This window comes from Rosa rugosa, chromosome 5, assembly GCF_958449725.1.
Source record: "Rosa rugosa chromosome 5, drRosRugo1.1, whole genome shotgun sequence".
NCBI classification, from domain to species: domain Eukaryota; kingdom Viridiplantae; phylum Streptophyta; class Magnoliopsida; order Rosales; family Rosaceae; genus Rosa; species Rosa rugosa.
Genome location: NC_084824.1, coordinates 14,072,741 through 14,143,831, shown reverse-complemented (window position 1 = coordinate 14,143,831; position 71,091 = coordinate 14,072,741). Strand labels below are relative to the sequence as shown.

General features: G+C 39.9%; 4 protein-coding genes and 1 non-coding gene across 5 annotated transcripts; 3 read left to right on the top strand and 2 right to left on the bottom strand.

Moving 5' to 3' along the window:
* Positions 1–2,417: 2,417 nt before the first annotated feature.
* On the bottom strand, positions 2,418–4,574 carry LOC133712049 (transcription factor MYB108). The gene is made up of 3 exons (XM_062138126.1): positions 4,239–4,574; positions 3,484–3,613; positions 2,418–3,393 (listed from the first exon to the last, which is right to left on the bottom strand). The coding sequence occupies exons 1-3, from the start codon at positions 4,414–4,416 to the stop codon at positions 2,670–2,672; spliced, it is 1,032 nt and encodes a 343-aa protein (XP_061994110.1). The 5' UTR covers positions 4,417–4,574; the 3' UTR covers positions 2,418–2,669.
* Positions 4,575–28,733: 24,159 nt separating this feature from the next.
* LOC133708713 (E3 ubiquitin-protein ligase UPL6) lies at positions 28,734–39,585 on the top strand. Its single transcript, XM_062134219.1, has 26 exons — positions 28,734–29,208; positions 30,008–30,105; positions 30,254–30,381; positions 30,944–31,055; positions 31,253–31,433; positions 31,945–32,127; positions 32,360–32,542; positions 33,582–33,663; positions 33,815–33,930; positions 34,085–34,389; positions 34,563–34,659; positions 34,908–35,051; positions 35,198–35,281; positions 35,354–35,440; positions 35,603–35,743; positions 35,881–36,006; positions 36,271–36,369; positions 36,440–36,507; positions 36,618–36,684; positions 37,141–37,311; positions 37,410–37,499; positions 38,303–38,383; positions 38,597–38,670; positions 38,787–38,858; positions 38,965–39,054; positions 39,137–39,585. Exons 1-26 carry the CDS (start codon positions 29,050–29,052, stop codon positions 39,201–39,203), a joined length of 3,105 nt encoding a protein of 1,034 aa, XP_061990203.1. The 5' UTR covers positions 28,734–29,049; the 3' UTR covers positions 39,204–39,585.
* A 2,253-nt stretch (positions 39,586–41,838) lies between these two features.
* Positions 41,839–48,666, top strand: LOC133712577 (uncharacterized). The gene is made up of 14 exons (XM_062138678.1): positions 41,839–42,181; positions 42,262–42,374; positions 42,461–42,557; positions 42,649–42,773; positions 43,172–43,706; positions 43,829–44,014; positions 44,200–44,493; positions 44,593–44,745; positions 45,346–45,500; positions 45,983–46,088; positions 46,208–47,125; positions 47,419–47,491; positions 47,632–47,988; positions 48,247–48,666. The coding sequence occupies exons 1-14, from the start codon at positions 42,077–42,079 to the stop codon at positions 48,432–48,434; spliced, it is 3,405 nt and encodes a 1,134-aa protein (XP_061994662.1). The 5' UTR covers positions 41,839–42,076; the 3' UTR covers positions 48,435–48,666.
* A 40-nt stretch (positions 48,667–48,706) lies between these two features.
* Positions 48,707–51,456, bottom strand: LOC133712578 (small ribosomal subunit protein bS1c). The gene is made up of 7 exons (XM_062138679.1): positions 51,072–51,456; positions 50,481–50,756; positions 50,310–50,390; positions 49,737–50,018; positions 49,548–49,658; positions 49,239–49,325; positions 48,707–49,061 (listed from the first exon to the last, which is right to left on the bottom strand). Exons 1-7 carry the CDS (start codon positions 51,357–51,359, stop codon positions 48,954–48,956), a joined length of 1,233 nt encoding a protein of 410 aa, XP_061994663.1. The 5' UTR covers positions 51,360–51,456; the 3' UTR covers positions 48,707–48,953.
* Positions 51,457–51,547: 91 nt separating this feature from the next.
* On the top strand, positions 51,548–51,618 carry TRNAG-GCC (transfer RNA glycine (anticodon GCC)). The gene has a single exon. It is a non-coding gene; the product is annotated as a tRNA-Gly (tRNA).
* Positions 51,619–71,091: the final 19,473 nt, after the last annotated feature.

Sequence of the window (71,091 nt, the reverse complement as noted above, 5' to 3'; positions counted from 1 at the left end):
TTGCGTAGGAAAGTGTGAGATTGCACTTTAAGTTCCTAGCGTTTGTTTTACCAAACAGAAATAGCTGCTTAAATTATTTTATAAGTCACAATCTCACAATCACCTCGGGGCCAAACTAGGCCGTAGAGAACATTATATATACCGGTCTATTCTCAACATATCTATCAGATATTATGGTGATCTGTAAAGAGTAAGCAGGTTGTAAAAGTATGAGCATTTAGCTTACAACCGATTAAATGTGGTAAGAGATGTAACACAACAAGTTAGCAATTATAATTTGAAACACAGTGTCTCAAGTCCGACACAGCCCAATTTACACATCTCTATTATTACACGTGAAAAGTTACTATGTTGCTCAATAATATGAATATATGATAAGTAAAAATTGTGTAATCAAAGATTAATAAATCAAACATCCGCATTTACAAATTTTTTATAAGATTTTTCGTACCATTCAAATAGTATAATCCCTATATATTTCAACCATACTCTGTATGCAAATATCTTTCTAAAACGAGCCTCTACATTTGGGTCAATTAAACATTCCATGTGGAGTACGTTGAGAAACTTTTGAATTTAGAACTTTGAAGGCGTAGGCCTTCATAACAAATTTTTGAAGTTGCAAATCATTCTCCATTTCTCCCACGGAATACAAATACAAAAATAAAGTCCTTGTACAAGAAAGTAGGGGGTGGGATGGCCAACTGATTGAGAACCCTAAAAATCCCCAGTCAACACTCGGGAAAAGACGTGTAGTCAAGCCGCCACGTAAGCCAGAAAAATGGTCCCATCGCTTGACTAAAAGAAGTCCCAAGTGGGACCCGCCCAAAAGAGGCTCGTCTTACATTGAACCCGAATGGAAGTGGAAAAAAACAGGTAAACTCAAAACGTGGCGGAAAGATAAGTCACGAAGACCAATTGGGCTCGATGGTGGCCTCCAGTTGTGCACTCAATTACGGTGTACTGTATAAAAATACCGACGTATAAACCTATAGATACAATGTTTCTGTATATCTATAGGTCATACGTGGACTTGTTTCCAGGCTTGCGGCTGTCAGTGCTTCTGTCCAGGAAGCCTTTATTCATAAAAGATATAAATTTTTTTTTAAAAAAAAATTTATTTAAGTCACACGTGGCAGCTCCGTAACACTCCCCTATCATGGGACCACTGCGACGGCTTCTCTTACAGGCACGCGGCCTACAAAGATTCCCCGCCGCCATACCCCCCCCCCCCCCCCCCCCCCCCCTCCCCCTCTGTAGTCTCTACTATTCCATCACGTTTTAAGTTCAGCTAATTTTATCATCTTCGCACGTGCAAACCTCCTTGTTTTTTGCCCTTTCAGATTGATATCTCATATCTCCCCTCTTACTATTTTCGTTTTAAGGAAGACAAAGTAGGTAGTAACGGTTAAAATTCTTGTAAACCAGTTCAATTGGTCTACTCAAAAGGTCTTGAATTCAAAGATGTTGTTTTCGATTACAAAATTCAACTCTAGTTAGTGGTATTATAAAATATTGTTGATTTACTGTCTAGATGGTCTAGACTCTAGAATTTGATTTTATTTCTTGTAACATTCTTTCAATGATGATTTAGAATTGAAAGAGATTGTTTTAGTTTTAAAATATTGGGCTCTATTGAACACTACTGTAATGAATTATACTACATGTTCTGTAACAAATTTTGTGGTATGCATCTGTGATATTAAATGTTTGGCTTGATCTATATACGTATAATATTTAGATAAAGGTGGTAAAAAATGTTCCTACTTTCTCCATAAATGTATTTGATTATTGGAAAACAATAATTAATATTTTTCCACAGGGTTATCTATCTAAAAAGATTTGGACTATATGGAAACACGTCACACACCATATGTCTTGCTTAATGGGTTCTAATTAAGCACATTGTCTCCGTTCCGTACGACGGTAAACAAAAAACAAATGGGGAGATTTGGAATCGTACTAAGCCTAAGACGTGGCCTTGATCATTTAAACAAGATAAAGCTCGATTAGTTAAGTATTTAACTTTTGAAAGTTGTCCTTAATGGCTAGCTTAAGAAACAAGTCCACAAATCCTATTGTACCACGTATAGAAAATCATTGCAAAATTCCTTTTTTGCCAATCTAGAACATTGGGGACTTTAATCTGGTTCAGGCCCCATGGACAACAAGCTTTCAAAAGTTTTGCACTTAAATATATGTAACAGTTCAATAAGGACATGTACTAAGTAAAGATGGTGGAACCAATTATGCACTTCTTTTATATTATAATACGAAAATATCTCACCCAAACATGCTTCTATAATGCAATCACATTCCGTGGTTAAAATGTAGAACAAATAGTTAGTGTGAGAAATAAATCACCTGTTTGTAAATGAAATGTCTTGAAACACATTCAAAATTAAAAGACGACAAAATACAAATAATTACTTCCGAAATCTATTTCAAAATTTCAAAGAATGAGACCGACAAAAGAAGAAACAAAATAAAAGCTCAAATTACAAATTTCTTCACCCAAAAAAACAAGGAAGAAAAATACAAACCGATATTAATCCACAATTAGATCTATCATGTTCATTCTATTTCTCTTTTTAACTTTGGTAAATTTCTCTACAATGAATGTATCACTTTCACCCCCCCCTTTTTGTATTTTCATTTATTTTTTTTGGTCAAATATTGCCGAGTTGCTGCTGTAAGAACCACATGTCGGATTCCTCAACGTTCCACAGATTGTCCGAAAAGTCCCCACCGTCCATGCCCCACTGACCGTTGTTGTTTTGCTCCGGCGCCGAAGCAGCTTGAAAGCTATGGCTGTTTAGTCCTCCTTGATTGAATGAGTAACCAGATGGACTAGTCATGGAATCATGATAACCGACTTGGTGATGAGGATTGGTGGCTTGGAAGTAATCCAGAGCCTGGCTACTAGGTTTATTATTGTTAACCGACATATTACTGTAATAGTCGGTTAGCTCCGACACCGGCGAGACCTGAGTCCCAAACGAGTCCGATGACGCCGCAGTGCTGGAGTTTTCCGGAGTGGTGTAACTTCCGGCCAAGTCATTGTTATTGCCAATGAGCGTTGCCTGTTGTAAAGCGACGTGTCCTGCTCCCGCGGCGGTTTGGAAGCTGTTATTGTTATTGTTGAAATGATAAGTGTTGGCCGCGGCGGTTGTGATAGAAGAAGAGGCTCCGGTGGTGGCGGTGGAGGCGGACGCGGCGGCTTGAATTCTCTCGACCAATCTCGGCATCCAGAGGTAGCGCATGGTGTCCTTGAACTGCTTGCTGTTGACGTCACACTTGAGCTGCTTTGCGTGTTTTTGCACGCGAGTCCTCCAGTAGTTTTTGATTTCATTGTCAGTCCTTCCGGGCAAGTGCTGTGCAATTTTGGACCATCTGAAAATTACAGACCTTGTAACATTTAGTTTTTACTAAATTTAGGGTTAATTCAAGGAAAACCAAAAGAATCAGACTCTTATCACTTACCGGTTGCCCCAGCGAGAATGAAGCTCAAGAATGAGAAGCTGTTCTTCGAGAGTGATGTTGCCACGTCGAACGTCGGGTCGGAGATAGTTGAGCCACCTTAATCTGCAGCTCTTTCCAGTTCTTTTCAGACCTGGGTTTACAAATTGCAACTCAATTTTGTTAGACATGTGTATGAAGCAAAAGCAAAAAAAAAAAATTCAAATTTTGGTAAAGTTGTGCTCAAGGAGAAATGTCATTTTCTTTGATACTTCTATCATATTTATGCTTTAATGGCTTCCAAACAATATAGGCTTTCATTCTATTTTGGAATTCTATAGTTCATGCACCATCATCATCATGAATAATCAAGCATATCGTCCTCCAAATCAACCGTTTTAAATAATTTTTGACACCCCTTTCTATTTCAAGCAAGATGAAGCTTTTCACTCCATCTAATTGATCCTTTTCATGGAAGCCAATAAGGGAGAACTGATAAAATGTTAGAGAACTGGGAAGGAAGAAGAACTTGATTGGCACTTTGGCAATTTTCACTTAATGGAAAAAAAACAATTCCATGAAGCAAAAGAGAAGAGCACTAAACCTCCAAAAAAAAAAGTGACCCAAAAATACCAAGTTGAGATCAGATCATTATTCATTCACGTTGTCAACTTGTTCTTTGGCTCTTTCCCAGCTATAGCACTATTGATCAAACTAATTATAAGCAAAATAAAAAGCAACGGAAAGTAGAATTAAAATTGTAACTAAAATCATTATACCTGCACAGCGAGCAAGGGAGTTCCAGCGACCTTCGCCGTGGTTAGCAATGTAATTCATGAGAGCAAGGTCTTCCTCAACCGTCCATGGCCCTCTTCTCAGGTCCATCATCATAGCATCTTCGTCTTCTTCAGAACTGTTTCTAATGGTGTCCGAAACCCTTCCTGGTTTGACATCCATTATTGTTGCAGCTCTAAATGGACACACTGATTGATTCAAACAAAAAGCCTCTGATTGAAGAGAGTAGATAGAGAGATTTAGAGAGAGAGAGAGAGAGAGAGAGAGAGATGGAGGAAAAAACAGAGAGATATAGTTGGATGGATGTACGGGAAAGATAGAGAGAGGGTTTGCTTTTATAGATGGATAAACGGGTTTAGTTAAGCATGTGAGAGAGATAGGATAGGAGGAGGACTATTGGACTTAGGGGGGAGAACAAATTAAAGCCGCAATGGGGACTTGGGGCCTTGGAGGTTTAATTTACAAATTAATTGGGTTGATTAAAGTAATCACACACTTAACCTTGTTGGTAATTATTTATAGTTAGAAAGAGGGCTTTCAAGTTTGACGCTTTGACTTTTCCCTCCCCGAGCTTCTCTCTTTGCCGTGTGTGCTTGTATTTTGTGCGTGCGTGCGTGAACGTATGAGTTTAGAATAGGGTTTTCACCTTCTCGAAGCATGTTGGCTTTCTTTTGTAAAAGGAATCACAATGTGTAACTATTGTATAAAATATTATGATTTTGTAAATTTCTAATTGGTCATGATGAGAGGAAAAAAGAAATTTGTTTTGAGTTTGTTTGTTTTCTAACTTAAAATACAGGAGGGAGAGAAGGATTTTATTTATGAAGAGAGATGGAATCGATCTCATGTTATTTTTTTTTTTAAGAGAATGAAGATTCATTTTCGTATGAGACCCAATTAACTCTTTTTGTAAACATAAAGAAACGAAATAATTTATATTATTTTTCATATTCGTGATTTGGATAAGTAAACATTGCATTAGTGTTACTGTGGCAAGGGAAGTATTCAATGTAAGGATTTAAATTTTTTTTTATTTTTTTGAGAATAAGGATTTAAGTTATTCAATAGACAAAGTATAGCTATCCAAAAATGAAAGAAAATAGATAATGGTCCCTATTAACAGCATCAAGAAAAAGATGGTCCTTTATTGGAATGTTATAGTACACTGAATTCGTTTTCCTACTTTTTACAAGTTCTCTCATATATATGTGATGAAACTTATGTTTTTCAGCCTGATGTAAAAACTTCCTCATGTGAAAAAATTGGAGTTTCTCTTATTAGAAATTTAACAAAATCACATTAACTAGATGAAGCGGCTCAATAGACATGTATAAATACCGGCTTTCCCTTTAGCTTTGTGGTTAAGGCCTTTGGCTTTTCCAAAAGATAGAGGGGTTCGAAAGCTGGTATGGTGGTGGTGGTGTGGTGGCGGTGAACTGGTTGTGGTGTTTGTTCCTTGAACTCCAAGGCCCCAAAAAAAAAAAAAAAAATAGACATGTATAAATAAATGGTATATATTTAACACACTTCACGGATGGACCTGAGTTCTCTTGGCTTGAACCTTGATTATAAGAGCTTCTATGTGGAAACTCAAAATTAGTGCTTTTGAGATAGCTTGTTGAAGCTTAACCAACTAATATGAGAGTCGATTAATTTGTGTCGTCTGGTGTTGGATCCATTTGATATGTAAAGAGAAATATCTACGCGTTGTGTTATAGTAAGAAATGAGTGTCTATAAAACCAATAATAATCCAAAACGATATTATGTATTCTCAATAATTAAATCCATCATTGTACGTACGAAAAAAGCACTTTAGGTTTCTATCAGCACTTTGAAAAAATTCATAAAACCAGATTAACTGACCAATTGAATTACACTAAAAGAAAAAAAGTAAAGATGGATCTCTCTTTTTTCTTTTTGGTTACAAAAGAAAAGAAAAAAGTTGTTCAAGCTTAACAGCACAATCAACTTTACTGTATGCTGTGCAGGGCCGGTCCTGAGATTGTAGAGGCCTGAGGCAAAGATATACATTTTTTTTCTCCTTATCAAAAGTTATTTTTTATTTAATTTAATAATTATAAAATGATAACAGCGAAAAGGAACATATAGTATTTATGTTATATAACTACTTCAAAAACATACGACTCGAGAACATGTTTGTACCAAAAAAAAAGAAATTAATTCAAAAATATACAAAAAACTTAAGAAAATAGATGCAAAAATGTCATTAGTGGGATTTGAACTCATGCTGAAAAGGACTCCTCATAGGCAGCCTTGCCACTGCTCTAACACTAGTGATTTAGGCGTAGAGTTTATATATATTATATAATATTTACTGAAAGTCAGAGCTCCGAGGCTCCCAGAAGCCGGTGGCCTGAGATGGTTGCCTCAGTGGGCAGCCCTCAGGGCCGGCTTTGATGCTGTGTAATGACAATCACAGCACAATAAAAAAAAAAATTGCCTCGTTTTTTTCATTGTGTCGAATAGCAGATATTATTAAAAGTTAACTAGTTGATTATTATTTATCCCAAAAAAGAAGAAAGAAGAAGAAGATATTAGTTGATCGCTAACCCCAGCCTACGTTGTGATTACTAACTAGAAGGGTACATAATTTGACTGCTCACTACCCTCTTTCACGGTGAACATGAAAAAACCTCTTCTTCATTTTGCTAGTGATCTATTAATCTTCCTTATCTTCTAGCTAATAATATTCAATAATTCAACTCTTTCTCTAAGAATATTCTTGATACATAAACTAGTTGCATCATAGACTAATTCTGAGATCTGTCTAGATCTCCCCACAATCCTGGCTCTGTCTATAATTATAGGTCGGCTTTTTTTTTCACCGCAAATTAAATTCTCAAAATCCACTACATACATATATGTGTTTTTTTTTTTTTGGTTACAACATACATATATGTGTTTGATTTCGTATAAAGATTCAATTGCTTTACTTTTATTTTGTTCTCAATCAATCACCAACACACTATGCAGTTTTAATGTTAATTCCTAACAACTAAAGTCTCCTTTTTAACTGCGTTTTCAATACTAATCAAACCTTGAAATTATACATTACAACCACGAAAGCTGCATGCAGTCGACTTTTATTTATGCTACTGTTTTGGTACGTGAATTCGAACTCTTTTTCCCATTGAGCAGACTAATAGTTATTATAGCTGATCGTCTATTAATTATTGGATACTTTGCTTTACCTGGCAGGAAGGCTAAACCTTTAATTAATTCTTGGAGCCCTTATTTTTGTGTTTAATTTTTATTAAACAGAAAGCACGGTGGATAGTAGGCTAGAGATGCCAATGGTCCTTACTATAGACTGCCATCAAAATATGTATCATTGCAAATTGGTGATTGAAGTAATTGCTTTAAGAGTTGACAATGTGTATTCGTCATTAATAAAAATGGAAGTAGATGTAGTTAATTAATGCTATTTTAACCCAATTCAAGAAGCTGATTTAGTCTACTGAATTATTGTGAGAGATTATTCAGAGGGTTGGGTCACTTGCACCGTCGGTGCATATAATAATTTCCAAATTATGTTCATGCATCTTTATTAATTAATCTTGCAACTAGGGTATTCATTAATGGAAATTATTCTATGCACCGACGGTGCAAGTGACCCAACCCTTATAAAATAATCTCAACTCTTGATATTTATTATCAACTTTATTTTTAATAAACAAAAAGTGTATTTAATGCAATCTAACCATTCATTTATGTTGGTGCAAGTGCACGGCGGTGCTCTGAATAATCTCTCATTCATTAAGGGTAAAGATTAATATTGCATACGTTTGATGCATTGCGTTGGGTACTTAAAGACAAGCATAAGTGACGTGTACTAGTGGTAAGGGAGGCAAATCCATAGATAAGTACAATTATAACTGTTAGTAGATTAAATATCGATTCGATCAGTCTAAATCTTACGCAATTCAATCCTATATGAAAAGTATGTTGATTTAATATGATAATCTGAAAAATTATAAATAATTCATCTTTTATAAACATCGAGATTGGATTTTGATCGATCCAATCCAGATCACATTATGCAAAAGAAAATAGAGTTATATCAAAATCCAATCCAGATCACATTATGCAAAAGAAAATAGAGTTATACAAGTACGCTGGGTTCCAAACCCAAAACCTTTTGCAATACAAAAAATTCTTATTTTAAACTTCCGGAAATTAGGTCGACATATAATATATATATATATATATATATATATATATATATATTTATTATATATATATCGAACAAATAATAAAATTATTGCTTGCTAAAATATTAGCCTATCTCTGTTTTTTAGTCGAGGATAAATATTTGTCGTGGTGGAATTTCGATCGCCATCACAAGTATTTTTTTTTTTTTGGCGAAAGCCATCACAAGTATCAACTCCATACTTAGACGCCTCCATACTTCATAAGGGCACCTGTTTGCCATGTGTTATAGGAACTTATTTCTGTGACACTTACGTATCAACTCCTGTAATTGGAGAAATCTAATTGCGAAAAGAACATATACCCATTAATTCCCTTTAAAAAGAAAAAACTACCGGACAGAAAGAAAAGGACAATTAGATAATCATTAGAAATATATAAAACTGATTCATGGATTAAGAACCTAGCTAGCTATTACAGCATGCATGCATGCTCTCGTAGCTGGATAATAATATAAGCCACACACATACGTACACAGAATTTTCTGTTTTGTATGATTTGACGAAAATACTGAAGGAAAATTAATATAAATTGACTTTGTTGCATGATCAACACGTGTTATAGCTATGCGTACATGCACCTTGCAAAATTAGGGTTTTGATTTTATTATCGAAATGACCAGCATCCAATTCCTGCTTATTGATTTGTCTCTTTATAAACGGCTATGGGGACATGGTTTTCTCTTCTCCAAACTTTACTGTTGCTTGGTCGGAAAATGCTTGCTCTGCATTTTCAGGTTCTTTAATTTATTAGGACGGTTGTCATCTCAAGCAAAATAAGAAAGACTAAAGGTAGCCGAAATATGAAAAAGCTAGAGGTTAGGGTTAAAGAATTGGAGCCACATGAAACATCATGCACATATATACCTCATTCCATATCCATGAACTTTATAAATTAGTGGGACTAGCCCTTCTGGTTATGATATCATTAAGCAGTGTGAACCTATTAGATCCAAAATGAGGTTAATTTGTTAATTAAGCCAAGTTGGATGTGGGAACCGCTATATGGAGAAAGATTAAATAAGAAAACAATGGTGGGAGTCCCTACACAACACAAATATGGCAATGTTATCTGCTTACAAGTAATCATTAGGTGTTAGTGCCTATTAGCTAGTTTTATCGATATATTTAGCCTATATGTAAACATTATGGGGGCATGTATATGTTCATTCTTAAACTCAAACACTTAGATCCAAAGTTGCTTGTATAATGATAGAGGCTCGTCTCAGTTTTGAAGGTCGAATCAATTAATACGTACCAATTATGTCATCCATGATGCTTCTCCAATATCACGATTAAGAAAGAAGGAATAACAGCAAAATACATGCATGTGATAAAGTAATTTAAAGTTCACATCTAAAATCAGTTGGCAATGGATGAAATTGTTTAAACCCTTATAAACTCATAGCCAATGTCTCATTTTTCCATGTGAGATCTATACTCTTAACACACAAACATGTGTGGGTGAATTTTCAAGCCATACATGTGAGCACCTTATATAGGGTGACGTGAAGCCCGTGTGGCCGGGAGGCATACACATGTAGGATAACCCTGCTTTGACACCATGATAAAGTAATCTAGAGTTCACATTCAAAACCAATTAGCAATAGATTGAGTGACCCAAACCCTTAGAGCATCTCCATCGGAGTGGTCTTTTGCCACATAGGGTGCCCAATGGTAAAAATGAAAGAGGAAAGCACTCCAACAGATCTATTAAATTCTACGTGAATTTGACATTCCTATTCTCCCTGTCAAATTTGATAAAACTCCCCAATCTGTCAATGTCTCTCTCTCTCTCTCCCCCTCCGAGTCGGCAAACTGTGTTCCAAGGTTTGTTCAAATTCTGGAGGTTTTAGATGATATGAGCGACAAAAACATATTGGAACTTGTTATTTGCTAGTGAAGAAACAGTCCTAGTTTCTTTGCTGCTAGGAGTAATATTAATTGAATTCGTGACACCATCAGTCCACTATTAAATTAACCTATCGATTTGAAGGTAGGATCGAAGCATTTGGGCGAGTAGAAAGATGGGTGTTTTTTTATTTATTTATTTAAAGTTGAGGGTGGTATCTATTTGGAAAGGAACCCATAAGCAAGCAGAGACTTCTTTTTTTTTTTTTTTTCGGGTTTTGGGAGAAAAACTCAAATGGAAAATGTTGAGACACAATTTACTTATGTAATTGTGTCCCAAAACTATGGGAATTTCCTTGTCTTCCTCATTATATTATTATTTTTAATCCATTTCCTTTTCTTTTTAGGAATCCATGCATTGAGAAGAAAATGACAAAATGACGCTTGAAATGTGAATAAGTGAAGTTAGGAGTAGAAGACATGGAATTTGGGTGAAAAATGCAAATCGGATTTTTCTGTGAACTTTTTTGGTGATATTTTTTGGCGAGCCGCTACTCATGGAGTACCCTTTGTCCAGCCAAGGAGGACCATGGCTGTGAGAAACTCCCACCACTTGAAATTCAAACATCTCCCTACATCTTGCTCTTTTGTCACCTTGCAGTTTTAGAACCAGTTGAGGGACAAGAGTGTAAGGTCATCTCTTGCACGTCTTGGGACCAAAGGGACATAGATGATTAAAAGAGGTGAAAGACCTTATCTTGAACCATTTTGGACTCCATTCATCATCTTCAACTCACCAAGACATCCCTTTTTTCTCCCTACAACACAAACCACCATTTCCACCACCAAACTCATCTTCCCACAAATTCCATAACCCTCCATGACCATAAAACATTACTAGCTACTATTGTTTTCACCATTCCCACATCATCAAGATCTTGAAGCAAAGAGAAGGAGACATCCACCACATTATGAGCTTGGAGACCCATCTTCACCACCACTTTTGGCATCAGTCACTCTTTACTCCCCAACTCTTTATTCTTGATGTATCTTAGAGTATTGAAGCTTATCTATCTAGTTATGAGTGAGTAGTGAATTTGTTGGGGCTAGGGCTTAACCAATCTTGTATGATACGACGTGAATACTATCAATTTTCCATTACCACCTTCACATACTGAATCAAAAAGTGAATGCTTATATTTGAATTTGACTAGTTTAAGTACAATTCATTTGTCATCTCATGATTAGTGTTTTGAGATTAGTCACCTCTAGAAATTAAGAGCATGAAAGCACACCATGTATGCATGTGAGGGTAGTGAGTTAAAATCACCTAGACCTAGGGTTGGTTTGCTTGCTTGGTTATCTAAACTCTAATCTTTATCCATCTAGCTAGGAACAATAAATTTAGACTTACCCGGTAGTAGAATATGTTCTTAGGTAGTTAATCATAAACTTACATGATTGGAATTAATAAAATCAAAGGAGTTTAGCCCTTAGTAGTCTTACCCGGATGCTAAGAGAGTAATTGAGTATTTGAGATTGCGTCACTTGTGGTTTGACCATCAATGCATACAAGGGTGGCTGTGATGTACAACCTATGCTCTAACTCCCATCCATTTCATAACAATTTGTTTAGCTTAGTTTAATTTACTTGTTTTAGTTGTTTCAATTTGAATCAAACCATTTCTAACATCAAAAATCAATCACTACACATCATCTTGCACGTACTCACCATGGACTTTGGTTCACGTTTGAGCCATTGCTTATGAATTGCACATTTGCATATTCTGTCTAGTTTACCTTAAAACTTCTCTAGCTAGAGTGAGATTTACCAATCCCTTGGGTACGATATCCCTTACTCTAAAACCCCATTATATTATAACTTCACCCTTATACTTGAGGTGACCTTAATACTAACAGGAAGCAACATCTAACTTGGGTTGGAGATGATTGGTGATAAGGAGGATTGGATTGGAAGAAAAATCCAGATGGGAAACAACACCTAACTGGGATTGGAGATGATTGGAGATAAGGGTTTTAGGGGAAAGTTTGAGACTGAATTGGTTTTGTTAAGGAGGTCGGTGACAGTGTAAAAGAATACATATGTTCTGCAATTATGAATGGTGGAAGAGGAGAGATATAAAAGAAAGAGAAAAGTTTTTTTTTTTTTGTTATAAAATATTCTGAAGATTAATGAAATAACATTTTAATTTAACGTATCCATTGGAGCATAAATTTGTCAAAATGACAATTGACACATCAGCCTTCAACTTAGAATTTGACACAAGCATTTTGACATCTCCATTAGAGATGCTCTTATAAACACATAGGTAAGGTCCCCATTTTCCCATGTGAGATCTATAATCTTAACACGATCCAGCTCGTGTCGTGAATTTTCAAGCTAGACACGCAGACAACTTATATTGGGTGACATGCAACTCGTGTGGGCGCGAGGTATGCACACGTAGGATAACCTTGCTCTAATACCATGATAAAGTAATCTAGGGTTCACATCTGAAATCAATTGGCAATAGATGAAGTGGCCCACAGCCTTATAAACCCACAGGCAAGGTCCCTATTTTCCTATGTGAGATCTACGCTCTTAACAGTATGTACGTTATTTATTCTTTTTAGGGTTATTATCATAAATGGTACCTAAACTTGTCATCCACCTTATCGATGGTACCTGAACTTCAATTTTCATCACAACCAGTACTTGAACTTTTCGATTTCGTTTTAGATGTTACCAATCAGATCTTCCGTTAAGCTTCAGTTAAAAATTGACACAATGCATAGCATGAGAGTCATTTTTCAAGGATTTTTTTGTTTGTTTTTTTTTTTTTTGTAAAATGACTTATATTTTGGTTATAAAAAGATGAGACTTAAAAAAGAAAAATTTTGAACTTCAATTAAAAATAGAATGACAGGTTAAAAATGAATTAAGATCGAAGCTTTTGTTTTTCTAGTTTTATTTGAAATGTTTTGTTTGTATCTATAAAACAAAGTTTTAGTGAGGTCTTGTTTTTAAATTTTATTTTTATAATAGGGTAGAGATACATTTTTATTTCTATTTTTAATTGAACTTCTATTTTTATTAACATAGTAATTGATCAAAATATTAATTTAGGTCTTTTTAGTCAACAAAATTATTTAAATGGGTATTTTCGTCAAATTACTCTTGAATATAGATCATTTGCTATGCATATGTGAGTTTTTAACGAAAGCCAGTGATATGTACCATATAAAATGAAATTGAAGAGTTCGAGTACTGTTTGTGATAAAAATTGAAGTTCAAGTATCATCGATAAAATAAAGGATAAGTTCATATACCATTTATGATAATAACTATTTTTTTAATTTCAAAAAATCCTACCAACGCTTTCATTGTGCAACACGATTCGTGTGGCTCTCTAATGGATACATCAAGTTGTGTTAATATAGTTTTTTATTTTTTTGGTACAATGTGTTAGTATAGTGTTGGAGGTGAAAAATTCCGATTAGGAATTTGACCCAACAATTAATGTGGACTGGAGCGGAAGCTGAACCGGGGACAATCGAAAGGTTTCTATTCGTCGTTGACTTGATGTTGACGAAGCGAAGACTCCTCTTGGCTTCGTTACTCGTCACTGCTCCATGATTTCTCTCCACTCTGTAACCTCTTTCCATCGCCTCCCTCTGAAGTCTCCCTACATGAGCTCCGTTTGTAGCCTCCCTATACGAGCTCCCTCCGTAACCTCCCTTCGTAGCTTCTCTCCGTAATCTCTCCCCGCTCCGTCACCTCTCTATATAATCTCCCTACGTAACCTCCCTCAGTAATCTCCCTACGTAACCTCCCTTTGTAGCCACTCTCCGTAATCTCCCTTCGCTTCTTGGCTTTAACAAGGAAGCGGAGACTCCTCTTCTCCGTCAATGTGAGAGAGGAGGGGGGGGGGGTACTTGTAAAAGACCCTTAGATGCCTAAGTCAGTATTTTTCAGAGTCGAGTATAGAAGTCTCAACTAGAGTTCGATGCCATACCTGGTGGTTCTGCTTTCCTTTTATAGGCGACTTACAACTTGAGCTGCAAGTAAACTTGCATGGCAAGATACTGATAACTTGGATGGCAAGTCGTCATTAAGGCCGCACTTACTCCTGTAATAACCGTCACTTATTGGCGGCCATGATTGCCACACTAAATGTAGCATTAACTGTTGCATTTACGGCTACATTAACTGTCGCACTTACTGCTGCCATTACTTTTCTTTAATTGCCTTGATTGTAGGGTCAAATTTGTTGACCACCCCCATAATGCCCCCAAATTTTCTCTTTGGACACCTATCCGAAGAGAAAATTTCCAAAAGCTTGAACTTCGAAAATAGGCCACTCGAGCTTTTCCTTCTAAAATGTGTATTCCATTTTAGATGTGTATTCCATTCCCCTATTTGCCCTCGTGTTTTCCTTGTCTGTGCTCGCAAACGCTCAGAAAGGAAAACAAAACAAAGGTAGAATATTTGAGGCACGGAGCCTTTCAAACAAAAATGTTATATTTGAGAATTTGAAACAAAACCGTATTGGAGGGCCTGCCCTCCGCGCATTGCTTCTTTACATCTTCCGGGGTTAGGATTGCCCCCATTTCCCTTAGGAGTTAGGATTGCCCCCATTTCTCCATACATAACCTCCACATCCTGCAAGTTTAAAATCCATCACGCCATCCCACCCCCGCTTGCAGAGAGTGTGTGGTCCATCATCCCACCCCCACCCACGGCGAGCGAAGGGTGAGACACTCCATCCCACCCCCGCCTGAGGCAAGGGTGTGGTCCATCATCCCACCCTTGCCTGCGGCGAGGGTGTGGTCCATCATCCCACCCTTGCCTGCAGCGAGGGTGAGGCACGTCATCCCACCCCCGCCTGCAGTGAGGGTGTGGTCCATCATCCCACCCCCCACAAGCGGCGAGGGTGTGGTCCATCATCCCACCCCCGCCTGCAGCGAGGGTGAGGTCCAGAAGGTTGCACAAGTTTAATCGAACAATAGTTTGGTTATTCTCGCCACCGGCTTCCATTGCATTTCAAGATCAAATGTAAACGAAAATCATAGGAGTAACTGCTAGATGCTGATCGGTGTTACCTGGGTTGGTGCCCATTTGTTACTTTGAATGGAGACTTACTGGCGTCCCCTTCAATTTCAGCTGTGAGCCCTCGAGGACAGGCTCAGTTATACTTATCGATTACTTTCCTCATCATGTGCTTCCTTAGAGCCCTCGAGGATTGGCATGTACTAGTTCCTCTAGTTATTCATCCAATCAATGTGCCGCTTGCCCTCTAGGCATGAGGTCTGTTTAAGCCTTTACTGGTGGTGCAGCCGGCGCCCGCGTTTGTTACTCTATTGGTTTAGCAAGCACCGTTGCTGGCCTCGCCATTACCTCAGCCTTTGCATCTCATCATTCAGAGGCAAGTTCATATCTTACAGTAGATTCGAGGCAAGTCTGTTTGGGGATTGGATTTCGTCACCGCCAGTCCTTAGTGACAGAAATGAGATTCCTTGAAGTGCAGCTCCCGCCATCACTTTTTAGGGAAAAGTGTTCCCACAGACAGCCCCACTTGTTGGAGGTGAAAAATTCCGATTAGGAATTTGACCCAACAATTAATGCGGACTGGAGCGGAAGCTGAACCGGGGACAATCGAAAGGTTTCTATTCGTCGTTGACTTGATGTTGACGAAGCGAAGACTCCTCTTAGCTGCGTTACTCGTCACTGCTCTGTGATTTCTCTCCACTCTGTAACTTCTTTCCGTTGCCTCCCTCTAAAGTCTCCCTACGTGAGCTACCTTTGTAGCCTCCCTATGCGAGCTCCCTCCGTAACCTCCCTTCGTAACTTCTCTCCGTAATCTCTCCCTGCTCCATCACCTCTCTATATAATCTCCCTACATAAACTCCCTCCGTAATCTCCCTTCGTAACCTCCCTTCGTAGCCACTCTCCGTAATCTCCCTTTGCTTCTGCTTCTTGACTTTAACAAGGAAGCGGAGACTCCTCTTCTCCGTCAGTGTGAGAGAGGAGGAGGGGTACCTGCAAAAGACCCTCTGATGCCTAAGTCAGTATTTTTCTGAGTCGAGTATAGAAGTCTCAACTAGAGTTCGATGCCATACCTGGTGGTTATGCTTTCCTTTTATAGGCGACTTACAACTTGGGCTGCAAGTAAACTTGCATGACAAGATACCGATAACTTGGATGGCAAGTCGCCATTAAGGCCGCACTTACTCTTGTAATAACCGTCACTTATTGGCGGCCATGATTGCCACACTAAATGTCGCATTAACCATCGCATTTACGGCTACATTAACTGTTGCACTTACTGCTGCCATTACTTTTCTTTAATTGCCTTGATTGTAGGGTCAAATTTGTTGACCACCCCCACATATAGTTTTCACTTTACTAAGTTATGTGAAATGAAAAAATTCAATATGAGTCTTCTTACATATTGAACGAAATTTAATGTGTCATGGTATATATATAATATTTGGATTATCATTGTAATTATTGTGTTCGTGACTTAGATTTTAGCGCAATTTTGTTTTTCTTAGTCAACATTACTATATGAAATATATTTTGCATCATCACTCATTGATGCACATTGCTCAATCATATAAGCCATTTGGTAACTAAAAGTGGGATGAAATCAGCGGTCTCTAATTACACTATCCCCATTATGTTTGTATGCATTCATTGGTCCACAAAGAATAAAAAATGAAACAAAAGATTAAGAAAATATTTTTTTAATCTTTGTAGACCAGTGAATGCATGGAGACAGAATAGAGATAGTGTATTGGGGACAGCTGATTTCATTCCGCTAAAAGTAGCTAGCATCTGTTCCATCATTAAAGGTAATCAAAACACTGCTACTTTCCAATCTTATCAAGTTGCACTCTAAATAAGTGCATGTCAGGGATCGAATACAGAACTAGTACTTTCTAATTAAGAACATTGAATAGAAAACCGAGTATAAATAGGTGCCTTATTCCGCATCTTTAAAAGTTTTGTTTTGTAGGCTTATTATGGAGTGTGATGTGTTTGTCACTAACACTACAATGTCATCAATATATTTTACTATAATTTGTAATCATTTTAGAACTTTAAATTACCCAAAAATAAACACTTGGACAAAAAAATGAGATCAAGAGAGGCATCTTGGGTTGGTTTTAACTTTTAAACAACTCTTTATCCATAAAGTTATATTTTTATTTTTGAAAGTTACCTGGAGGCTAAAACCGAAAGAGAGAAACTACAATGTAAAACAGCTCAAGGTATAAAAAAAGTTGGTGTATGTAGAAGTGATGCTCAAATATCAAGAGATTACAATATATCATTAATAGTATTGTAACACAAGGCTCTTCACATTTTCAATGTGAGACACTTCTAAACGTTGTATGAGTGGTTAACGTGTGTGTTGATGAACATATAAACTGAGTGAGTGAAACAATGTTTAATCACATAAAGTGTTGATACTGTAAGATTCCAGATGGCAGTTCTTTTCATTCTCTCTTCTGAAATACCAAAGAAAACCAAATGAGAGGGTGATGGGCATGGAGAAATAACTGTACCTGCATCAGTTTACAGGATGCATGAAAAGTTGGAAACGATCTCCGTCTCTCCGTTCCTCTCTAACTATTAAACTGTTTGGAATTTGGAAGCTTTTACCTTACAAAGTGTAGATCAGCAAAGTTGGGTTAATAATTTGGTCTTGAACTATATATTCCGTTTTTTGATTAACGACTATAATTTGGTAAACGTTAAAGTTAAGGTTCGATAATGTGAGTTCATCACCATCATCATTATCGGAATGTAGAATCTAAAGTATATAAGGGGGGCCTTGAAACTGTAGTACGTAGAACAGTAGTGTGAAAAGGGCTTGCTTTTTTGAAAAGATTGGAGGGGGGGGTCTATGTGGACTTTAGGGTTCAGCTAGCTCCTACTCCCCAAAAGGAAACCACAGAAGAAAAGCAGAACGAAGGAAAAAGAGAACAAAGCAACTCCTACACTTTGACACGTACCCTACTGGCTACTGCTATCTTTTTCTTCCGGGACTTTAAAATTACTACTGCTATATATCACAGTTTCAGTGATCGATCGGTAGCTAGCCCCCCGTATCAATCGAAGCATGTTATTTCAGAATTGATCGGTCATTGGGCGCACAAATTAATCGACTTCACACCAACTTTGAATTTGCCATTAAATGCAAAAACTTAAAGTGCTTTGCTTGCTTCCAGTTGCTTCGAAATAGTGTAAAACATGATTGTGAATTCTGACCCGTTAAGTCAACTCCTTTTTGGCATTGATCATCGATCTCCCGGAGTCGTTGTTCGATCATATCGATCCCTTGTTGTGCGTACACACATTTGTCTCAATCTCTATATTAACCTGTTCTTTTAACAATAATGACAGACGAAACTTAAACGACTTCTAAACATAATAATCGAGTAGTAAATCTTAAAATCAAAAGTTGTTCATGAGTTCATGAGTGACTTATAACCGTAAATGCTTGAATTATTATTACTCGAATCAATTACTCAAATTTTTTTTTATCTTCAAATTATTCATGATATGCATGTATCCTATTACTATTGGGATGGTCTAAATGACTGTTGATGACATCGATCTTAACCGGCGCATGGTTTTGGTTTAGGGTAATTTAGAGTCTAAGATCGTACTGTCGAGAATATCATCATCTCGACCACATCACAGTGATGTCCCAGTGATTTCAATCTCTATTAATCTCTTTGTAACAGAGGCTTCATCGATATGAATGCATGTTATGGTATGACACAACATCGATCTAGTAACTTGTTTCTTTCTGCTTTCTACTATTCACACAACTACACAAGAACTGTACTCATTACCAATAACAAAAGAAAAAGGTTGTAACTGGAATCGGGTAACAGGGAAGCAAGAATTCTGCACTGAAGGGAATAACTAGTGAGATTCAAGATGAAAGTGACAGACTGAACATCATATATAGTATCCTGGTCTTTTGTCAAAAGCTAAGCCGGGTTTTAAGGACTTATGTGGTTGACATTTCCATTAATTAGCTGCTAGTGTTCTTCGTTTTCTTCTCAACAAATTTTATTTAATCTAATTAACAAAGACGTTCTCAGTATCTATTTAACTTTCTTCTCCATCTGAAGCGTCTTTGACCCAAACTGAGCTTGTAGCCCTTTTCTTCTCACCCTATTTTTGACCTCTCTGAGGCATGCGTGTGTATTTTTCTTCACAACAAGTATACATGCTGTACACATATAATATTGTTAGGTATATATACAAATTTTAATGATTAATGTTTGAAAAATTAGGGTACACATATAATATTTAACTTTCTTTTAAAAGGTAAAATGGTGTGCCATGAAAACTGAAACGAATCCATTGTATCTTAGCTAGATAGTGCATTGCTTCAATATTCCTAAAAGAACCAAATAGAAAAACACTGAAGAATTTGTAAAGAACTATACATTAATTCAAACCAGCTAGCTAGCTTGCACTGTGTTATAATAGTTCTATATACCTTTTGAGTTCCATCAAATCTCTATGGACAAAACATACCCAAGTAGGATATGTATAGAGCTTTAGTCCATTCTATATATGGGAAAACTAGTTAACTCCAAATGTGAACTTGAACTTTGGTACTTCATAATCAGACAAGAGCCTATCATATATACTACTGATCTTCCACTTAACAACTGTTTACTTGGAACAAGGTATGTATGGCATGCCCAAATTGACCTTTCACTACAAATTATTCTTAGACAGTTATAGGCTCAAATGGATGAAACTGGCAGTGCATTAAGGCCTACCCAAGCTAGCTTAGTTCATTCTTCATCTTCTGCCAATCTTCTCCAGAATATTGCAGCCTCGTTGGTCAACCCTGGGCAGAAACCCTAGATGAATCATGTAAGTCATATACATACAGATAGTATCCTATTAATTTGATACATTTCGCAGTTGCATCTAGTACTGTACGGCTTGGCCAATACCTGAGAGAATGTATGAGGGTCGTGACTCCTGAGGAAGAGACCTAACTCAGAAGATTCATGTTTTGTTTGCTAGTAGCAAGATTAATAACATTATCCAATTGGAAATGCTTTATTTTATACCAGGGTTCGCACCCCAATCATGGACCTTCAAATGTTCAAACATAGATCCTGAATAAATTAATAAATAATGACAATTATTCTTCAGCTAGCAGCAAGCATTTTAAATATAATTCATGCCAAGAAAAAATGCACTATGCTGGTCTTAAATCTTCGTAAGAGTAATGAGTCCAAAAGAGACCATTAAACTAATAAACTATATCTTATATATTATTGATCGAACCTAGTCACTTGGTCTCATAGTCTCCAATACGACGTGGTACAATGTAGCTAAGCATGAAGAAGCCGCCAAAGCGCGTACAAATAATTTATGTATGAAATGTCTCATCCCTTATATGCACGCCTTCCCTTTTAGGGTTTTAAAATTAAAAGCTATGGCTTCTAACAACAAAGTGTGTGTCCTTGTGTTCCCTAAACTCTCACCCCCATTTGTGCTAGTATGCGTGACTATGTTGGTCTCTAACTCTGGGTTCACATAGTAATCTCGTTATATAATACACACATATTAATTAGAACTAGCTAGATCGTCTCTTGCTTTAATTGAGTGACAATTAGCTCTAAAAAATAGCATTATTTTTTTTTTTTTTTGACGAAAATAGCATTATTTTAATTGAATAAGCGTTTTAGTGCCCCACTACGGTAAATTAAAGGTGTTCTATCTATTATTAGCTTTGCTAATTAGGTTAATTAATGATGATTGATTTAATTGTTCAATGTTCTAGTTTCTACCTTTGCCAAAAAAAAAAATGTTATAGTTTCTACGATGCATTAGTCAATCACATTGGTGGCTGACGGAGGAGATCCGATTTGATGGATGACGTTTTGGTATTAAGTAGTGGAGCTATTTAATTCTTACTAATCTGAATTTGTGTGGATGATTAACCCGTTGATAGGTTTGGAGCTCAAAGCCATTAACTTGTCATTCACCCTTGTATGGTGGGGAAACGATAGTAAACTTTTGATAGACATATACGATAATCAACGTAAAAGCAGAATCACCGTGAAGTTAACTAAACTGTCGTAATTACTTTTATTTTCAATTCTTTTAAAAAGAAAACTAGATGTTTGATGAAATATCTCAATTAAACATTCTATGAATTAGAAAAAAGTTTTGATAAGTAAAATTTATGCTGCACTCAATTACATATGTTCGCTCATTCATACGACATACTTACGTCGTTATTTCTATTTTTACGTACACTTTAAAGTGTCAATCTATATTTCGACACATGTCTCAAGTCAATTTCACAATTTTTTCATTTGTTAGTAAAATTCCACTTTTGGGTTGGTAGCGTATCTGGCGAAGATGATCATGATGTATCAAAGATTTGTCATTTGGCTTTCAATCATTCAAATTGGCCATTGAATGCTTATGTGAAGTCTTTAGCTTATGTATATGTCATTCGAACATAATAATCTAATCTCAGCTTTTATTGGTAGAAGTGTAAGCAGAACCAGCCAGTAGCTTCATTTCGTTCTGTCAATCTGGGATTGGTTCACGTATGCGATCTCAATGGACTCATTCTAGGCTTGTCCTATAGTTTGTGAGAATAGAAGTGTCATTTCTGCTCTGGTTAAATCTTCAGGTTAGATGAGAATCCCAATTGTGAGATACGATGATGTATATCTGATTAGTTCACCGTCCATGGTTACGTGTATGATCAAGATCGACGTCAATTCATTTTTTTAACTAATCTTTTGACCCAATTAGTGCTACAATGACATGATTGACATCTTTGAAGGGGATGGCACGTATAAGAATGGAAAACCCTGCCATATTTATGCTTTTTAACCACTGGGATCAAAGTTCATCCTTATTTGCCGAATATAGATTGTACTTTCATGGTTATACTCATTTTATAGATTGTTTTTTTATGGTTGAATTTAATCCGTTTGTCATACGGAATTATGGACTCAAACAACATATGCAAGTACTGAGGGTGATTCGAAAGCATATGTTGATTAGTTTAGGGTCAATGTGAGACCAACATCAATTAATGGCAAACATGATAAGTTAGAAGAAAATTATTAGTTATGTCAACTGCCTATATATAATTTTATTTTTTTTATTTTTTTATTCTGGACGATAATGTAATTCCCCACCTACTCTTGATGTCAGTGAGATTTGAATTTATGACTTCCACGGTGTTAGTTAGGCTAGCTAACCAATAGGCCACGCCTCACCAACATATATAATTTTACTTAAAACATGACCAGATGTGAGTTTTGGAGTTACCCAATAAATTCTATATGCGCACTATTCTAAAAATATATAACCAATCAGCGACACAACTACTAGTAATTCACCAATGCAGTAACTTTTTTCTTTCTTCAGTGTGTACCAAGTGATCATCTTGCTTTTGAAACAATGATGTTATTAAGTTCACTTTTTAAGAGGAAAACCAAAGTATTTGATGTAACGCCTCAAACAAAAAGTCAAAATAGAAGCAATGTATCTCTTGCAAATTACACCCCCCCCCCCCCCCCCAAAAAAAAAAAAGCCCCTAGTTTGTTATCTGACTCCAAAAACCCCGTCACTAATACGTATATAACTTGCTCCGACCATACTTGACTCTACCACGCTAGCTAGCAATAAACAATTCCATGGTTTATATTAGGTATAACAGTTTTAGGATTTAAGCTAATTAAGCCAATTCAAGACGGTCAACTAAGAGCAACAGTGATGAGATCATAACAGATAAACAGGGTTTATGAAAGAATCTAATGAAGATGACCATAGCAATGACGAGAATAATGACGATGATTGAAGATTATAAACTCTGATGGAAGAGGGAATCTTGCGTAGGGCACCCGCACGGACACGTGGTGGGGAGGACCAATCACTGCCCAGCAAGGGGGGTGTTTTGGGTATTGCACTTTAGAGAGCAAATGCAATTTCGGAAAAAATTGAAAATTTCATTTCTTCTGATTGAGTGGCCCTAAAGCCACGTGGTGGGGAAACCCCCACCTAAGAATTTCTCCTGATGGAAATGGCTTTGTAACTACAGTGCAACTGAAAACGAAGGCACTGCTGGCTTAAGTCGACTGCGATGTTTATATTGGGGAAGAACATGAATTTGTAGCAAGACACATGTGTGATAAGACTTGACGATTTTGATGGCAAGTTTAGAGTCCAGATTCAATGGCACTTCAATTTTCTTAGATCATCGAGTCTTTCATCAAGTCTTCTTCGTAAAACGACTTCTCTTTGAGATTTTGTTTTTTTTTTCCTTTTTCTTTTTGTTTTTCCCTTGGCTAACTACTTTCGGAAAATCAATAGCTAGCTTGTGGCACTTCCTAAAAACACTAGTTTATTCCCTCAATTATTCCATGATTAAGCCTCCTTTTTTCTTGGCTTTAGACCCACCCATTTAGAAAGTCACATTTGGCTTCATGATGCTTTGATTTAACAAAACCCACTAAGTTTTCATTTTCAATGGTGTTAGGAAAATTAATTAGTAAGGTCTAGGAGTAAACCCTAGTCTCTGTCCAAAAGTTAGACCAAGCGAGTATAGTATGATTTTTTTTTTTGAATAAGCGAGTATAGTATGATTGATTGACAAGGGTTTAACACATTTGAAGGGAAATCATGGTTGCCATGAAGTCAATGATATATGTCATTTTTATTTACATATATAGATCAGTTTGGAAGAACATTAAAAGCTTTTCAAAGAAATACGATTTGAATTATTTTGATAAGGTTAGATATATTGTGTTTACAAAATTATGCAGAATCAGATTCAATAGAATCAATACGTTAAGTACACTAAAAAGTAAGTTAATTGACAAAAAAAAAAGTGCACTAAAAGTTTGCTTGTTGTATTGAATAGCTAATCATGAAAAAATTATAATTAGTTATACTCACATGCATTGCCTTTTTTTTTATTTTCTCAGGGTGTTACGGAGTTTTTGAAATAATAGCGCTAAATCGGTGAAGGTTAAAAGGATAGGAAAGTCCAACCACAACTTTTGATGGAGTATCAATACTCAAACTACCACAAGAGCTTCAAATTCCACCATTATGTTGTCTCGATCCATATATAGTACGTAATGTTCTCTGTTAATAATTATACGGAACTTACATACACCAACATATATTAGATATAAGATTGTTATTAGTCTTACACAGTGTGAGTTTTAGATATGTGTTTGTTATTATTAGTCTTTTTTTTTTAAAGGTATTATTAGTCTTACATAGTGTGGGTGTTAGAAGTATTCAGAACTTGCTTAGTGTATCAAACAACTAATAGTTTGATTGACACTCTAAATATGATATTCCTATTTGGGATTTCTTTCAAATTGGTGGTATCAAATTGCTCAAAGATAGCTAGGTGAGTTTATCTTGAACTTTTCCTTTGGGGGGAAAAAAAACCACTAGAAAACAAAGATTAAATTAAGTTCCTAACTAAGCAGATGCATGATTTTTGTGTTTACTTTAGGATCACAAAGTTGAAAGCAAATACTTACATTGCACTGAGAAAGCAAAGAACATCTCACATACTTTTCTTGTCCCATTGCTTGGTTTCAGAAACATATTGTTGGTTAAAGAACAACAGCATTGATTCATTATGTTGAATCAAACTCATATAGGGACTCCAATACAATTCTTTTATGCTCATGCAAACGTTTTAAAAACCCCTAAAAATATAGTTCCCAATTAATTAAACCTTAAACCAAAGTACTCCACCAGAATGTGAATGCTTCGAGCCGTTTTCTTCTTCGCATTCGAAAGCCTTCATGAATTTAATTTCTTTCCCAATTCTTTAATGGCTTCCCATTATTCTATGCTAGGACCTAAGCTAACACATTGTATATATCACACATATAGTAAAGCAACTTAAGCTCTCAGCATATCGTGCTCTTGTTTTTTTAATAGAGGCCAAAAGTTGTAATGCCCCATGTTAATGATGTTGTTTACAGGTCTTTGAAGCCATCGACTAGACAAAGCAAGACAAATCAGTGACAAACCATTCATGGGGTTTTGCTTAGTTGCTTGTCAACAATAGAAGCTTCACAAATTTAATAATGTTGCTAGGGAAAGAACAAGCTCCTTAATCATCATTTCATAATATTCTTATAATCTAAGCCTCCAAGGCACAAAGTGTAGGCTCAAGATCGATTTGTTTTGTTTTGTTTTTTTGTTTTGTTTTTTTGTGGGACAAAAGATTGAAAAATATGCATTAACCTTTTGTTAAAGGTTTTTACTTTTTCCTTGACCCAGTTAAGGGTTTCTACATAAACCACATTAACTCGCTTGTGAGTTAACTAATAAGAATGGTTGTAATTAATTTACTTTATATTTCTTTAAATTATTACTTAGCATTTGTATCAAAAACATAATGTATTAAAGCATCTTTAGTAATGATAGCCATTTTTGAGTCAGATTTTAGCTAAATTAGCTAAAAAGTCATTTTGGCTAGCCACTTTAGAAATTCGTTTGCATCAATGCTCTCTATTTTTTTTTTTTTTTTGATTGGGGGAGGTTAGTGTTAGTAAGTTAGCAACACACACACCCTTCGAGGGGTATCCCAGCAAAGCCGGACTAATCCCTTCCGAACGCCATGGGGCAAAATGCACCCACTGGCTGGCCCCAAGGCCTCATGGGGTTTTGAAAGCTAGACCTGGGGGTTCCAGACTAGACCCTTCTACCGCCCCACTATCCCTAGTGGTTAATGCTCTCTATTTTAGCTACTTTTGAATTTATATTATTTTTTAAATGAAGATTAAATAGTTTTGAATGTATTTATAATTGCATAAAATAACTCAAAATGAATGTTTTAAATTATAGAGAGCCTTATCTCGCTCTCTATATTTAAGAGCGAAATAGCTAAAAGTTATAATAGAGAGCCACTTAGGAGCCTGGTGCAGCTGCTAAAATATATAGAAAGCTAAACATGTTCTCCAAAATAGTTAAAAAGCCAAAATAGAGAGTCTGCTAAAGATGCTCTAAGCCTAGTACTATTTGGTCTAGTAGCATAAGTCTCCAATTTTATAAGTGGGAGGTAGTGAATTCGACTCATAATAGATTAATTGTTGTATATGAGTTATTTATTTGATAAAAAAAAAAAAAACTCCTGTATTACAAAATTCAATTCTTTTTCATAGTGTTTGAAATTCTTCAAACAATATCGACTAAACTTAGAGCATTTCTAACAATATATTAGTCACTAATACTATGTGAAAGTTGGTTCAAACTAGTTAAGAGAATAGAATAAGCTAGCTTGTTTAGAAAATGTCATCATGGAATATCATATGTTTTTTTTCAAAGTTGACGTGCTAGCTCGTGAAGAGATACTAAAAAATGGATATTGTACATGAATAGTATTGTGCGGATATTGGTTGGAACTATTCAAAATGTAAAGTTTTTACTCAATTTTGATTAGTTTGTCGGTGTTGAGTTTTGTTTTAGAACTAGTTAAAGATTAACTACTTACTTGTCGGTATTGGATTCCGATATCACAAACTCAAATTCCTCAATTGTCTCATTTCACACACGGTTTCTACCTACAATCAAAACAAGGTAGGGAAGTCAGAAATGGATAAAGTTTAGCCCCCAATCCCGCCTCCTTCAAACCCACAAGAAAGTCAGAAATAGCAAAGTCAGACAGAAATTTCAACTATAAATTACATTATCACAACAGGTCAATCAATTTGGGATGTATGAATCTAACTATATATACAAGTTAATCAGCTCAGTGAGCATTGCTGCAGTAAGATAATGTATATTAGGTTATAGATACTTCTTAATCATCATTAATCTAGGTGTTCGTCTTGCTCACTGTATTGGAATGAAGAATTTGATGAAAGAACTCATTTTCTGAAGGTGAAGTGTTGCAGCAACACCTAACCATTATTAGTTCTAACTAAACTGAACTTAGACTTGTGGTTGACACTGAAAAGGTTCTTATAGGTGGAGTTATAACCAACTTATATAATTCTATTCAGCATGTTACTGTGGCAAAGATGATTTAGGATTGTGTTCTTCTTAATTCTATGGTCTTCTTCTTGAATGTTTGAATAGAAAGTCCAGATTCTTCAGTGGTAATTTCTTCTTCATTTCATTGGGAGGCTCTCTTTTTCTGTCAGCTGGAGTTGGACCACTCTCAGACTAAATCAGTTCTCCAATAGGAACCCATGAATTGTGTTTGAGAAGTGGAAACATGGATTTGAAGATTGACCAAAAGAAAAAAGAAAACAAGGATTTGAATTGACTTTTGTTGGGCTTTACTTTTTTTCTTTTGGTCTTTGTTGGGCTCTACACATGGGCTGATTTTTGCTTTGGACTCAAGTTAAAAAGCTGGCGCAGCCCAATTGATTTGGAACTCTATAAAATGGGCCTTTTGGGCTCAGTTTAAGACCAAATAGACCATCTTGAATGTAGTATGTGAGATCAATCCACTCAATTTTTGTGTGCTTTCTATTCCTTCTGAAAACAAATGGGCGACTAGATAATATTAAATATATATTTTTGTTATATAAATAAAAAATCAATGACTGATATTTGTTGTCGCACTTGCACCACCGATGCGTAGAAGAATTTTCTGATTGGACAGTTTGAGACTCAATTCTGACTAATTTAGCCATTCCAAAGTCGTCGCTCGCCTTTGGTTCAACAAGTGCTATTTTGCCAAGCGATTTAGGTTTCGATATGGGGTGTCTCAAAGCAAATCTTTTTGGAACAATTTTTAAGGAACCTTATTTCAATACAAAATGAAATGAATCAATTCTATGGCATCATCTTGAAGCAAAATTACAGGCAAAACGAAACGTTTCGGGACACCCGCCTAAAACGAAACGAAACGAAGTTTCGTACCGACTCTCTTTGTAAGAAAAACGCGATTTCCTAAGAGTGTGTTTGGATGAGGGAAAAAATGATGGAATTTAATTGAAAGTGAGGATTTCATAATTCCTAAAAGTCAATTCCCTCGTTTGGCATTATCAGATTGGAAATTTTAAATTTCTCTGTGGAAAAAAACGAAGGAATTCATTATTTAAATTCCTCACTTCAATTTCCATCAAAATAGGTGTCTTTTACGAATTCCTTTGCAGTATTCAATTTTTATTTCCAAAACAAGACTTTTTTCTATTTTATCTTTTTATTTGTTTTAAACTTTCTTAATTTATTACACATTTCAAATCCTAAATAGATGCAACCAAACAATAGAAATTGCAATTAGTGGAATTTTAGATTGATGGAATTAAAGATTCCATCATTTATAAATTCCTACGGATTTTATAATTTTCTCATCCAAACGCACCGTAATAGTTTTTTTTACAAAATCAGGTTTTGCTTGAAAAAGACCTCAAAATTTGCATTCTTTTCAGTCGACGACGTCTACATTCAGTCCAGCCCAACCTCCTCCTCTTCTTCTTCTTCTTCTTCTTCTTCAGCTCTCTCGTTATTTAATCCCAAAACCAAACCCTAATCTTGCTTCTTCTTCTGCTGCTGCTTCTTGTTCTATGATTAACAATCCAATCGCGACTCTTCAGTTTCTCCGATTCTAGGGCTAGCTTCGCTGTCCGGCCGATCAAGCACTCGCCGAAGCCTGGAACGAGTTGCGTGGACGTTAACCTAGCTCCGGAGATTCGAATTTCACGAGAATGTTCTTCTCCGGCGATTCGTCGAATCGGAAGCGCGTGGATTTGGGGGGAAGGAGTACGAAGGAGAGGGATAGGCAGAAGCTTCTGGAGCAAACGAGGTTGGAGCGCAACCGGCGGTTGTGGTTACGCCAGCAGAACTTCGCCGCAACTAAGATTCAGGTCTGTGCTCTTGCATTTTCGTTTGAATTAGCTTCTTACTGCGAAAGAATCGATAGTGAGTGGAAATTGGATCGAATTGGTTAGGCTTGTAGTGTTTTAAGTCTAATTTGTTGTGGCTGTGTAGCTACATTTTACTGTAATGTCATCGTAAAGCACTTGAGAATGTAAAAAGACAGTAAAGAAATGAGTTTCTTGTTTAAATTGAGCGTAGATTGTGGATTGAAAACCTACCATATGAGTAGATTTTGTGGAGAGCAGGTGCCTAGCGTGAAATCAATATTTTTGGCAGTCGAGAGTCTGTATTTGTAATGTGTTCAATGTTAAAGGGCTAATTACCATTCAGGATTGAGTGGGACATGGTTTTTGGAGCAAGGATGTAGCTGTTGTTGTTCACGCATTTGGGAAATCTTCACGAGTTAATGAAGAATTTGACTAATATGAGCAGCCTTTTATGCATACTCTCATGATTTCTCATTGTTGCAACTTTACGCATGGAGTGGTAGTGTGAGTAAACTATGAACATGTCGTGAATCTCTAGAAGTACAGTCTTAGCAGATATCTTCAAAAAAGAAGAAAGGGAAAAAAAAAAAAAAAAGAAGAAGGAAGATTATACAACTCACACGTTTCTCAGTCATAACTCAGCTTGCAGTTACTCTTCTCACTATCAATGAATGCTTTTCAATTCCAGTTTATTTTGAAATATATTCAGCTCAGCTGTGCTGAGTTAAGTTCGGTCTAGGTAGAAGTGTAATTACTACCATGTGTGTTTTGCCCAGTTTTGACTAATTACTAGCTACAGAAATGCTTCAGAGGGAGAAAGGTAGCAACATCTGAATATTCTAAGGTGCGGGAACAGTTCTATGGAACATATGGGAAACATTGCCAGAATGCAGATAAGTAAGAATTGAATCCTTACTTCAGGTTCTTACTGATATATACGTACGAGCTCCGTTTAACTGACTCTTAAGTGTAATAGTTGTCAATTAAGTTGATGCTCTACTTTAAGCATCATCATTCTGATGTCAAATTGTTGTTGTGCATTCAGATCGTGTTTTGGTCCAGACTCAGACTTTCTCCGCCAGTTGCTTTTTTTCTTTGATGCTCGAAGTGTTGGCGACTTTTCCATTCTTGTGGAAACATGCCGGTTACTTCAGCAATTTGTCAGAGATACAGGTGAAAGTTCAAGTGATTTTTTGATTGATATATGCCTCGTGATAAATTCCAACTGTTGGTTTGGTTTGTTTTTTTTCTTTTCTTTTTTTGAAACTTTTGTTTTTAGTCCTAGATGGTTTCATGGAATCTTTTATCACTTAAGTTGTAATCCTGAAACCATCCTTATCCCCCCCCCCCCCCCCCCCCGAAGGTTCGTGAACATATTAGCATTTATTTTTTGGGGATATATATACATATGGAGGCTCATTTAATGTTTAGTAATAGATCTTGAATTTTTGCTAATTGACTACGATTAAACGACATGATTAGGATGTGTTCATTTAGATCCCAATCCATATTGTTTTTATAAGGTTAGAGCTGGCTACAAGTAAGCTGCTGAATCACTTCTATCTAGTTATGTTGTTTCAAAGTTTAACAGTGAGAAATCTCCATAGTAAGTGCAGTTTTTCAACCTTTTGTACTAGTATATGAGAAGTTTGGTTTAATGTTTCAAAAAGATCAATGAGATCACTCGTTTGCCCTTCTTGGGATCCATTATTGACAATATCTGCTTTTGAAACAGGGGATACGGTGAGCCTCTTTGCAGGCATGGATTATTCATCGAAGCATGCTTTGGTAAATTACAGAGTGAAGAAACTTGCATATCTGTGTATCAAGGCTGTTCATCAAAATAGGTTGGTTGCAGAAACACCTTATGAATTTTCGGAAAACTGATTCTTTTGGTTTTCACGGTTAACTGGGTGTTTTGATTCCAAAACATCAAAATGCTTTATCTTTTGGTTTTGTTGGTTTTTAATGCCATTCACATAAATAACTTTCCTTAAGGTGCTCGTTGGTGCCAGACTTACTTATCTATTCTTTTATTGGACAGAAATCAATTGAAGGATCAACTTTTTGCATCTCCCCAGGAGTGCACTGTGCCGACAACTTTATTGTTGGAAACAGTAGTCTTGTTGATTGATCATAAGCTTCCATGGGTTTGTAAGACAGTTGGCTATCTTCTGGAAAGAAAAGCATTTACCCTGTTTAGAGAGATTATTTTAACAGGAAGGGTATGCATCTGATTCCTGCTATTTATGCTTAGCTATTGTTTTTGTTTATTGCTCCCAACTCCATGAGATATAACTCCACATTTATAGCTGAGTTTAACAAAGATATCTGTTCATCCCTACATAAGGGGGATATGGTATGAAGTTATGTATCCTCTTTGTAAGGACTTCTGAAAACAACATAAGAAACTCCAATGATTTTAGTTTCCCATCAAGACTCTGGGGACATTGCGGTTTATGAATCTTACGTAGTTAACACATCCACATGTAAAGTGAATAAGAAGATGATCAAAGATATTCTTTTAGACCTCGGGACATTTTAAACCATACATTTCTTTTCCATTTGTAAAACAACAATGTGTAATGAACCACCAATTGGTTTTCTATTATTAATATTTCTGTATTGTTCCTACTTTTTTTAGTTTTTAATCTTATTTTTGGAGACTTGTCAATTACTATATCTTGATTGTGCACTTGAAAGCATGTACTAAAACCATATGGTAATATGGTGCAGGCTAGTATAGAGACTCATAATTGCATTGACAGAGTATCTTCATTGGAGCGCACTCTTGCTGTTGTAATTCCTCACGTTGGTCAGGAGCCATGTAACTGCCCAAACGTTGGTCCACACTGGAGTTTTTCGTCTCAGATTCTTACAATTCCTTTCTTGTGGAAGCTACTACCATATTTAAGAGGGGTAACTTTTAATGACATATTACATTTTTAATGTCTGACGTAACCCACATGGTGATGGCGCTCAAAACTAGAGCTACTTTTTTTTTTTTTCCCTGACTTTTGATTCGATGCAAATCTTATATCGTGCTGAACTTGTTCTTTTATTTTTTTATCATCTATGAAAGAACAATCTCTTGTTTTCGTATTGCCTAGGCAAGAAATTTTCTTACAAATGTAGTGGCCTCTTTGACTAGGTTTTTGCAACACGTGGGCTGAGCCAACATTACATTCATCAGATGGCACTCTGTGTGCATAATCATGCTGATGTGCTTCCCAATGATACATCAGTTGAGTTACCCAGTTATGCCTGCCTTCTGGGAAATATACTAGATTCTTCCGGAGTTGCTCTGTCTCAGCCTGACTGCTCGTTTGAAATGGTAACTGCTTCACTGTTACTAGAAGGTTTTTATTTTATTTTATTATTATTATTATTATTTTTTTTTGTGTGGAATAGTGTATTGTTTGCCTTTTCTCATTTTGTCGTCCATTGCTCCGTGAATCAGCTGTTTACTATTTCCTTGATCTGTCAAAGCTCAAATCATCTTCTAGGCATTGCTGGAGTAACTTAAAAAGGATTTGAACCTAATTTGTGCTCTTGCCGGCCTCTATATTCTTATCAGTTCTTTGAAATGATTTCATACTATGAATACTACAGTAATGGCTTGGTTGCACTTGGCTTTACCTTTCAACTTTCTTGTTTAGGCCTTTGACAAAGAATTTAGATTGTTGCTCTTCTGTGGCTAAGATAAGTGGATTTTTTTTGCTTTTTTAGACGTGCAGGTTGTAGAGCTTTTGGTAGCTGTATGTGCTTCTGTTTCGGCAGAATTCGAGACCAGCATTTCTCATATTTGCTTGAGCATAGCTTTTTCTCTTTTGGGTGTTTTGTCTGCATCATGCAAGTGTTTTTGGTGTAGATTCGTGGTTTCTGCTGTTTTTCTTCCTCTTTGCTAGTGGACCACTTGTCCACTTTTACTGTATCATTCATTGATGAATAAACTTCATTCCGTTTCAAAGACAGGTTTCTCTGATGAAAATAAATATTGTCTTTGCTCCGTCTGTTTTGAGATCATAGTGTTCAATAAATTTCTCCTTGTATAACCAAAGTACAAAATCAGTGAGATCATAGATTTTATAAGTTGCCGCATTATAGTAGCAGTTGTACTGTGTATGGATGAAAAGAAGACAAGTTTTTGTTTTTATTTTTTATTATTTTTATTATTTTTTATTATTTTTTGTTTTTATTATTCTTTTGTTTCCCTTGTTAAAAACAGGATCCACAGGTTTTTGACAATGGTCATCGACTTATTTCTTAGCATAGTTGCTTAATGTGCTATGCATTCACTTATGTGGCTACATTATTTCATATGTATCAGTACTGCAACTTTATTGATGGCCAAATTTTTTTGTAAATTTCAGGCTGTAGACCTTGCTGCTGTTGCAACATTCTTGTTGGAATCCCTTCCTTCAATAAAATCGTCAAATAGACAAAGCAAGGAAGGTATGCCGTTTTTGCATACATGCTGTAGTAGGTTCCACTTTCCAAAGTGGTCTAGGTCCATCTATGATCTTGTATTGAGTTGTTTACAGCGTGTAACGTATCAAATTCTGTATCATAATCAACATATATACTAATTTATCCTGACTTTCAGATTCCATGGTGGGTGAGGATGATACTGAGGGAGATGATGCAATGGAAATATGTTTGAATAATGATTTGGAACGGCAGATTTGTGAGGCCATAGATTCACGCTTTCTTCTGCAATTTGTAAGCCATCTTGAACCGTGATGATTTACGTGTAAACCTATGTATAACTATAGCAAGAAAATCTGCCTCTACCTCATAATATTAAGTTAATTTTATTTTTTTAAAATTTTATTTTGATTTTTTGTTATTTTTTTGGTGCTTGGATTTGGAGCAGACAAATGTTTTGTTCGGAGGGATTTCACTTGTCAGTGATTCACACAAAGCACCGGATGATAGAGAGGTGTCAGCTGTTGGCGCAGCGTGTGCTTTTCTACATGTCACTTTCAACACCTTACCTCTTGAGAGAATCATGACTATCCTAGCTTATAGAACCGAACTTGTCCCTGTTCTATGGAACTTTATGAAACGGTGCAATGAGAACCAGAAATGGTCTTCATTGTCTGAGCAATTGGCATATCTACTGTCAGGAGATGCACCTGGTTGGCTATTACCTTTGGCAGTTTTCTGTCCTGTGTACAAGTACTACTACCACCTTGCTCATCATTTAACACAATTTTTTTTTATTGGTGTAAATTATCTATTCATTGTTTAGTCATGCTTTATGTATTCTGTTTTGATGCTAGATCAATGTGGCTACTGAATGTGTATAGAATTGAACGCCTCTAGTTTGACTCTTTATTTATATGGATCAGGCACATGCTTACAATAGTTGATAATGAGGAGTTCTATGAACAGGAGAAGCCACTATCGTTGAAGGATATCAGATCCCTAATTATCATACTTAGACAGGTGAACTCTTGTTGAATATATGTAGTTAAGATATTAAAAACATGGTGATCATTGTAGTTGTGGGTATCGGCCAGGGAATATCTAGTTTGTAGGTCTATAATTGGTTGTTCACTATGCATGACAAAGTGGATTTACAGTGCTGTACTGAACTGCTGATTGCCATGTCACACATACAGTTGATTTGTGAGGTCAAGTACTTGGTAGTTTCTATTTAATTGTTAATTATTTGGACTTTCCATTTTCTGCAGGCTCTATGGCAGCTTCTCTGGGTGAATCCTACGGCTCCCAGTAACTCTTCGAAATCTGTCACCAGCACCCCTGCAAAGAAGAAGCACCCTGTGGAGTTCATTCAACAGAGGGTTGGGATCGTAGCATCTGAACTCCTCTCCCAGGTAACAAATGAGCTTTAGAAGTGTATTTTGTGGTTGTATTTGTGAGAGCTTTATTAGTCTCCTACATTGAGTTAATATGTGTCCAGAGTATGTTGAACAGTAAATCTTATCCTCCATTTCTTCCTTCCAATTTGTTATATATGTAGTTGCAAGATTGGAACAATAGACGAGAGTTTACTTCCCCCAGTGACTTCCATGCTGATGGTGTCAATGATTTCTTCATTTCGCAGGTAAATTGATCCCATTTCTAGGACCAAACTTTTTGTTGCATTTGTTCTAATCTCGTCTTTTTATTTTTTAAGGCCGTGATAGAAAATACCCGAGCCAATGACATTTTGAAGCAAGCTCCGTTCCTAGTACCGTTCACAAGCAGAGTTAAAATATTCACTGTAAGTATTAATCTGCTTTGAACCTTTATCTGGAAGCCTGGAACTGTCCGTTCAATGGGGATTGGACTTGAGCCAAATTTATGTAAAAGGATGTGCAAATTGTTATTGAGCCTTATCATGTTAAACTGTTTTTTCATTAATTTGTTCAAACCAATTTGGCAGTCACAATTGGCAGCAGCTAGACAAAGACACGAGTCTAATTCTGTGTTTACCAGAAACCGGTTCAGAATACGGCGGGATCGTATCTTGGAAGATGCTTATAATCAGATGAGTGCATTGTCTGAAGAAGATCTTCGAGGACCGGTAATGTGTCTTTACTGGCTTTTGTACATGTAATAGATTGAGGTTGTGTTTGTGAGTGCTTTTGCTGTTGCTAGTAAACGTTCCTATCCATTCCTATCCATTGCACAAATTAATCTCCTTTGGCTGTTCACTTGCAGATTCGGGTAACATTTGTAAATGAATTTGGGGTTGAAGAAGCTGGAATTGATGGTGGTGGGATTTTTAAAGATTTCATGGAGAACATTACTCGAGCAGCCTTTGATGTCCAGTATGGTTTATTTAAGGTGATGAAATTTTTGTGGTATTTAAGTTTCTGAAGTTTGTACTGCTTATAGCCAAAATGTTGGTACTTTCTAATGATACATAGCTCTAAATTGTGCAAACCAATTTTACATCCCAATTACACCTATATGTCACCTGAAAGTTAAATGTCCTCTGTGATAGGGGAACAAAAGATTAGGACGGAACAGGTGGTACCTTTGCCACCTGTTTATTTATTTCTTCTGATTTATCTTCTTTGTTCTCTGCCCTCTGCTTCATATATCCAGGAAACATCCGACCATCTCCTCTACCCTAATCCTGGTTCAGGAATGATTCATGATCAGCATCTCCAATTTTTCCACTTTCTGGGAATTCTTCTTGCAAAGGTAACAAGTCTCTATACTGTAGATGTCTATATGATGCTTCATCATAATATGACGTGTTTCTCCATTACAGGCCTTGTTTGAGGGAATTCTTGTTGATATTCCATTTGCAACGTTCTTCCTGAGCAAATTAAAGCAGAAGTAAGCACTCACTCTTTTACTGCAATCCTGTAATCCTTTAATGAAACTGTCTAGTATGTTTGACTGCAATTGTAATACTGAACTTCTTTTCTTTTCCATTTGTTGGTTAGGTACAACTACTTGAATGATTTACCTTCATTAGACCAAGAATTGTATCGCCACCTTATTTTCTTGAAGGTAAGTTTGCTCTTTCATCTTTTTCCTGAAATTGATTGTAGTGGAGGCTTGTGCTTGTATTGACTCGATCATAGGAGAAGTCTCCTTTATTTGCAATATTTTTATCTTAGATTACTGTTGAGTGTTGCATGCTGGGCATGGCTTCTCAATAGTATTCATTCGAATTTGTTGTGTCATTTTTGAAACTCTTTCTGATCATTTGAAATTTGTATCTTGTTATCGAATTTTTAATCTACTAATCACTCACTTCAAGTAATCTTTCTTTCTGTAAAATATTCTATTGGACTTAATTGGCATTTTGTTCAATAAAAAGCAGTTGAAGTGAATCACTTATATTTCTCATCTGTATTTAAATTGAAATGACTGCTTCTTTTGTTTCTTGTGGGATCATCTTGCAATTATTTCTATTTCCGGAAAGCTTCGTATTCCCACCCTTTTACAATTTATTACATGCAGCATTTCAAAGGTGATATTTCAGAACTAGAACTATATTTTGTGATTGTAAATAATGAGTATGGGGAGCAAACAGAGGAAGAGCTGCTTCCGGGCGGAAAAAACCTACGTGTCACTAATGACAATGTCATTACTTTTATTCATCTTGTTGCCAATCACCGTTTAAATTATCAGGTAATGCAACTTTCCATATTGAATATTTGAATATATGAGACACCGTCTGGGTTTATTTGTTCTCTTTGTGGACGTAACATGGTTACATTCATTTTCAGATACGTCAACAAAGTTCTCATTTCTTAAGGGGGTTTCAGCAGCTTATACAGAAAGATTGGATTGATATGTTTAATGAGCATGAACTTCAGGTATTATGGTCTACCTTAATGCTTTATTGATTTGCACTTAGTTTACATAGAATCATATGTTCATACTCATTTCTTGACTGTGGTCTAATATTAATATACTAAAACGATCTTAGTCATTCTCTGCTCTTAGGAAATATCGCAATCTTAGACACTATCCACACTTCGTCATTCTACTTTCTGTTTTCTTGTCGGTGGTCTAAGATTAATATACAAAAATGATCTTAGTCATTCTCTGCACTTAAGAAATATTGCGATCTTAGACACTCCCCGCACTTGGTCATTCTACTTTCTGCTTTATTGACCTAACGTAGTATCTCATATCACTAGATATCCTTTATCTAGCTTATTGTACTTTCATTACTACTTTCTAGTTTATTTGTTCTCAGTTGAAGTCATGGCATGACTCATATTTAGTGATATAAACTATGAAGATCCCTTCATTTTATTGTTCATTTCTTGCCATATAATAGGTTTTGAATGTCCTGTTGACCTCAAGTTGGTATAAAAGCTGAATCCATACTGTATTATGTTTAGTGGTTTATTGGATGAAGTGTATGCTGCATTGCTGCTTGCAAAGTTTCTAACAAGTAAAGTGATCTATGAGACGAAGTGTGTATGGCTTGCGAAGTTCCTAATTAGTAAATTGATTTATGGGATAAAGGGTGTATTGCTTGCAAAGTTTCTTTACTAACTGGTACATATTGTGCTTATCGCAAGGCTTATTACAGTTAACGCTTCACAAGAGCTTTATCTGATTTTATTTGCTGAAGTTCCCAAATTTTTGACTCAACTCGTTTTCACAGCTTCTGATATCAGGTTCACTTGACAGCCTGGATATTGATGATCTACGGAGAAACACTAACTATGTTGGTGGCTATCACAGTGTAAGTTCCTGGATGTTAACTTGTTTTATATGCCTCTCTAGGACATGTACAGATATTGCTTAAATTGATAAATCTAGTTCCAGATGGAGTTGTCCTTGGTAATTAACCTGGTCCGTTACATGTCTTCCCTGAATATCAGAGTCTATTGTGGGCTTCTATAAATTCAAATTTTCCTGCTATTTATATATTTTTTCTCATTATTTGTTTCAACAGGAGCATTATGTTGTTGACATGTTCTGGGAAGTTCTCAAAAGCTTTTCATTGGAAAATCAGAAGAAATTTTTGAAGTAAGTTTGTAGCATCTATTAGAAAATTCCTTCATATGGTGTCTAATTAAATTTTTTGCCACTCTCAAGTTAAATGAACTTCAGGAAAGGTACTAACTGCACCAGCTTTTTTTCAGATTTGTGACTGGGTGCTCTAGAGGACCATTGCTTGGGTTCAAGTACCTTGAACCATTGTTTTGCATCCAGAGGTAAGAATTCATGCTAGAGTTTCATCTGATTAGAAATCATTTGATCGTAGTAAAATTGTTGAGAACATTTGGTTTCTGTTTGTATGTATTTACTTTATTTTGATAGAGCTGCTGGTAGTGCAACTGATGAAGCTCTTGACCGATTGCCAACTGCGGCTACATGTATGAATCTGCTGAAGCTTCCACCATATCGGAGGTTTGTCTGTATAAATTTCTTAATTTTCTACACTGACTCTTCCATCATAATAGCCTATTCAATAACATGTTTTTCAATACAGCAAGGAGCAATTAGAAACGAAGTTGATGTATGCAATAAGTGCAGAAGCTGGTTTTGATTTGAGCTGATGGGAAGCTATGCATTCTAATTGAGCACATATTGCATCGCCCTCATTTTCGAGGCATACAATTATAGCCCTGTTAATTTGATTCAAGCAAGTTCTTGCTTGGAATTGTCAAGGACCAATGAGCTGCGGACAGCCAAAGCAGAGTGAAGCTTGGGGTTTAGTGGTGGCATGTAGATATCTATTTCTTGCAAGCTCCGGATTTGACATGTAAATATGCGGGGTTAATCTGCAAAGTGCAACAGCTTTGTCAAGTTTACAGGTCCTGGGCTTTCTTCACATCATAAATTGGTTTGGAGAATTGTAAAATAATTCAGACCATCATAGTTGATATATTTCTGTAAATGAGAAAAGGCATATTAATCGAATATATAGATTGTTTCTTACCTTTCCTCCTTTACATACAGTTATGAGTATCATCTGTTAGGATCGCAAACTTTGCTGTGCTATAATTATGGCTGAAGTGTGCCTCTTTTATCAATTACATACTTATATTCTCGTCGCACGACCGTCAGCTCATTGCTGCTACAGTTCTCGGTTTCTCTGTGATGTTAAGATCGTACCAAAGAGACGAACAGAGAAAACGAACACACTAGGATGATATTATACTACAATGCCCTAATTTGATCGACAATCTAACATGCATTTGGCAAAGCTTATAAGCAGTTTAAATTAAAAGCAATGAAGTAGGACTGCAAAAAGCTATTTTTATGTTAAGCTAGCAGAAGCTCACTCAACTTAATTTATGAAAGTATACTTTTTCCCATTTCTAGAGATTTTTTTTCCACTTACCCCATTAAGTTTTTTTCATCCCCTCTTACCCAAAACACTCTAAGGAGGTATTCCCTAATACCCCATTAAGGTTTTTTTTTGTGTTTTTTTTTTTTTTTTTAATACCATTTTACCCTCACCCCTTTGTTACTTAGACAGAGAGAGAGAGAGAAACCATATGATACTTCGCCGGAGCCGGTCACCGGCCGCCGGAATCCGGTCACTGGCCGCCGCCCACTAGACTTTTATGAAAACCTCACCGGAAAGGTTTATTGTCCCCAATAGACATCTATTGCCCCTTAATAGACGTCTATTGCCCCCCAATAGACGTCTATTGGCCCTCAATAAATATTTCAGTTATCGGAATGAGAGCTAATCTCCCTAAATTTAGACAAATAAAACTTTGATAAAAGAAAAAAAGGGGAAGTTTACATCAATTTAAAACGTCTATTGCCCTCAATACCCTTTTCTACAACCTATACCCATCAAAGTTTGATGATGTAATATGAAATGCCCAATCACATATTTGGGCAATCAAATTGTAAGTTTACTAAAAACTTTGGAATGATTTCATGTAGTAAAGGAGAGGCAATACATTTATTTATCATAAAATAAAAGCTTACAAAATAAGAAAATATCAAGAAAATAATAACTTGTGGGTCCTTGATGGTTAACGTGAGATGCTTCTAAAATGGTAAGCTTTCAAAACCAAATCCGGCAACGGTTGGCTTTACCGCAACTCAAAGAAACGACGTCGCACAGAGGTTTGGACTCCTCATCCTCCATTTCTATTAAACCGCCACTAAAACCAGATCTCAGTCTTCCAGTCTCTCTGATCATTCTTCTTCTCACTCACTCCAAAATGGCGAGTCGACTCGTTCTCGTGTTCACACTCGGCACTCTGCTCCTCCTCTGCTCCCGCCCAGCTCTTTGCAAGGACGCCACCGTCGACGACGAGGAGGATCTCAGCTTCCTCGAAGAGCCGACCGAGCAGGGCCACGACGCGGCGCCTCACTATCCAGATCTAGACAAATTCGACGGCGAGACCTACGACGACTTCTCCGATTTCGATGAGGGCACTGGCGATCATGAGGTGTACAAGGAGTCGGAGGTCGACGAGAAGGACGTCGTCGTTTTGAAGGGGGCGTACTTCAACGAGACGATAAAGAAGAACAGCCGAAGAGAGAGTGAGTGTGTGTGTGTGTGCAGATCGCAGAGAGAAGAGAGAGAAAAAGTGAGAGTAGTGGCATGTGTAATTAATTAATTAAGGGCAAAACTGTAATTTTACTTTAAACAGAGTAAGTGTGAATAAAAATTTGTTGCTGGGGTAAGTGAGATTATTTTGGCCAAATTTGGTGCTTTGGGTCAGGGACCCTTTAGACTTTTAGTTTCAAGTTAAGTAAAACACTTTGCCATTTATTTTTAGTACTATAACAGCATAAACTAGCTTATCTTATAAGCACAACTCATATCAAACTAGCCAGTAGTATTCGTTTCTAAATAATGCCCTAATTTGAACGACGATTTAACACTACGTACTCTCTATTATATGGTGTTAAAAGCAGGGCTCCCGGTTTTACTGTTCATTATACTTGTAACATTATCTTCGTATGAATAAATTACTTTATTGGATAAAAAAGAAAGAAAGAGCAAGTTTACCGGTTTCCTGTTTTATTGTTCATTATACTGATATTATTTTAGGATGTTCTCTTATTGCTTATTGTAATATGAGATTTAGGCTCTATGTCTCCCTTTGCATTTTGCAGTTTCATTAATCAAGATTTGAGAACAGCCACACTAGTGCTGTTTAAAAACAAAAAGAAGCAAGTTTACCAATATCTTCCAACTTTGCCTCTCTCAGTCTCTCCCCCAATATGAAGAGAAAGGGACAAAAAGAAAAAGAAAAAATCTTGAAAGAAAAGAAAATCGAGCTTCAAATATTTGGAAGAGAAAAATAGGAAAGAAGGAGGTGTGATTAGGGCGTTGTTGCCGCCATAGCGCCACCCCCGCTTCTTCCCAGCAAATCGCTGACCGCCCTGATTGTTATCTCAAAACGCTCCGTTTAAGACACCTGCAACCACAGAAAAGAGAAAGAGGCCGCCGAAGATGGTGAAGGTGCGGATGAACACGGCCGACGTGGCCGCCGAGGTCAAGTGCTTGCGGCGGCTTATCGGCATGCGCTGCGCCAATGTCTACGATCTCTCTCCCAAGGTCCCTCTCTTCTCCTTCTCCTGCTGTTTAACCCTATGATACAATCTGTGATTTTCCTAATTTGTTTTCGATTTTTACAGACCTATATGTTGAAGCTTATGAACAGTAGCGGCGTCACCGAGTCCGGCGAGAGCGAGAAGGTCTTCTTGCTTATCGAAAGCGGCGTCAGATTGCACACTACTGCCTATGTTCGGTAATTTTTTTTTTTTTTTTTTTTTTTTTTTTTTTTTGTGGTTAATAGTTCATAGTGTTCATGGGCTTTCTGCTTCTGTATTGTAGGGACAAGAGTAATACTCCGTCTGGTTTTACGCTCAAAATAAGGAAGCATATACGAACAAGAAGGCTCGAGGATGTGAGGCAGCTGGGATACGATCGGGTATAACAAAAAGCTCTGGCAATTTGGATTTTTCGAAATATAGTCTTGACATTTTGTGCTTTGGTTAATTTTTGTGTGGCATTTTTGGCAGATTATACTATTTCAGTTTGGATTGGGTGCTAATGCCTACTATGTTATATTGGAGCTATATGCGCAAGGAAATATTATTCTTGCAGATTCCGAATATATGGTCATGACTCTTCTTCGCTCGCATAGGTTAGTGAATCCATTTCCTGTCTCGGTTAATGTTCATGGACATGATGAAGATGCACTTTTATTTAAGATAAAATATCAGTAGCAATCGAGAATCATGTTTTCTAGGCTCTAAGTTTGCTCACTTGTTGATTGAGGGAAACCCAAAGATTTCTGATTTTTGGTTTTCATGTAACAATCATGGACATGAATAAGTATTCTTGCTTTTGCGTGATTAGGGATGCACTGCTATTTGAGTTAGTACTTATCTTAAATATACGTTGCAATCCAAAAGACTTCGGTGTTCTAGCTTCTGATTTTGCTCGCATGTTTACTTCGAGAGAAACCCAAAGACTTCTGATTTTTGGTTTTTCATTTTCTTGTCAAAATATTAATTAGATGGTAAAATCTCATTTTGGTAGGGATGATGACAAAGGGGTTGCAATTATGTCACGCCATCGTTATCCAATAGAGATTTGTCGAGTTTTTGAGCGAACAACCGCTGCAAAGTTGCAGGAAGCCCTTACATATTCCAAGGAACCTGATAACAATGAATCTGTAAAAGATTCTGAAGGTCGAAATGATGCATCTGATGCGCCAAAAGAAAAAAAGGGTGGTCGTAAAGGTGGGAAGCCCATCGAGTCCAGTAAAAAGCCTGGTGATGCTAAAGCCAAACAAGCCACTTTGAAGAATGTTCTAGGGGACGGACTGGGCTATGGACCTGCCCTTTCTGAGCATATTATTTTAGATGCTGGTCTTGTTCCAAATACTAAAGTTGGTAAAGATGAAAAGCTAGATGACAATACACTAAAGCTTTTGCTCGAAGCTGTTACAAAATTTGAGGACTGGCTGCATGATGTTATATCCGGTGAAAAAGTTCCTGAAGGATACATTTTGATGCAGAACAAAAATTCAGGGAAGAATGGTCCCCCATCTGAACCAGGAAGTTCTGGCCAGGTTACCACATGATTTCTTCTTGTGCACAAGATTTTTTTTTTTCTTCTCTTGAATGAAGGATCTACCTTTATAGATTTTCATTATTGTTATCTTATCTAGGATTTCCTGAATCTGTTGTGCAGATATATGATGAATTCTGCCCCATATTATTGAACCAATTCAAGTCGAGGGAGTATGTGCAGTTTGAAACATTTGATGCATCTTTGGATGAGTTCTATAGCAAAATTGAGAGTCAAAGGTCAGAGCAGCAACAAAAAGCAAAAGAGAGCTCTGCCACCCAGAGGCTTAATAAAATCCGCGTGGATCAGGTTTTGTACCTTTTCTATTATTTTACTATTTGCTTTTCAAAGAGAGATTCAAGTCAACTATACTGAATTTAAGATAGCACACAAGTTCAATTAGAGAAGTCCTTTTATCATCCTTCTCTTTCAAGTTGAACTACATAGCAACTTATTGAAATCTTCCATCTCAGTTATTTCAATCCTATATGTAGGAAAATCGTGTGCATATGTTAAGGAAAGAGGTTGACCAATGTGTTAAAATGGCGGAATTGATAGAATATAATTTAGAAGATGTGGATGCTGCTATATTAGCTGTTCGTGTAGCTCTTGCAAAGGGCATGAGTTGGGAGGATCTTGCTCGTATGGTAAAGGAAGAGAAGAAATCTGGAAATCCTATTGCCGGACTCATTGACAAGCTTTATCTTGAAAGGAATTGCATGACATTGCTTTTGAGCAACAATCTTGATGAAATGGATGATGATGAGAAGACTCTCCCTGCAGATAAGGTGTCTTTCGAGCATCTATATTTTCTGCGTCTTCTTTAGATTGAAACAATGTTTCTCTTCATTACAGTCTACTTCCAATAACTTTCTTGTCTCTTATAGGTGGAAGTTGATTTAGCGCTTTCTGCACATGCCAATGCTCGGCGGTGGTATGAACTAAAGAAAAGCAAGGAGAGCAAACAGGAGAAGACTGTAACAGCACATGAAAAAGCATTTAAAGCTGCCGAAAGAAAGACTCGTCTGCAGCTATCGCAGGTAGCTTCTCGTTCTGTGGTTTTAAAGCTGAGATAGCTAATGCTCTATGCAAATCAATAGTATTATCATTGTATTTCAGTATTGTCTGTGGGGCCTGTTCACGGTCTTCATTCAGCCTTGAAGTAGAAACTCTATTAGGTTACAACCGATATTTGAGTTAGTTGAGGTAGAAAATAATGTACTACTTAGATATTTATTTATTTGATTATGGATATTCTAGTCAGTGGTGTCATGAATGGCAGATCAGTGCTCTTCTGTTTTCTGTTGCCTTCATGATGTGGACTCTTTTACAGGTTTTTTTTTTTTTTTTTTTTTTTTTGAATCTTTGTTCTTATTCAAATTTCAAACACAAAAAAAAGAAGGAAAAAGTAACCTCATGTTGGTGTATATGTGTGATGAGAGCAGTCTATCAACATCAATGTGACCACAATGCCAAGCATTTATATTCCTATCTATTTAGCAAGTGATGTATGAGTAATAGAGACAGTTAGCTGTAGATATATGGCGCCGTTATCGGAATCTAATTTTGATATAGCTTTATAATCTCATGACATAAATTGTTTTCAAGTTTTAATCTTGTTTCCTTCAAATAACTCTCAGGAAAAAGCTGTTGCTACCATTTCACATATGCGCAAGGTTCACTGGTTTGAGAAATTTAACTGGTTCATCAGCAGTGAAAACTATTTGGTTATCAGTGGACGTGATGCTCAACAAAATGAGATGATAGTCAAGCGCTACATGTCAAAAGGAGATCTGTAAGTGAATTAGTTATGCTGTCATGATCTTCTTTAACATAAATCAGATATGCAAGCACCGGGTAAAGACAGTTATAGGTTGAAAGTATACAGTTACCAAGACTAGTTCCAACATGCTGAAGTTTATGGTGAAAATTAAAGAACTGCACCTTTTGAGTTTTAACCTAAAATATACAACTGTTCGGAACGATAATATTAGGAGAAAATGTGAGCTTAGGTGCATCATTTAGTTTTGTTAGTCTTGCGATACCTTCTGTTCTTCCTTTAATGTCTTCCCTATGGCTGCCTCTTCTCAGGAACTCCATTGTAGTTGGATATTGATACTTCTTATGTCCTGTTTGTTGATTTTGCCCTACCTCTTTTTATGTTTTCTCCATTTGTTTTCTTTTGATGATTTCCCTTGTCTTCATTACTTCTCTGGCAATCTACTGTAAATCCGGACTCGGCATCTTCTTTCTAATATTGATTTGGTTATGTAACAGGTATGTTCATGCAGATTTGCATGGCGCTTCTAGTACTGTAATAAAGAACCATAGGCCCGAACAACCAGTGCCTCCACTTACTTTAAATCAAGCTGGATGCTACACAGTAAGTCTTTGACCTTCCTAAAATGCTTTCACATTTGGTAGTAGTTTATTGTGTTATAGAGAGGGTTTCATATCATTGGAAGTGTATGACTTAACTATTTTACTGATATTATGATATAGGTTTGCCAAAGTGCGGCATGGGATTCAAAGATGGTCACTAGTGCTTGGTGGGTTTATCCTCACCAAGTCAGTAAAACTGCTCCTACAGGGGAGTATCTTACAGTTGGAAGTTTCATGATTCGTGGGAAGAAGAACTTTCTTCCTCCACACCCTCTGATTATGGGCTTTGGGCTGTTATTTCGGTTGGATGAGAGCTCCTTGGGTTCACATCTGAACGAGAGGAGGGTAAGAGGTGAGGAGGAAGGGACAAATGATGCTGATGAAAGTGGGCCTCTAAGTGAGGTTTCTGATTCTGAATCAGAGAAGGATTTGAGAGAGGAAAAAATTCTAGGGGAATCACAAAGTGAACCAGATTCATCTAAACATGTACATAAACCAGATGATATATCCTCTCAGAATAGCTTACCTACAACCGTTGCTAAACAAGTGGACTCAAATGAAAGTTCCATGAAAACCAGGAACATCTTGAATGATGTTGATCAAGACAACGCAGTTGATGTTGCTGTGAATGGTGTTGCACCTGTCACCGCACAACTTGAGGACCTCATTGATAGAGCTCTTGGGCTTGGATCTGCATCTATGTCTGTTAAAAATTATAAAGTTGAAACCTCTCCAGTTGATTCGGTAGCAGAACAAAATGTTGAAGAGAATAAGGCTACAGTAAAAGAGAAAGCTTATATCTCGAAAGCTGAAAGAAGAAAGCTCAAGAAAGGCCAGTGTGTTCCTGAAGATGTTAAACCGAAAGTAGATAAAGTGAAAGAAAATGTTTCTGTCCGTCAGCCTGAAAAGGAAGCAAATGATAAGAAGCCAGGTGGTGGAAAAACCAGCCGTGGACAGAGGGGTAAACTCAAGAAGATAAAAGAGAAATATGCCAATCAAGATGAGGAAGAAAGAAGGATTCGTATGGCTTTACTAGCCGTGAGTAACTTCATTACCTTTTACATTGGATTTTTAGAACCAATTGATTTTCTTGCCTTGATTCCTTTAAGTTTTATGATCTATAATCTTGCCATTTATGTTGGCTTTTTTTTTGTGACATAAATGAGCGTGAGTGTATTTGTGCACGAGTCATTATAAAATATTAGACCAACATGTCCATATGAATTAAGTATAATAGGTATAACTACATCCTGTGCTATAGTAATATGATTATCAGAATTTACTATAAAACAAAATCAACCCAGTTATAATTTAATATTTGGAATTTTCAGTCTGCTGGAAATGTACAGAAGAAAGGAGAGTCACAAAATGGAGAGATAGCTCAAGTGGAGGACAAGAAACCTGGTATTTTTATTTCATTGTCTTTGTATACTTCCTTTGTTGCCAACTTCAACTGGTTATCTGGTTATCAGTGCTGCTGCCATGGGGCCGTCTATTGATTTTTAAACTTATTTCTTTCTTTTATTGTTTGTGAAAACCAACAGGTCCTGAAGAGGGTGCAAAAATATGTTATAAATGTAAGAAGGTAGGTCATCTGTCCCGAGATTGCCAAGAACATCAAGTTGATACATCAGATAGTCATGCAAATGGTGGAGTTGATCACCCTAATGCCTTGGATAAAACTACTTCTGAACTAGACAAGGTGACAATTGAGGAGGATGATATTCATGAGATAGGTGAAGAGGAGAAAGAAAAATTAAATGATGTGGATTACTTGACTGGCAATCCACTGCCCAGTGATATTCTCTTGTATGCAGTGCCTGTATGTGGTCCTTATAATGCAGTCCAATCTTACAAATATCGAGTGAAGATAATTCCTGGCTCTGTGAAGAGAGGAAAAGGTATTAAATGTTCATCCCATTGTAAATTTTCCGCATACTTTTATGGTGAACTTGCTCCTTTTAATGGCAGTAGGCAGATGTTCCTGCATGTTAGTTTCTGAAATACTGCATTGCTAGGTCAGCAATTATTCATCTTTTTACCATGGATTAATCCCATGGAAGTAACAAATTAGTTTATCCATTTGGGAAAGTGGACTAATATGTGAACTTAGTTTTTTGTACAGCATGTTAAACTGCTTTCTTTCCAAATTTTTGTAGGTGCAAAAACTGCCATGAACTTGTTTAGCCACATGCCGGATGCAACAGCTAGAGAGAAAGAGTTGATGAAAGCATGTACTGATCCTGAGCTGGTTGCCGCAATTATTGGAAATGTGAAGATTACAGCTGCAGGCCTCTCTCAATTGAAGCAGAAGCAAAAGAAAGTCAAGAAGAACGCAGCGAAGTAGGAAGAAGCTATAGACAACCTAGTGCTGCATCAAGTTTTGTAAAGACAGACCACAGTAGTTTTCTGCAATAGGGGTTGCATCCAAAATGTTATTCTACCATACTAACTCTACCGTCTCCCCATGCAAAAGCAGTTAATCCCATATTAGTTAACTTGAATGTCTGACTATCTCTGTGGGTTATGGCTTAGAAAGGAAGATTGATATCAATAATCAAGGGCGTCTTTAATCTTTATGGTTTAATGTGACATACAACACGATATCTTGTCTCAAAATGCTAATAATGACTGGAGGAAACACCCTCTAGTACAGATTTCTATTATCACAAGGATTGACATCGTTCCTTCAAGGTGTAACTGATAAAAGCTACATTTACTCAAAGTGAAAATTAAGTATGAACAATTTGATTACAGCAATGCAAATGTGAATTGACATCTTTCTTTCAAGGTAGGGGCTTTTACAACAATTTCTACAAGAAAATGTAAGCAGAAATTATCCCAAATGCTGAAGAACTCTATTGTCTCATTCAGTCACTACAGTTGAAGGCACATCACTCAAATCTAAACCCTCTACTGGCAGGTCTGAAGTAACTGGGCCTAAGATCCCATCAGAACTTAGGGTTAATCCACTCTGCAAATTAAGGACATAAGCATTAGGTTAATTGATAAAATGGAACTTCCAATATCAAATACTTTTACTATGGAATCAAACTGAATGAAGTGCATCCTACTCTAGTTTGATATCATTCTTTTCACATGTCAATTGCACCAAACCATAGAATCTAGGAAATAATAACCTAACAAGTACCTCTGGCTGGAAACGAAGCATGTCTGCACGAGCCATAGCCTCTGCTTGAGCAATTCTCTGCCTGAATGTCTGAGCCATCTCCTCTGCCTAGTGTGACAGAATCAAAGACATGGTTATTTCTAAGGTTTTACGAGGTAACTACAGCTACAAATATGTTATTATATCAGTATTAAGGAGGAGAAAAAGTGCATATAACAAATTTTAAGCTTTCTTGTCCTCATCTCAAACTACAACAGTAGTCGTGCCAAAAGATCAGACAGCAAAAACGGACCATTGTGGACGTAACAGAGTTTATTATCCAGAAAGTACCTTCTCAAAAACAAGTGTAGGATTCCGAATCATGTCACCAGGAGTCGGTTCTAACTTTTTAGTTGATAGACTTACACGGCCTCTCTCACGGTCATGGCTCAATATCATGACCTACACCAAAAGTATCAATTAGAAAAGTTTAACAGAGACTAAAACTCTTGGCCAATAATGTATGCATTGTATCTATACCTTGAGAGTGTCACCAGGTTGAAGAACTGTTGCAATATCAGAGACTCGGTCATGACTGATCTGACTAACATGAAGAAGGCCATTGATTCCACCAATGTCAATAAATGCACCATATGGCTTCAGGCTCTGCACAGTTCCAAGGACAACTGATCCAATTCCTAGTTGTGCTTGATTGTCTGCCATGGCCTTGCGGTTACTGAGGACAAGCCTAGATTGTTCCTCATCAACCTCCACAAACTTCAGAGGGATATCCTTCTCAATAAGCTCTTCCGCAGTTGATTTCTATAACATACAAAAGTAAATTTGCGGATTCAAATACTGATGCATACTGAGATAAAATACTACAACGTAGAACTATGCTAGTAATTAGAGCTGAATGCTGGGGTGGAGAAGAATATAAGATATTATAGCATAAATTGTTATGGTGAGTTACTGCCTGTTCATTTTGACTCTTATTATACTTAGAACTTACAACTCCATTGTTTTACCACATTACTGAATGCAAAATTTTAGAAAGAAACACAAGTATGAAGCTAACAACAGGCTTAGAAATTTGAGGGTTAAAGAACTAACTGTTGATAACTGCGAGAAAGGAACAAAACCTCGAAGACCTTCCACCACAGCCACCACTCCACCTTTGTTTGCACCAACAACCTGCATAAGCAAATCTTTATTGCATAAATTACGCCAAATACATAACGGAAGTGAAATCAACTCATAACAAGCTGGGAAGCAGATACCCACCCTACCCTTGACAACAACATCCTCAGCTTGGAGCTGTCTACACCTCTCCCACGCAAGCTCAAACTGGATAGTCTTCAAGCTCAAGATCAAGCTATCATCATCCTCATTTTCGCCAATAATTACAAACTCCTCTTTCACACCAGGAACTAACCCTACTTCTTCCACATGCTTTATCTTATGCATACATGCATCTTCCACTTTCAAATGCGCCGAAGACTTTGCAGTAATGTCGACTAATGCCCCCTTGTTATCTGTATGGAAAATCACACCCTTCACCTGAAACACACAAAATCCAGAAAAATCATCAACACAATCTCCCGCTCATTCAAAGCTCACATTCCCAAAACCTTATATAGCAGAAACGGACACAGTCATTGCCATTCTCAATTCACATATTATCCAAACCAAGTGCTTTCTTTTGGGGTTTAAAGGTTATTGTTAGCTGAATAACAGAGACCCAATAGTGAAATTTTTACATAAAAGACAGAAACTTTCTGATACCCAGTAGTGAAATTTTACATAAAAGACGGAAACTTTGTGATACCCAATAGCTGATTTGAGTTGAAAATGAAAAGGGAAGGGCTGACCGACCTTGGTTCCAATCTCGGAATTGAAGTCGTACTTTTCAAGAGCGGTGTAGAAAGAGTCGAGATTGAAAGAGACGCCTTCCATGGGGGCAGTACGGCAGCGTTCCTGTGCGTCTTCGAAGATTTCCTTGAGCTTGAGGCGCTCTTTGGTCTGAGCGTTGGAGATGACTGAAGCAGAGACAATGGGGAGCAGAGTGGTCTTGGTTTGCGTGGGAGAGAAGGGCTTCGAGAGCCGCGAGGTGGAGAGAGGTGAGCATCTCAACCCTGTGAATTGCTGAGCCAAAGACGCCATTTTGGGTGTCTTCTCTGTTTCTCAAGGCACTGTGTTTGTGTCCTTCTTTAACAATTCAAATGGTTTTGGTCTCGCATAGATAAGGCACTGATAGAGAGTAGAGAATTACCTTCAATCCTCCATGGATAATGTAAATACTAAAGGTCATTTTTGGTTATGTTCTTTGAGGTGAGCACAATAACTAAATGGCACCAGTGGTCTAGTGGTAGAATAGTACCCTGCCACGGTACAGACCCGGGTTCGATTCCCGGCTGGTGCATTCGTTTTGCTTACCTTCTTACTTTTCCTTTCCCCCCCCCTCTTTTTTTCTTAACAACTACTATATATGCAAAGGGGTGTTTTGGGTATTTCATTTTAATAAGTAATGATAGTTTTGGAACACGCTTAAAATTTTCTGAGTTTTGATTGGGCTGCCCTACTGTCACGTGGTACGTTTGCCCCATGTAAGAATTTCTCTTGTGTCGTTTGGCATTTCTATCTCAATTTTCTTCTCCTCTTGCTTTAAATTCTTCATTAATTGGCTGTTGAAGGATCACTCATCTCCCCTCATTATACTCATATGGGGTATTCAATTGTTGAAATCTGAACCATTTTTCACCGTATTTGTTAGTTGAAATATGAGTAGTCTCATTCAAAAATACATGATCGACGTTATAAGAAAGGCACCTCATACTGCTACGCATGTTTGAAATGTTACTGCAATATAATTGTGTGTTGCATATTACCTCACTCTTAGTGAAAAACATAAAACTTTGTACAAAAATATGCACTGATATATACAAATATATATAATTTTTAATGCTTGGAATCCAGTAGGAGGATAGGTCATCCCGCCTTTTAGTCTAATTATTATTGGAAATGGTTAACCACCACATAATAAAAACATGGATAAATTTCAGTTTAGTACCATGTGGTTTGGGGGTAACATCATGTCAGTCCTTGCTCTTTCAATTTGATCAGCAACACCCCTGTGCTTTCAATTTCAATCAGCCGTGCCCAAATTTTACTGTTCCGCCCAATTTGAACGTTAACTTTGATTGGATTGACAAAGTAAAATTTGGACGGAACAGTAAAATTTGGGCACGGCTGATTGAAATTGAAAGCACAGGGGTGTTGCTGATCAAATTAAAAGAGCAGGGACTAACATGATGTTACCCCCAAACCACAGGGTACTAAACTGAAATTAATCCTAAAAACATACTTAAAGGAAAAGAAACGGAGCTTAAGAGCACATACTGTGCATGCTTCTTTTTGTTCTACTCTTTCAAAATAAGCTCACTGAGATAAGCAGTATAATTTCTATGTTGCATATCACCTAACTCTAACCCCATACAAATATTATAAAATATTGTATATGTCTTGCGCAATCCATTAGTAAAAAACATAAAACTCTGTACAAAAACATATACAGAGATTAAGAGTATTGAAATTGATTAACTACCACAAAAATAAAAACATATTTAATGGAAAAGAAACAGAGCTTAAGAGTACATACTGTGTATGCTTCTTTTTGTTCCACTCTTTCAAAATAAGTTTACTGAGATAAGAAGTGTTCATTGTTTCTGGTGGCTTTCTCCGGGTACCTCACACAGAATGCTATACCGCCTGGGGTACCGATCCAACTCCTAAATCCTGTATCAAGAACACACGCTTAGAGGGGTAAACCGTACCGGACGGTTTACGCCTCTCCGATGCTTGAATGAGAAATCAATATGGATGTGTATCAAGTAAATAGTGGACAAAAGGAGTTATTACCCGTAAAAGGTGGTTGTGCTAATGTCTTTATACTCGAGCATGTGAAGGGAGTCTCCCCCATCCTCGATGTGGGACACTAGTTGTTCTTCTGATGCCATATCAGTCCTCCTGTTGTGTAAATAGTTGGGCTGTGTTGGCCTTGCCCAGGGCCCCGGGTGCCCGGGGTGGCATCCTAAATGAGCCCCGCCATGGTGGGTCGTGAACCCGGCCCATGGCATAGTACATGGGAGTACCGATGGGGCCCAGCCGATAGTGCCAAACTTAGCTGAGACTTCCCTAGTATGTACAAGTACCCCAAGTTCCCGTTCAAGATGTTTCTTGGGTGGGGACTTATTATTATTGTCTCGGAAGTTTGGCACTAGTGTGCCTATAGGGAGTCCCCAAAGTTCCCGTTCAAGGGATATCTTGAGCGGGTTACGCTGTAGGTAGCTAATCTACGCGCTGTGATAGGGTGAGGGTTGAGCCTCCGGTACCCAATGGGGTAGAGAGGACTTGACTCTGATACCCGATGGGGTAGAGGATGTGATCCTCCGGTACCCAATGGGGTAGAGAGTGTCACACCCCCAAACTTGAGACCAATATTGTACTGAAATATGGTACCCGAATTTGGGATGTGAGCCAAACTAAATAGAACTTCCTTTTTGAAAGAAAGTAAAAGACTATATATAGATATATCTGAATAGTACTTTTATTAGAAAATGACATCATTATTTGTACAATACCAAAGTTTAGCAAAATATATTACAGTACTCATTCTCTTGAAATAGTAGTAGGAAAAAAACTTTCTTTTATTTAGTAGGTTCATCCCCTTTTTCCCCATGCATCTACTCGTTACCTGAAAACATGAAGGTGTAGCATCATGAGTAACACAGACCCAGTAAGTACAGCTTACATTCTTATACTAATGTGTCTTATAAGAAATCAAAACTGAACAACCAAGTAAAAATGTACCGAGAACCATTTATATGTTCACACCAAATCTTAAGTATGTATTTGTATACACACAACAGACACATATATCAATATTTGTAAAACTCATAATAATATCACATAGTCACATCTCTTTTATCGAATCAACAAATACTGCAGCAATAATAGGTGCAAATAACCTCAAAACAATGCATGCTCGATTCTCTTTTCACTTAACACCATAACATATTAACAATATATCACAGATAGATATTTGATCAAAACAATATAAGTACACTTTTCATTTTAGTGAATTCTCGGATTAACTGGTAACAAATCATAAATCCACGTGTTAGGGTCCATAATACCAAAACACGGGAAACCACATGCTAGGGTCCATAATACCAAAGCATGGGTAAGCCGCAGCATACCAGGGTCCAACGTACTATACCCAAGTATGTATACTCAAAGTAAGCAACCTTCCTAAGAGTATAATAGTGCACTATCTGAAGGGACTAGGGCCCAGGCTTAACGTCTCATAACACCAAAACACATTTACCAGTAATTCACTTAAGCACGGGGATGTAGATAACATCCGGCTTCACAATTGTACTTCTCAGACATAATCAAATTCACAAAATACAATCTTTATAAATTATAGATCATAATATATGTATATGTACACACACATATAGAGACATACATATATTCAGGAATAACCTCATCTGAAAACATATGTAGCATAATTATATAACACAAATAAGTAAATTCACTAGCAAACAACATAATTAAAAATAAGCTAATTAAAAATAAGCTTATACATAACTGAAATCAAGTAAAATATGTAATAATAAAGTACAAGCATATAAACAAGCTTACATAAGTAAATATAACTGAAATTGTGTGGACAAATTAATATATATACATAAATATATATATATATATATATATATATATATATATATATATATATCTATAATTAAACTTGAAAGTAATTGTGCAATAAAGGTACTGCAAATTAAACTTGAAAGTAAATGTGCAATAAAATAAAGGTACTGCAAATTAAACTTGAAAGTAAATGTGCAATAAAATAAAGGTACTGCAAATTAAACTTGAAAGTAAATGTGCAATAAAATAAAGGTACTGTAAATTAGAAGTAGTAAAAGAATATTAGTTAGTAGTCAAAGAGTTAGTAGTCCTCTTTTCATAGTGTTAGAAATCTTAGTCCGAAGTGTCCATTCGTCAATCAAAATAATAGTACCAAGTACTGTCAACTTTCTGTTTTTATAACTTGTTCAATTCATGTCCGAAATAGTCAAGTGAGGACACCAAGTCATAGGATTTTTCATAAGGAATTCAATGGAATAAGTCATGTAGTCCAGATCAGAGTGATATAGTCCATAAATGGTAAAAGAACCATAACAGTGCTGAAACCGATATTTTTGAAACTGACCTTTGATGTTTAAGTCTTTACGTACTGTGTATTTTACCATTACTTCTCAAACTTTCCAGAATAAAAGTAGAGGTCCTAAGCTTCAAATTGATATAAAGTTTGTAGAAAATGGATAAGAAATGAGGGAGATATGAATTTTTGAAGTTGTGATGGCGGTATGAGATTTCCAGCTAGTTTAAAAATTGAAAACTTTGATTAGCCATAACTTCTTCATTTCTTAACCTTTTTTAGTGATTCAAAAGCCTAAACTGAAGGATTTTTCATGAATAAACTGAAAATATAATTAGTTTTGACAAGATTAACTTTTATCAAACACGAAAATATATGACTGCAGCAAAACAGATTCTTTTCCATTTTATCATCGGTTATGCACTTTGATAAATCTTAAAGGCAAAAGAATATAGGAATGTATTCATGTACTTACTTAAGAAACTCAGAAGTGAAGTGAAGATTTTGGTCTTGGATCCAAGCTTGGACTTCTTTGAGAAAAACAAAGGGAGTTTCTTGAAAGAAAAGGATGAAGGATTTGTGAGGTGAGTTTTCTCTACAACTAAGACTTCCAAATCAGTTTTGCACTTGATCTTAAGGCTTGAAGGAAAAATGATTCAGCTTCATGTTTATAAAGACTAGAAAGATGCATTAATAATTAATCTTTAGCATCTTACTTGTAAGTCAAAAGTGAGTTGAAAGTCTACAAAGCATTTACAAGGAAATTTCCAAGAAATTTCCAAGGAATGTTATGGTTGTTAGAAAGAAAAATCAGATTAGTTCTTCTAGATGTATTGGCATTTGAATCATGTATACATATATACACATAGATATACACATAGATACACATTTTCTCAAACTAATACGAAGATTGATATGTCATTTCGTAAGATTCAAAATATGTGTTAGCAATAACTAGTACTAAAATGACATGCATCACAAAAATAATATAGGTAATAGTATTGGGCTCAATAACAAATATCGAGTGTACACAAGAAATACGAACTAAGGTATTTTAGTAAGTTCCTAGAACTCTATTATAACTTGTAAGTATAGCATGTGGTATCATCGGTTTCTAAACGGGAAAATAAATGCTTAGAAGATACTTGGATTATTTCTAAGTTTAAGGTATCTTAGAGTGCTCTACAGTGATACTAAGTTTCGGGTTATTACAGAGAGGACCTGACTTTGATACCCGATGGGGTAGAGAGAGACCTTGGCTCTGATACCAGATGGGGTAGAAGATGTGAGCCTCCGGTACCCAATGGGGTAGAGAGGACTTGGCTCTGATACCCGATGGGGTAGAGAGAGACCTTGGCTCTGATACCTGATGGGGTAGAGGATGTGAGCCTCCGGTACCCAATGGGGTAGAGATGACTTGACTCTGATACCCGATGGGGTAGAGGATGTGATCCTCCGGTACCCAATGGGGTAGAGAGGACCTGACTCTGATACCCGATGGGGTAGAGAGAGACCTTGGCTCTGATACCAGATGGGGTAGAGGATGTGAGCCTCCGGTACCCAATGGGGTAGAGAGGACTTGGCTCTGATACCCGATGGGGTAGAGAGAGACCTTGACTCTGATACCCGATGGGGTAGAGGATGTGAGCCTCCGGTACCCAATGGGGTAGAGAGGATTTGGCTCTGATACCCGATGGGGTAGAGAGAAAACTTGGCTCTAATACCCGATGGGGTAGAGGATGTGAGCCTCTGGTACCCAATGGGGTAGAGAGGACTTGGCTCTGATACCCGATGGGGTAGAGGATGTGAGCCTTCGGTACTCAATGGGGTAGAGAGGACTTGGCTCTGGTACCCGATGGGGTAGAGAGAGAACGTGACTCTGATACCCGATGGGGTAGAGGATGTGATCCTCCGGTACCCAATGGGGTAGAGAGGACCTGACTCTGATACCCGATGGGGTAGAGGATGTGAGCCTCGTGGTACCCAATAGGGTAGGCGGTGCATGTTAGCCACGTGGGGCAGACTGAGTGCAATAAATGCCCGTCCCCACAACTGACGGTTTTCGAGACGTGGGACACGTGTAGTGATCTTGTGGTTGAGGGCTTTTCGTCTTCAACAGCCTGATGCTTTGGAGATTGAATTTAAGAGGGAAACAGACTGTTTCCCTTCTCACTTTTTCCAAAATTATGAGAATTTGCGAGTTTTGCGTTTTACCTTCTCGCTGTGTGCTTCTGTTGCTGTGAGGAGTGAAGACGAAAGCCCTGAGGTGCGATCGTAGAGAAGGCCTTGGCCGGATTAGCGACCGCAGGAAAAGAGGTAAGAGAATGTGGTTTGGTTTTTGGTTTTTCTTGTGTTTTTTTTTTTTTGCGTTTCTGGGTTACTCAGAATAAGCAATATGTGAAAGTGGGTAGGAATTGCTACGGCTGACTGGGTGTTTATGGATTTTCCTTGAATTTCTGGGTTTTTGTTTGAATTTCTGGGTTTTTTCTGGGTTTTTCTGGGTTTTTGCTTGAAGTGGGGAGTGATCCGCGCTTCAACATGGTCTTAGATCTGGCTAGGCTAACCCTTGTGCTTCTGATTCCAGATATATCGAGTTTTGAGGTCCCCGGTATCGTAGTTAGGATGGAATCAGAAACCAAGGATGGGGATGCGGGATCGTCGTACCAGTCCTCTGCCAGGCAAGCTGAAGTGGACATCGATCGGTACTTAGCGCACGTAAGTCAATTAGCAGAGAATACCGGATCCTCGACTGGGGTGTTCTCGGAGAGCAGTGAGGAGTCCGACGAGGGTGAGAGCGAGGGAGGGTCGGCGGAGGCCCCGGTAGTCACGGTGGCAATTCCCGAGGGCATACCGAAGCCTAGGTATACACTCGCGGACGGGACCGTATGCGACGAGCCCGGGAGAAGTATGACGATGAAGGAGATCCTCGCCATACGACTGAAGTGGGGAATACCGGATGCAGTAGAGCTTAGGCCTCTCAAGGAAGGAGAGATGGCAGCAAATCCTGCCCCGGGGTGGGTGGCGCTGCACGAGAACCAGTTCCACCAAGGGTTATCGCTACCTCTGCCCCGGTGCCTACAGTATCTACTGCGGATGCTGAACCTGTCACCGGGGCAGTTGACCTCGAATGCCATTCGCCAAATATATAGTATGTTGGCCATGTGGGACTTGTGCCAACAAGGGTGGCCTTCCGTAAATGAATTCCGCGCGGTGCACAGGGTTCTGTACTCGAGGAAGCTGTCCTGTGCGGGTACGGTGACATTTGCTGCTAGGGACTACGAACCACTAGTTACCGATATGCCTTCCTCGATGAGCAAAAGATGGAGGAATAAAGTATTTCTAGCTGGGGGCCGGTGGCAAATTAAAAATAAGAAGTGGCAGTTGACCGGTACCTTCCAAGCCATCGGGGACCAGGCCTACACTTTGTCTGAGGTAGAAAGGAAGAGGATAGCCCGGGTATATGCCGTTTGGAATGAGAAGGAGAGGAGCTCTTATAGATTCATCCGGCACTCTATACTTTATAGGCTAGGACTAGGATGGCTTCCCGGTGAGGCTAAAAGGTTTTTTTTGTTTGTTTTTTTTTTTTGCATGTCACCCTGTCCTTTTTCCTTGACTAACTTCGAACTGATTGCAGTGAAAGCACCGAAGAGGAAACCCCGGAAAGGCAAAGAGGAGGACAAAATGGATGATAATCAGCTGATGGATATGCTGATGGGCCAGGGAGAAGACGCCCTTCACATCGAAGTCGACCTAGGGTCGAAAACTACGGGTCGGTCCGTTGAAGAAACCCTACTGGAGCTTACTGATGCGGGGTATGGGGAACCTGATCCTGAAGCTCCCGCGACCCAAGTCGTGCAGCCATCGGTTGCTGACGTCATTACCATTGCTGACACCGGAAAGGAAAAAGCATCGGCCTCCGTGTCTATTTCTTCCCGCTCCACCGGTAGTGATGAGGCCTTGCTTCCAAGTGAGAAGAAGAGATCTCACAAGCATCGACACCGAAGCGAGAAGCACGAGGTGACGTATACCGGCCGGGACGTTAAGGGATCTGGTGCTAAGAGACAGAAGAAGGATCACCCGGGACCTGAGTCGTTGCCATCGCTTGCCCTTCTTTCCCCTGCCCTTCCGGTAATCCCCAAGAAGCCCATCAAGCAGCTGCTGAGTGAGTATGGGGTTGCCGATGAGAAGTTCGTGCGGTCCATGCTTAGTGACCTGAAGGACATTGATCTCGACCGGGTGCGGGCCAATGACAATACTCCCAAAGAGAATCGCCGTCTTGCCCGGGAATCCATGATGCGGGTATGAGTTTGCGTTACCCTTGTAGCTGTTTATTACTATATATACATTTTAATCGGTGCGTTTGCAGGCACTCTTCAATGTGTACGCGGTGGATGCCAGCGAGGAAGATACTCAACTGAAGGAGGAGGTTAGCAATCTCTTCGGGCAGGTGAAGTATCTTCATGGCGAGAAGGCCAAGCTGGAGAAGGAGCGAGACTCCTTGAAGAAGAAGATTGAGTCTTTGACTCCCCTGGTTGCCGAGATGGATGCGGCCAAGCAGCGAATCGCGGAGCTTGAAGGTGAAATTTCTGAGGCCCGGGAAGAGGTGAAAAGTGCCCGAGACTCCGAAAAAGAGGCTGCGGAGTCTGCCACATCCTGGAAGGAGAGAGCAGACTACCTGGAGGAGCGCCTTCCAGCGGAGAAGCATGAGGCCGTAGAGGAGTACAAGGGCTCCGAAGAGCTTATTGCTATGCTGGCTGCTGCCCAAGACAAAGCTGTTATCATGAAGTTCAAGGAGTGGGTGGCGGCCGGGTACTTGGACGAAGCCAAATTCAGGCGGGGCCTTCTTGAGAAGAAGAAGAAAGACAAGGAGGCGGCAGCCAGGTCTGGTGCCGGTGGATCCCAGAGTACCGGTGGCGAGCAGTAGTACTGGCATTATTTTTTTTGTATATGATGCTTTTTTTTTTTTTTTTTTTAGTAGAAGTTATCCTTGTCTTGAACAATGGCGTAATTCCTGTGCTTGGTAATCCAGGCCTTTGTGGATTAAAATTTTTTGAGTTTGAATGGGAATTGGAAAGGAATTAAAATTTCTAGGATTTTGTACCTTGAGCGTTTACCTGCATCACTTATTACTGGAATAGTGTAACTGACAATAGCTATGTCCGGGAATGTCCGGGGTAGGTAAAAAAAAAAGCTAGAAATGGTCTGAATAATTCATTTTTCCATTCAAATACCACATGGTGGTTAAATACAGAATGAGTACCCGATGGGTAGATTGCCATAACTGTATGGTCAAAAAGCAAAAGCTAGGACAAGATGCTCCCGGAGCTACTTGTAATAGTACCGCAGGCGCTGGGTATTCCATGGATGCCTGGAAACAACCCCGTTCATGTCCCGGATGAAAAAGGTTGCGGGGCCTACCTCTTCAATGATCTCGTAAGGGCCTGTCCATGATGGATCCAGTCCCCGGGGCTCTGGGTAAACCTGCTTCATGACCCAGTCCCCCAACTTCAGTGTCCGGGATTGTACCTTGGCATCGTAGTAGCGGGCTATCCTCCGCTTGTTGGCCAAGTTATGCATGTGTGCCACATCCCTTCGTTCCTCGAGTAGATCAGCATCGAGCTGTAGGCCTTCTGAGTTGGTACCCGCATCAAAGTATTCGATCCGGGGACTCTGTATTTGTGTTTCAATAGGGAGTACCGCTTCTGACCCGAAAGCCATGCAGAAAGGGGTCTCTCCCGTGGCCTCTGTTGTTGTAGTCCGGATAGCCCACAACACCTCCGGGAGTTTAGCAGCCCAAAGGCCCTTGGCCTCGTCGAGCTTCTTTTTCAGTATTTTCTTGATTATCTTGTTGACAGCTTCGACCTGACCGTTGGTCTGGGGGTGAGCCGGGGATGCATAGAGGATCTTGGTGCCCAGGTTTTCTGTGTAAGCCCTCAATTCATCATTGTCAAACTGGGTACCATTGTCCGTGACTATAGTGTCCGGGACTCCAAACCTGCAGTAGATGTTCCTCCACAGGAAATTTTTTACCTTTTCCGTGGTGATGGCGACAAGAGGTTCTGCTTCAACCCACTTTGTTTGATAGTCCACAGCGACGATTGCGTATTTGAATTGTCCCACTGCTGTGGGGAGTTTACCAATCAAGTCCAAACCCCACTGACAGAACGGCCATGGTGCAAGGAGGATGGAGAGGGCTATGGGCGGTGCCCTTGGGATATTTGCATACATTTGGCACTTGTGGCAAGAATTGGATATTGTTTGGGCTAGGGCCGACATGGTTGGCCAGAAATATCCTGCCTTAAGGGTCTTGTGTGCGAGGGATCGGGCTCCGGCATGGTTACCGCATACACCAGCATGTATGTCCTTCATTATTTTGTGACCCTCCTCCGGCGTTACACACTTCAAACTGGGGAAGCAGTGGCCTCTCCGGTATAATTTGCCATTCATGATCGTGTATCGAGTTGACCTTAACTGCAGTCTTCTGGCCTCGACCTTATCATCCGGTGCTAGGCCGTCGACCATGTATTTCAAAATTGGGTCCATCCACGAAGTTGTGTGATCCACAGCGAATATTTCTGACACCGTTTTAGAAGTGCTGGGTTTCTCGAGTATTTCGACTTTAGTGGCTCCATAGGTAGGACTTGGGGAAGTTGATGCAAGCTTAGCAAGGGCGTCTGCCTTGTCGTTTTCTGCCCTCGGTATTTGGGTAAAAATGTAGGAGGTAAATCTCTGCACTAATGCCCGAGCCAGAGCCTGGTAAGAGGACATGTGGGGCTCCTTTGCCTCGAAGTTACCGCTGACCTGGTTTACGACTAACTGGGAATCACTGAATATACTAAGGTGCTGCACCCCTAGTTCCCGGGCGATCTGCAGACCTGCTATGAGTGCCTCGTACTCTGCGGTGTTGTTGGATGCTTTGAAGGCAAATTTGAGGGCGTACTCGTAGACTTGATCGTCCGGGCTAATTAGCAGGATACCGGCTCCACTTGTTTTCTTGTTGGATGCGCCGTCAACATATAATCGCCAAGTGCTTGGTGGAGGTGGATCCGGGGCTAGTGGTTCAGGTGATTCCAGGGACGGGTTATGGGAGGGAATCGCCTTAGAAATAAAATCTGCCGCTGCCTGGCCCTTAATAGCTGTCCGGGGTTGGTACTTGATATCGAACTCTCCCAGCTCGATGGCCCATTTAATTAACCTGCCCGATGTCTCTGGTTTCTGCAAAACCTGCCTCAGCGGGTGATTAGTGAAAACGGTGATTGAGTGTGCTTGGAAGTAATGCCTAAGCTTCCGGGCCGATACCAGGAGGGCCAGTGCTATTTTTTCAATGTCCGGGTACCTGGATTCTGCACCAGTGTACCCTTTTCCAGCATAGTACACCGGGTACTCGCAATCGGAGTCCTTCCTAATCAGAGCTGAGCTTACAGCCGTTGAAAATGCCGCCAGATATATGTAGAGCATTTCTCCTGGAACAGGTTTGGAAAGTAGAGGTACCTCTGATAAGTACGCCTTCAAGCCAATAAAAGTAGTCTCGTGCTCAGCTGTCCAGGCTATTACCTCGACGTGCTGGGTTTTTAGCAGTTTGAAGAAAGGAGTACACTTGTCCGTCAGCCTGGAGATGAATCTTGATAGGGCGGCTACCTTGCCTGTAAGAGATTGAACCTCGTTCCGGTAGGTTGGGGATACCATGTCTAATATAGCCTGCACCTTCTCCGGGTTGGCCTCGATTCCCCTGTGGCTAATGATGTACCCGAGAAACTTTCCTACCTCCACCCCGAAGATGCACTTCTGCGGGTTAAGCCGCATACCATTGCGTAATATGATGGTGAAGACGATTGACAAGTTGGTTACGTGGTCCTCCGGAGTTAAACTTTTTACTAGCATATCGTCCACGTAAACTTCCATGATGGTACCGATAACCTCCTCAAACATAGAGTTGACAAGTCGCTGATAAGTGGCACCTGCGTTCTTTAATCCGAAAGGCATGACCTGGTAACAATAGAGACCTTTGTCTGTGGTAAAGGCAGTGTGCTCCTCGTCTGCCGGGTTCATTCGGATTTGGTTGTACCCACTGAACGCATCCATGAAACTGAGCAACCGGTACCCAGCAGTGGAGTCGATTAGTTGGTCAATTCGCGGGAGCGGGAAGCTATCCTTGGGGCATGCCCGGTTGAGGTTTGTGTAGTCCACACACATGTGCCATGATCCCTGAGATTTCTTTGGCACCATGACCACGTTGGCTAACCACCGGGGATACGTTACTTCCCTGACAAAGTTGATGGCCATCAACTTCTTTACTTTAGCCTGGATAGCCCGATACTTATCGTGTGTGAAGGCCCTCCTGTTTTGTCTTACCGGTGCTGAATAAGGGACGATACTAAGATTGTGCGTGGCTATCTCCATTGGTATACCGGGCATGTCCTCATACGACCAGGCGAATGCAGATGAGTTTGAGCGGAGGAACGAGATCAACCTTTCCCTGATAACCGGAGACAGTTTAGTGCCTATCTTAACAGTCCCGTCCGGGAACTTCTCTGATAGCACCACCTCCTCAATGTCCTCTACGGCACCGGGCCGTTCTTCGTTTGAATCGGTATCATCCCTGGGATCCTCGTACCTGTCTGCCAGAGGGTTAGTAGCCACGGGCAACATCTTAAACTTTCCCCTACCACGAGATACGGTCAAAGAATAGCATTTCCTTGCCGCGGCCTGGTCACCCCGGATCGTAGCAATGCCGACCGGGGTTGGCACTTTCATCATCAGCATGTGACCTGCAATGAAGGTTTTCAGACGCCAAAGTGCCGGTCGGCCCAGGATAGCATTATAGGATGAGACGCAGTCCACCACGATGAACTCTGTTTTGATGGTTGAACAATTTGGACTTTCGCCTACCGTGATCGAGAGGTAATCTGATCCGAGTGGTTGGACGATATCCCCTGAGAAGCTAATGAGGGGCTCGTTATCCTGCGACAGCTTGGCTCTCCCTCTGTTCAAAGCTTTGTACGCATCGCGAAATAATACGCTAACTAAGGCCCCGGTGTCCACGAGCACCCGGGACATTATATAATGGTCCATTTGGAGCGTGATTAAGAAGGGATCATCATGGGGATTCTTCAGATCGGCTTCCTCCTCCTGCAGGAATGTCACCGATGTCCATCCGGTACCACCGTCTTGCCGCGGGGCCTTGTTGTTAATGTCTAAAAGTTCGGCGGTAGCTGAACCTTTGTTAACGCTGATCCGGTGGGCGGATCGATACTTGTGACGTTCTCAAAGCCTCCGCTACCTGTCAAGTAAAATACAAAGAGCGTCAGAGGGAGACCGCGTTGGGCGGTCTTCAACTCTCCGATGCCTAAGTTAGTCAATGTATTTATGTTGACAAAGTAACAGTAGGTAAGTATTGAATGCGTAATTAATGAGGAGAGAGGAGAGAACCTTTTATAGGTGAGGAAGAGGTTGATCTTCTCTTTGTTTTCGATGTGGGACTGATGTGCTTCAGTCCCCAGCTCTGGGAGCTTCTGATGCTACCTTGGCGCGGCGCGTGGCGGCGCGTTGGCGGTGATCTGGGGGTGATCCGCCGCCGAGGTTGTAGCCCGCCTGGCGGTGTGTTTGCATGTCATTCCTTTGGTTGGAATTAGTACCTTTGGCGGTCGAATGAGCGTGGCCCATTATAGCTAATTATGCTTGCAAATGTACATGTGTGTACAAGTCCCCCAATTCCCCAGTCAAGGAGGGCAATCTTGGTTGGGGAGTTGTTCGGCGGTTCGAAGCGTTTTCTTCCGCTAGGCTTGCAAGAGCATAATTAGCGTCAGTGCGTTGTCAACCATGGATTTTACTGAGCAAACGCTTTATACCCTTTCGGGTGGGCCTCTGCTAGGCCCCCCAGGGAGTCCCCCACTCCCCGGCTAAGATAGACCTCCGGATGGTCTGTAAATTGTTTGTTGAGGGGGAGCTGCGCGGAGCAGAAGGTGTTGGGTAGCGAGCCCAATCTTTAGCACCCAAGTGACGGGGGTCAACGTGCCTGATCAGGGCCGTCGTAGATTGTTGACACAAGTCCCCGTGTCCCGTAGGGACCGTCTGACGGTAACGCCGCGTGGCGGTCGTTGTCAGAGTGAGGCGTGGCCTCGGGATCCGCCGCTGGCGGAAGTCCCCCCGCTGATTGGAGCAGGAAGCAGCGTCCAGTAGACGTGCCTGGCGGTATTTTATTGAGCGATACTGCGCTGAACAAAGTACGCGGCCTGCAAGATGATAAGGGGCTCCGCTAGAGGTGTGTAGCGGAAGATGCCCCGCTTGCAAGATGTCAAGGGAGAAGTTCCGCTGGCGGGGTTTCGCTCAGCGGAGACTTCGTCACTTGGAAAATGACAAGGGAGAAGTTCCGCTGGCGGGGTTTCGCTCAGCGGAGACTTCGTCACTTGGAAGATGACAAGGGAGAAGTTCCGCTGGCGGGGTGTCGCTCAGCGGAGACTTCGTCACTTGGAAAATGACAAGGGAGAAGTTCCGCTGGCGGGGTGTCGCTCAGCGGAGACTTCGTCACTTGGAAAATGACAAGGGAGAAGTTCCGCTGGTGGGGTTTCGCTCAGCGGAGACTTCGTCACTTGGAAGATGACAAGGGAGAAGTTCCGCTGGCGGGGTTTCGCTCAGCGGAGACTTCGTCACTTGGAAGATGACAAGGGAGAAGTTCCGCTGGCGGGGTGTCGCTCAGCGGAGACTTCGTCACTTGGAAAATGATAAGGGAGAAGTTCCGCTGGCGGGGTTTCGCTCAGCGGAGACTTCGGACGGTTGGGGAATCCCTCGCAAGTGGTTACTTCCACCAGACGCTTCGTCTGGTGGTGGTTAACACGTGTTGAACCCGTAGAGGGTTAGCGTGCGCAGGCCTGTCCCCTAAGCGTAGCCGTCTTCTCGCCATTAATGATAGTAATGATGAATTTCGTAACCGAGGCGACGCCTCGGTTAATCCGGAGAGTAAGTGAAAAGTGGTGACACGTGTACGGCTGGTGTGTGATGTCGTATTTTAGCGGACGGCCTAGAACGCGTTGATGTTGACATAAAAGGGGGGGGGGGAACCTTAGCGAGATTTGACATTTTGTGAAAACTTCAAACCCGAGTCGTCGTCTTCAAGCTCTCTGCGATTTGCGAATAGAGTCCTGCGGGGCGAAAGCTGTGGAGTCACCGGGTCTTGGGAACGAGGTTTCTATTGGTGAGGACAAGCGCTTGCAATCACAGCAAAGGTTTCATCAGTAAGGTTGGTTCTCTGAATCCTATCCCTGTTCCATTGAATTTCTATGTACTTGTTGTTGTCAGTTTTCTGGGTTTTGTGAATTTGGGGTGTTCTGAGTGTGTAAAGTGGGCTTTGGGGGATGGGTTTTGGTGTTTTTGACAGTTGGGATTTCTGGGTTTGCTAGATGGTCGAATCTGGGTTCAGTGTTTGTTGGTTATTTGTTCCTGTTTTTGTGATTTCTGGGTAAACTGTGACTGATGTTCTTGTCAATAACTGATGTAAGAATAGGCTAGATCTGTGCTTGTGCTAACTGGTGTGGGTTTTAGGGTTTGGGATGGCTAACGTCATAGAGATATCGAGCAGTGAGGATTCCGGGTCTGACGTGTCGTTCAGCGCGGCGGATAGGGTATTTATTGACTCGTTGCGTCCGTCTGCCCATGCAGGAACCTCACTGCCGGAACCGCTAGAGGTTGAGCCGCTACAGACCATACCTTGGGCAATAGCCATGGGTCGTACGTCACGTCCGGAGAGCTCTAAGGCTGGTGAGGTGGCGGCGGCCAAAGCTAGGTGCGACGAGCGCTTGGCGAGCAACAGTGCCGCTAGCGGATCCGCTGGGGATGAGGAAACAGCGGGGGAGGACGCTGAGTTCGCGTGGTTCCTCCGGGATGGCACCCCCGTCGACGAGGCGGGAGGGCGGATGACTCTCGCCGCTGTTAGCAAGATGAAGCGGACGTTCCGGCTGCCGGGCTCTGTGTAGCTGCGCCCGCCGACTGCGGATGATAAGGCGTCAATTCTCCCGGCGGGATTTGCGGCCGTTCACGAAGCGATACTCCGCCAAGGAGTGACATTACCGCTGGTGCCGAATCTGCAAATCCTGGTGTGTGAATTCGGCCTTGCGTTCGGTCAGGTTTGTCCCAACATGTGGCGTCTGCTGCTGGCGATGAACTCCTTGTGGCGGTTGTCCGGGTGCGAGGGGCCTACCGTGGCGGAAGTGCTTCACTTCTACGAGCTGGTGTACGTGAAGCGCCAGGGTTGCAGAGGGCAAGTGAACCTGAGCCGCCGTCAGGGAGCACCGAAGCTGATAGAAAACCTAAGGGATTCAATGTCCTATTGGCGGGGGACCTTCTGTGTCGCCACGGAGGGATGGGAGTACCAGGCTGGAGCGAACGAAGAAGGGCCGACGTTTAGGATTAAGTCGGAATTCCAACCTATCCGAGGTTGGTGACCATTTTCCGCTGGCGGTAGCCGGCGGGGTTTTTATCTTGAAGGCTTTGTATTCTTACTAATCCACTTGTGTTTGTGCAGCGGGACTGCGGTACAACCTAACGCGGGAGGAGGAGTGTCGCATTGCTCGTATCAGAGGCTGCTGGCGGAACCGTAACCTGCTGGTCTTTAGACTTCTGACTGGCTGGGAGTTGCTAGTCGACCAGAAACTTACTCGCTCCGTTGGTAAGAAATTTTCGTCAGACCGATGTTTCCTTTGTAATAAGTAGCCGAGACTGACTGGCTTATGTATATTTTCCCAGCAACTCCGCCAGGAAATAAGTCGAGCCGCGACGCTTTCGAAAAAGCAATGGACCGCGCCGAGGTGGACAATTTTCTGGAGACCATGTACGCCGAGGGGCTGGCGGCCCAACAGACGCTGGTGAACCCCGAGACACTGGCGCTGAGCCAGTCGGAGGTTCCGGTAGTGCTGCCAATGCCGCACCACTCCCATCTTGGTGAGGATGGCCTGCCGGTAGTGCAGGCGGGGGTCCCAGTGGCTGGCGGGAAGAAGGGAGGCGCTGCGGCTGGGCAGCAGAAAGATCGGATGCCCGCCAACAGGCGTGGCCCCCAAAAGGAAAAGGTGGTGCCGCCGGCGGATACTGTCATTGCAGCAAGGGAGGAACCGCCGGTCAGGGTGACGAAGACTGCCGCCAGGAACCAGAGGGCGCCGGAGAGAAAACGTCGGCAGGCCGACTCCCCTGACGAGGAAGAGGGGGAGGACGTGGAGGTGATCGGCTTGCGCCGACAGAAGAGGGCCCGAGGAGCTCCGTCGAAGACTGTTGTGGGGGAGGGAGAAGAGCCCGTCGCCAGCGAGCTAGACTCGTTTGCCGAGTACTCACCGTTCATGACAGATGGGGAGCGGGAATTTCTCTTCCACCTATGCGAACGGCTAGGGTTCGGCGGCCTAGCGGGTATCTCACGCCCGACAGCAATTGACCAATCGCCCTTCAACCTGGCGTTTGGGCAAATATCTACGGGACTGCACGACATGTTTGTGGCGGCGTCGAAGCAGCCCATGGTCGAGGGGGAGCTGCGGGAGGAAATTCAAGGTCTCCAGAGGGAGTTGGCGGAGGAGAAGGAGAAGCTGGTAGAGGCAGAGCGGCGCCTGGCTAAGGCAGAGTGTGACCTTGCCGATGCCCGCGGTAACCTTCGCGTGGCCATCGAGCGTGACTTGGAGAGGAATGACCGCGTCTCCAAGTTGGAGCGGAACGTTGCGTTGCTGGAGGAGCGGATTGCCGCCAAGGACAAAAAACTTATTATCGTACAGCGGGAGTCCGCCGCCAGGGTGACGGAGTTGAAGCGGTTAGAAGGTGAAGTTGCTCGTCTGAGAGCTGAAGGGAATACCGCTGCGGCAGCGGCTGTCGAGGCATTCAAGCGGTCTGCGGAGTTTAAGAAGGCGATGACCGAGTCGGCGAAGGCCGGGGCCCTGGCAAACATAGATATGCTGAAGCGGAAGGGTGCCATCGACTTCGCCAAAGCATCGCAGCCCGATGCGCCGCCAGTCAAGAGTACCCCCACGGAGAGAGACGGCGTGGCCGCTCCAGCGGGAGGTGCCCGGTCAGGTAGCGGGGAAAGTGGTGCGCATCCGGCGGAAGGGTCCCAGCAGACTCCCAACCCCACCCCATCGGAGGTGTCGCGCGCTGGTTTCCTGGCGGCGCACACCCGTGCGGATGGCACCATCGAGACTCCAAGTCCGACAGCGCGAGGGTCCGATCAGACGAGTCGAGCGGTCGTGCCGCCGCCTGCCGAAGCAGAAGATGTCGAAGGCCACCCCTGAGGCCAGTTTGGACCGCTCCCGATTTTTCAACTTTGTTTCTTTTGTAGCCGTTGAGGCATGCCATTTTGTAATGTTTTGCTGAATAATATGAAATTTTGAGTTTGTGTTTGCCCCATGTGTTTGTACCGTTAGTACTTTGAGTTACATTTTGCTTTTGTCAATCAATGACACATTAAAGGAATTAAAATTGGTCCAAGTGCACCTCGTAGCGGACGAGGTCCGCTGACGATCGCTGGCGTTGCCAGTTGCCCTCAGTGCTAGACTTGGTAACAATGGTTTGAATAATTCCTCGTTTCATTGATAGCTGATTGATCAGCGTACAAAAGTGGGGTAGTACCCGTCGGGTAGCTTCCCTTAGCTAAATATTAAACAAAAATTTAGCTAAGTCAAGATGCTCCTGGGTAGCGGTCTGACTATTTGTAATAATACCGAAGGTGTTCAGTATTCCAAGGGTGGGTCGATTTGACGCCATCCTTGTCCATTAAGTAGAAGGTGCCTGGGCTCACGACTTCCACAATGTTGTATGGGCCTTCCCAAGTTGGGCGGAGCTTTGTTGGTGGTGGAATGACTTCTTTCATTACCCAGTCCCCCAGTTGGAGGTTCCGGGCTTTGACTCAGGCGTTATAGAAACGCGATACCAGCCTTTTGTTTTGCAAGTTGCGCAAATGGGCCTTGAGTCTTTTTTCTTCTAGGAGGTCCCTGTCCAGGTTGATGCCGTCGCCGTTGGTGTCTGGGCAGTAGCCCTCGACCCTAGCGGTAGGCTGAGTTACTTCAATAGGTAGGACCGCCTCTGTGCCGAACATCATGCAGAAAGGAGTTTCGCCGGTGGCGGTAGTTGGAGTCGTCCGGATGGCCCATAGGACTTCTGGAAGCTTCTCCGCCCATAAACCCTTGGCGCTGTCGAGCTTCTTTTTTAGCAGCTTCTTGATTATCTTGTTTGCTGCTTCGACCTGGCCGTTGGTTTGGGGATGGGCGACAGATGCAAAACTTAACTTGGTGCCCAAGTTGGCGGTGAACGATATGAGTTCCTTGTTGTTGAACTGTGTACCGTTGTCTGTAATGATTGTGTGTGGGACACCATAGCGGCAGTAGATGTTCTTCCAGAGGAAGCGAATGACCTTGGCGGTAGTAATTGCCGTTAGTGGCTCCGCCTCTAATCATTTGCTGTTGTAGTCGATGGCTACAATGATGTACTTGAATTGGCCCTTGGCGGTTTGGAATTTTCCCATCAAATCGAGGCCCCACGTGGAGTGAACCCAAGGGCCGATGATGACTGACAGAGGTTCCGCCGGTGCATGTGGGAGATCCGCGAACTGTTGGCATTTGTGGCAAGACCTCGAAATTTTCCGGGCGTCATCACCCAGTGTGGGCCAGAAGTAGCCCTGTCGCAATGTGCGGTTGGCCAATGATC

Bases quoted from the DNA above. Each gene is read 5' to 3' on its own strand.
- LOC133712578 (XM_062138679.1), bottom strand. From the start codon at position 51,359: ATGGCGTCTTTGGCTCAGCAATTCACAGGGTTGAGATGCTCACCTCTC. The intron at 50,757-51,071 runs GTCGGTCAGCCC...TGTGTGTTTCAG, and splicing joins ATTCCGAGATTGGAACCAAG to GTGAAGGGTGTGATTTTCCA. The intron at 49,659-49,736 runs GTATAGATACAA...CTTTTGGTGTAG, and splicing joins AACCTGGTGACACTCTCAAG to GTCATGATATTGAGCCATGA.
- LOC133712577 (XM_062138678.1), top strand. From the start codon at position 42,077: ATGGTGAAGGTGCGGATGAACACGGCCGACGTGGCCGCCGAGGTCAAG. The intron at 42,774-43,171 runs GTTAGTGAATCC...TCATTTTGGTAG, and splicing joins ACTCTTCTTCGCTCGCATAG to GGATGATGACAAAGGGGTTG. The intron at 45,501-45,982 runs GTAAGTGAATTA...GTTATGTAACAG, and splicing joins TACATGTCAAAAGGAGATCT to GTATGTTCATGCAGATTTGC.
- LOC133712049 (XM_062138126.1), bottom strand. From the start codon at position 4,416: ATGGATGTCAAACCAGGAAGGGTTTCGGACACCATTAGAAACAGTTCT. The intron at 3,614-4,238 runs GTATAATGATTT...TTGTAAACCCAG, and splicing joins CTCCCTTGCTCGCTGTGCAG to GTCTGAAAAGAACTGGAAAG. The intron at 3,394-3,483 runs GTAAGTGATAAG...TGTAATTTTCAG, and splicing joins CATTCTCGCTGGGGCAACCG to ATGGTCCAAAATTGCACAGC.
- LOC133708713 (XM_062134219.1), top strand. From the start codon at position 29,050: ATGTTCTTCTCCGGCGATTCGTCGAATCGGAAGCGCGTGGATTTGGGG. The intron at 32,128-32,359 runs GTAACTTTTAAT...CTCTTTGACTAG, and splicing joins TACTACCATATTTAAGAGGG to GTTTTTGCAACACGTGGGCT. The intron at 35,441-35,602 runs GTAAGTATTAAT...CCAATTTGGCAG, and splicing joins GCAGAGTTAAAATATTCACT to TCACAATTGGCAGCAGCTAG.